Source organism: Lygodium microphyllum, chromosome 10 (genome assembly GCF_053477565.2).
Source record: "Lygodium microphyllum isolate KBCC chromosome 10, Lygodium_microphyllum_v1.1.10, whole genome shotgun sequence".
Lineage (NCBI taxonomy): Eukaryota > Viridiplantae > Streptophyta > Polypodiopsida > Schizaeales > Lygodiaceae > Lygodium > Lygodium microphyllum.
Window position 1 is genome coordinate 67828536 of NC_141144.1, and position 72089 is coordinate 67900624.

Consider the following 72089-nt stretch of genomic DNA (forward strand, 5'->3'; position numbering starts at 1 on the left):
GAATAAGATTGTATGCATATTCTAGCCACCTAGATTTTCCATTCATAGATGAATATGAATTCAAATGAGCTACTTCTAAATTGGGTGCTAAAAGATCTATAACATTGGCACTATACATCATATTACCATAAAATCAAGCTTGGAATATGAAGCAAGATTGGGTGCACACCCCTTTTGATGATTTGCCAAAATTTGCTACTGGACTTGAAGCACAATTGTGAAGAGATAGTTGATGCAACACTTTGCCATTCTTTTCTATGCAATCATATGCATGTTTTGTAGTTGTCTTAAAATATGCAAGTGACCATGCAAAATATGAATGTTAGGAATTGTGAATGGATTCTCTCTCTTGGAAATTGCCATACTTATTTGGATGATTCCTCTCACACATTATATGGATATCCTTTCCATGAGTGATTGTGCATCCTTTTCCAATGGTCATGTTGCTTTAGCCTCAAGAAACAAAGATGTTGATGCATTGAACATTTCTATCTATTAAAAGACTATTATTTTATATTTAAGTCCAGGACACCTTCGATTTAGGGTTTTCGGTTGCAAGTGTGTTTACTGATTGCATGTTGAATGGCTTTGAGATTTTCTATTAGAACTCTTATACTCTCTTGAAAGTTTCATGTAGTCATCATGGAACAAAGCAAAGCCATGGACGATGTTCCAAACATAGTGCATTCGACTCTGTTGAATGCAATTGATTCAGTGGAATTAAAGAAAATGGCCATGACATCGTCTCTTCGATGCTTGCCTGCTTGGAGCCATTTGCATGGGTATGGGAGATAGTTGTTCTTATTGTATTTACATCAAGGTGTTGTATAGGTTTTTTTTTGGAGATAATCATTTGTATATTTTGTTGCAACCAAAATGTGGAGTCTAATAGGGTGAATAAAGTTAATGTGCAAAAAATGAAAGAAGTGGCAAGGCAACAGGGAACACATGCTACTAAATCTACAAGAACAACAAGGATGTGAAGAAACACAAAGGTTGCTTCAAGTTCTTCGGACTTTAAACATCTTGAGGCCAAGAATGAGTTGATGGAATTGTAGATGAGTTTGTGCACATGTGTTGATCATGCACTTGCCATTTACTCGGCAAACCTACATGAACATGCTAAGGGTTTGTATGGTGTTGTGTGTAAGACAAAGCACACTCTTCAACAAGTCTTGAGTGGTATGGGTGGCAAAGTAAGGGAACTTTCAACGATTATCTCTAAGACAAGCAAGTTGATGAATTTGTTGGTGAATGATATGTGGGCAGGATTTTGGGGGCTTGGAGATAATCACGAGTGAGTAATTTGCTGAAGGGGTTGTTGATTACCATTCTTGTAGTTTCAAATGAATGTTAATAGGTTTAATGCCTTGCTGCAACAATTGAGTCATCAAATGAATAGTCACAACTAAGGAGGAGGACTTGCTTAGGATGAAACTTATGAGCTATTATTGTCTAGCTTATTGTTTTAAAGTGCTTGAGTCACCACTTTTTTGTGGTAATGTGTGCTTCCTTTTTGTGAGGCCTGCATTGGTTTTGATGTAACGAAGCTAAACTGAGTAAAATGTATTGGGTACCTACAATGTGATGTGATGCCTCTTTCTTGAGGTTTGATTTGTAGAAAGAGGCATCGTGTCTTGCAATCTAGATAGAAATGTATAGATTTTTGCAATGTAACGCATATGAGAGTAATATTCTTTGTGGAATGCTTAGTATATGGTCTAATTATAATATTCGAATATTCACATCTCTCTCTTCCTCCTCTCTCTCTCTCTCTCTCTCTCTCTCTCTCTCCAACATTTGGTTCAATGTATAAGGACTTGGATTAGATCACATTTTTAAATTTAAGTATGTATCCATTGCCTATGATGAAACTTATAAGCTATTACTGTCTTGCTTATTGTGAAGTATTTGGGCCAAGACTTTTTTGTGGTGATATATGCTTCCTTTTTGTGAAGCTGCATTAGTTTTGAAATGTAATGAGTGAAATGTAATGGGTGCATACAATGTGATGCCTCGTTCTTGAGGTTTGATCTATATATAAAGACTTGTTGTGTCTTGTAATCTAGGGGGAAAACTTAATTGATTTTTGCAATGTAATACATATGAGAGAGTAGTATTTTATATAAAATGCTTAGTGTATGGTTTAATTTTAATCTCTAGCATTTAATATTTGGATATACATAACTCTCTCATACTCAAAGGCAGAAAGGGCAGCTCGGGAAAGACAAGAATTTAATGAATTATTTAAAGATATTCTGGAGACGGTAGTGGGCCGGGATTACACCATTCATGTCCCGGCCGACATGTTCCCTGCTCACCCCCACGGGAGCCCCACACTAGCAGAGCCCCAATCACCCGGCCATCCAGACTCACCCCGCCTCGTACAAATCGAGTAGCCCATAATGCATAAAGGGCTTATCAAATGATAACTGGCTAGGACTTTTTGTTTTTAAATGGTTAAGTGTTCCCGACTTGTTAAGTGTTGACATGTTCCTAACTTGTATGCTGGTTTATTATAGTTGCGGCATACACAATGCATATGCTCTCATGAAGCGACAAGTGGATGCAGGATAATACAGGTCCTTGTGCGAAAATGTTTAATGCCCATCACCGCAACACCCACAACCCCACAACGAGCCGCGGCAAAGCCACGCTGCCGAAAGCACCCTTGCCAACCGCCCACATTGCATGGGCCACAAAACATTCCTGGGCCACGCCCCTTTCTGGGTCAAGCTCTTGGTTGAAAGTATAAGGACTTATATTAGCTTAGAATAACATGCATTTTTTTCTCTTTTGAAGAGTTTATAAACATTAAATACATTTTTATTTTGAATTATATGTTTGCAATTGAGCCATCTTGATGAACTTATTGAGTAGAAACTCTCTCTCATGGTTGTGGTATTTACTGGTCTTTTTTATTTCAGCTTGGGTAAATTTTGATTTTGACTACTAGCATTTTAAAGTGCATTGGCATGTGCTTTCATGGGCTAAGAATTTATGCAGCACTTTTGATGTGACAAGCTTAAACTAGGCTAGACTACGTATATCAAGTTTAAAGGTTAACTTATAGAAAAAATTATTGCCTCTTACAATTTGTGAAGAAATAACTCTACTACTATTTTGTCATGGCAAAGGTAATTCTTGAATCTCCATCAAGACTCCGATAGGTATTGGCATAATTTCATATTAAATGCATATGCTTTGGTTTCTCTCTCCTACACACACACACACACACACACACATCCATTGCATTTAGGGAAAAGCTTTGAGAACCATTTGGATGTCCAGTTTGTACTTAGAAATTTGTGTTTAGATTTGCATGTAGATCGTATATAGAGAATTTAAATTTAAATAATGTTAAATGCATGTGCATTCATTCTCTCTCTCTCTCTCTCTCTCTCTCTCTCTCTCTCTCTCTCTCTCTCTCATTGAAACCCATCTATAACATTCGAGGAAGTTATTAGTGTTGAAAATAATTTAAGAATCCTAATGTTTTAGGTATACTGCACAGTCCTGTTGAAGAATGATATATTTGTGTTTGTGTTATAGGCTTGGGGGATCGCTTCCTGATAATAGTTGGCATGTAAAGGTACCTTACTGGTGCCTCTGTTGGTAAAAGGGTGGTTTTGCCATCTTCTTTTATTGATGGGCTAAGGCACATGTATTAGTTGTATCAAGATATGCCATGACTATAGTGCGAAGTAAGGGAAAATCAGATCTCTTTATAATGATGACATGTAATCCAAAGTGGTTAGAGATAGCTAATGCTTTGTTACCTGGATAGACTACTTATGATCATCCAAATTTGACTGCTCAAGTCTTTCATAAAAAACATGTTGATATGATGCATACATTGTTGAAAAGGAATTTATTTGGAAATGTTGCAAGCTATGTTAGTGTGATTAAGTTTCAAAAAGCGAGGGCTACTGCATTCTCATACTTTGTTGATTTTGGAGCACAAACCCTTTGAAGCATGCCATTACGATAGATTTGTTTGTGCTAAGTTTCCTAATAAAGCAAAGTTTTCAGCTTTGTTTGAAACTATCACAAAATGCAATGTCCATGGTCCTTGTGGTGCATTGAATCCCAAGAGCCCTTATATGCATGATGGTCAATGTACTAAAAATTTTCCTCAGAAGTTTGTGAATGTGATAACTATTGATAGCTCTGGCTATCCTATTTATAAAAGACAGAATGATGGAAACACAATCACAATAAAGGGTATCTATGAATGGTATGAGTATCTATGAAGTGGATGAGATCGAGAGTTATTTAGATGCATGATATGTTTCTGCTTCAGAAGCATGTTGGCAAATATATGACTATGCATTGCATAATGAGAAGCCTGATATACAACGATTGTAGGTGCACTTGCCTGATGAGAATTGTCTAATATTTCAAGATATGGACAATATATCAAATGTTATGTAAAATGAAGATATTAGGAAAACTACTCTTATGAAGTCATTTGTGTGCAATCATATTCATCTAGTGGCTCGAGCTATTCGCTATCAAGACTTCCCAGTGTATTGGGTGTGGAAAGCATAAGAAAGGTGTGGATGAAGAGAAATCATGGAAATACATGGAGTCGAATATACTTTGTATCACCTACATGTGGTGAGCATTATTACTTACGAATGCTCTTAGCAATATCTTGAGGATGTATGTCTTTTGAGGATTTATGTAATGTTGACAATGTGATGTTCAATACTTTTAAGGAAGCCTACATTGCATAGGGCGTGTTAGAGCATGATGATGAGTGTGCTATGTGCTTGGAAGAAGCTGCCTCTCTGTAAATTGGTGCCAAGTTGTGTGCTTTGTTTGTTGCAATTTTGGTCTTCTAGCCTCTACTCAGCCTGGTTGGCTTTGGGATAGGTTTATGGCACCAACGGTAGATGATATTTTGTATAAATTACAGTTAGAACATGTGCATGTATCTTCTACAGTTCTTCAACAAGAGGCATCAAACAAGGCTTTTTTTGTATCTTCAAGATCTTTTGCGACAGCATGGGCGAAGATTGTCTGACTTTGATGGATTTCCAAGACCTCATCAAACGGATTCTCAGTTGTGTGCTAACCCTCTTTTGGAAGATGAATATACATATGACATACTAGAGCAATGCAGGGTTTGTGTTTCTATGAGGCAATGTTGAATGATGGATAGAGAGTTGCATATAATGCAGTTATAAATGCTATTGGTGCAAACTCTAGGGATTTTTTTTTTGGATGGTCCCGGTGGGTCTGGGAAGAATCATCATGCATTGCAATTGATGCCTAGAGAGGCTATACTATACTATAGTGCGGATTTGATTGCAAAGACGAACGATAGCTCATTTCTGTACTCTGTAGAGTATTTGAATACACTAGATCTTGGAGGTGGGTTTCCTTCCCATCTATTACTGCTAAAGATGAATGTACCTATTATTCTTAGGAACTTAAATCTTAGAACTTTAAGGGATATATATATATATATATATATATGAGTTGTGATAAATCATCTGGCGGAAAGGTCACTTTACTTGGAGGTGATTTTAGACAGATCCTACATGTCATGATGAAGGGCTCCTGTGAAGATATTGTCAATGCGGCACTATGTTACTCTCATTTATGGCAGTATGTTAAGGTGCTAAGGTTATTTGGGAATATTGCAGATGTCAACCACTGGTGATGTTATGGATAATGGGTTTATTAGTTGGATTTAAGGGATAGGGGATGGAGTGTGTGTTAGAGAGAATTGTGATAAATTACATATTCCATCTGGCATGGTATTAAAATGACACTCTATCGAAATCGTGGTTGATAGTGTGTATAGTGAAGTATCCACAGTGGGAGACGTTAGAGCATATTTTAGCGAGCATGTTATACTTACAGTGCGGAATACAGAGGTGGCTTCATTGAATCATCATGCATTGCAATTGATGCCTAGAGAGGTTATGCAATACTATAGTATGGATTTGATTGCAAAGACAGAAGGTAGCTCATTTTTGTACTATGTAGAGTATTTGAATACACTAGATCTTGGAGGTGGGTTTACTCCCCATCTATTATTGCTGAAGATGAATGCACTTATTATTCTTACGAACTTAAATCTAGGAAAAATGTTTGTGTAATGGTACACGGTTGATATGTAAGGCATTAAAAAAAAAGGTGATAGATGTTGAGATAATAATAGGAATAAATATAGGGAAATGAGTTTTCATTCCTAGGATCACTTTTATTCCTAGCACTTTGCAATTTTCATATACTATGAGACAAAGGCAATTCCTTGTTCGACTAGCATTTGCTATGATGATCAATACGTCACAGGGCCATACTTTGATTGTTGTTGGTCTTTACTTAAAGACACCAGTATTTACACATGGACAGTTGTATGTTGCATTTTCAAAGGTGAAATTCTCATGCGGTGTGAGAGTTTTACTGGATGAAAATGGAAGTGTTGTGAATGTCACGACAAACATTGTATAAAAGGATGTACTTCAAAAGTGTGTATTCCTTTTTTGCAGAGATGCATATAGAGATGTATTTTTGAGAGGGTGAAATGATATGCTTGCATTTTTGCAGAGATGTATCTATTGAAATTTGATAGCTTCGTAGTCCCTACCTGGCACATATGTGAAATGGCCTTTATGCCATGTTCGGTTGGCATATACTCGGTAGTAACTGATTATTTTCTACACTATATTTAAGTGTTTACTCGACTTTTGCAAATGCCTATCCTAAGTTGGGGCTATTATCCAGTTTTTGAGTATCTAAAGGAACTGCAATGTATCTTGCACACAGTAACAATGCATGATATTATAAGAAGAATGCTTGTAAGTGTTATTGAGCGCTTATATGATAATGTCAATATAGAAATTTTACTTTCAATTTTTATTGAGGTGGTGGATTGTGAAAATACTCAGTGTTTTCGAGTGCATATAGGTGAAGCTACACAGGATAAGAAATAAGAAATTTCGACGATCTCACATTGGGACGAAGTTACTCTCCGCAGCACAATAGCGAACCCCGCAAAGAACGCTAGTAATGGCTTATGAAAAGTACGTTGAGAAACGCAGGATCGCCACCTTAAGTATCTCATAAGTGAATCTCTCTCTGTGGTGACAATAGAAGCAGCCTGAACACGCCATGGTCATCTGGTGTCACTCATGGCAAGCTTCTCCATCAACAACAGGCACCTGCATATGCAGGCTCCATCCAATGAAGTGGCAATCCCCCTGGCTCGTAAATGGGAGGCAAAATTCTGTAGCCTTCGACAACACCACCAACAACCACCAGGCGGGCTTTGTTCGTTTTCTTCGCCTCAGCACAGCAAGAGTAGTAGCCCCCAGAGCGGACACCATAGTGCTGGAAGACCCTTCCATGTACGACACGGAGTCAGTCTTCGCAGAAGAGGAAGCGGCTGAGGATTCTGAGGACGCGGCTGCGGATTCCAATGCGCCGCTTGATTTCACTGGCACTGCGGCCGCAGATTCCAACACACCGCCCGATTTTGCTGACGCCTTCGGTGCTGCAGACATGTTTGTGCCCCCTGGTGCTTCCCTCAACCAGGAGGACAAGCCGCCGTTGCGGAGATTGCCTGGTTCAAATATCTACCTTGGCCCTCATGCTACAAATAGCAGAATCAAACAGGCTGAATTTGTCAAGAGCAGTACCTGCACTGCGGAATGCCCGCAAGACAAGCTTCCTGAATTTGCACTTGTAGGCCGCTCAAATGTTGGAAAGTCATCCTTGATCAACACTTTGGTGCAGAGGAAAGATCTCGCTCAGACCTCAAAAAAACCAGGTGTTAAATTCAGCCTTGCAATCTCTCCACAGTCATAAGAGACTTCAGTTTATATGAAGGTGCAATCTTATCTGCTTGTTGCATTCGCAATGCGCACTTACTCCATGCCTCATCACGATTATTTCTAGCTTGATATGAAGTTGTAAGAGCAGGTTAGAGAGGTGTTGGCTTATATTCTTTTTAGAAATGTGGACATTCCATCTCCGATTTCACTATCTTGTAGGAATGTGGTTGCTCGGTGCATCTCTGCTTGCAAGCTGGGTGCACTTATTAAGTATTTCTGTGCATATATCCATATGTTTTGTTGCCATCTGGTACACTTGTGTCTAGGGTTTCAAATCTCAATTTATCTCAGCCTAAAAAGAACACAGCATGTCATTCTTTTGTTCATTCACCCTTTACTGGCAGGTCAAAGCCAGATCGTCACAAGACTGATGACTGTATGCATGGTAGACCAACAGATGGCTGCCAGTCTGCTTTTATTGTATGGCTAAATTGTAATATCCCGTCTTCATGAGTATCCCTACAACTTCTAGTAACCAGATATTTAGTCTGTTCATTGTAGGAGAGGCCATTCATCACTAATCAGCTGGTTGATCTTTCAATTCAACTTGCGCAACCAGTTTTTCACAATCAGCTCTTGTTTGCTTCACATTTTGTGCTTTAAGGCAGGTACAGTGAAGATCATAACATGCACAAAGTATTTACTTTCATAATATCGCAAAAGCCCTAGTTTAGAAAAAGCTGCTGATGTTGTTCATGAATGCGTCATACTTTTTGTCTGTCCTTCAGGAAGTTCCAAGACCTTTTGCTACTGGTTTGGATTCTGTTTAGATTGTTACAAATGTTTGCAAGCCTATTTTTGAGGCATTAAAATTGTCCTCTTTGTGCTAGGCTCTAGTAATTCTTTCAAAGTCCTAACCAAATTGACATTATGATTGGCAGGCAAGACACAACTTATCAATCATTTTATCATCAATAACAGTTGGTATTTGGTTGACCTACCAGGCTATGGGTAAGCTATCATATTTGTGTCTCAGGCTGCCTTGATAAGATTGAACCTTTTTTGTGTGTCCATGTAAGTATGCAAATGTGTCTCACTCAGTTTCAAGTAGTTTAGGCACCACTATTTGGAAAAGTAAAAGAGTAAATTTAGTTGTGGAGAGCAGGTTACATTATTCCACCACTTTATTACATGATGAAAAAGGTGGTCTAGTTTTGTAAAATGTGCTGGGAGTACTGAAGGCTAGTTCTGGAAATGTTTTAACAGCATGTTAGAAACAGTTCAAGTAGGCACGTGGAAGTAAAGATCAAAGAATTGACTTATTTGGACCTGAAAGATAGCAAAAAAATAGATACTGGTACAAGCTAGTGCTAGCTATAAACGTTCATGCTTTCCACACACACTACATGAGAAAGCACATTAATTGAGATAAAAAGGAGAAGTAGGTGAGGAGTCACAACTGCCCTCTCTAGTAGATTCAGGGTGGCCACTTGCTGCAAGGTAGAGTAAAGCTGTCACCTGCATTTTGAAAGGCACAAATGGAAATCTCCAAAAATGCTGCAGTACATATGCTATACGAGAGGAAATTATATTGATTGAGTTAACTGAGTTCTCCTTGGCTACTTTTTCAATGGAAAAGAGGATGGACTAAGCATAAAGTTAAATGTTTAAACTCCCAGTTCACAAGGCTTTAGTTTTAATTCAAGGTTTAGAAACCATATTAAGTCGTGCAATTCAGTTACCAAGCAGAATTACATGATTTATGTGACTGATGACCATTGTTAGCTTGATGACTAATGCAACTGATGACTAGTCTGACATGTGCACCTTATGTGACTCATATGGCTTACATGATCTGCAAAAGTTGAAGCTTCCTAGTTCTTGTGCAACAGGACTCAAGGGCATTGCTTTGCAGTTAGGGGGACTGGAAGCTGTCCACGGTTTCTGTGATGTGATGGGCAAAGCAGTCCATTGTGAACACAGTTACTGGTTTAAAGTTTGGAATAAGGGCACAAGTTAGAGGAAGCCATTTATGTAGTAGCGTAATATCTCCAAAGACAGTTAACATAGCATGACAATATGCAGTTAGCCACGCTTTATTGTACATCCAAGTCTTGGTGTCAGTTGGAGGAGTTTCTTCAAAAGGAAGGCTGAGAGGCGCAGTCCCATAGACCTGTTAGGTGTATGTAAAGCAATGGTATGGCAAACACAGAAATCACAAGTATGACAACCTGGAGAACACTATCTGTACAATGTTGAATGAGAATGTATGAATGACAATGAATATGAAACCTCCATGTCCCTTGGACTGGGGGGCAGGTGGTTGAATGAGTGGGCGTCTGAGTGTGTCATACTTGAACAGATCCTGAAATGCAGCAGCAGCAGTCTTCATGTGTTTGATGATGACTGAGTGAGCTGGAGGCAGTGTAGATGGCTGTAAGATAGCATAACACCAATCTCCCAGGGATTGGTGATGACGTCAGCAGCCAAAACTGGACCAGCAGGCCGGCAACCAGCAGGGCGACCTGTCTTGGCTGTAAACTCAAGTACAGCAGTTCCGAAATGTGCACTAGCTGCAAAACGCAGGTTGCAGCAAAATGCAAATCTTGGGAGAAGGTGGCAGTTGCTGGAGGTGTAGCAGTTGCTGGGCGGCCATGGACAAAATGCAGGTTGCAGAAAAATGAAAATTTTGGGATGAAGGCAACAGGTGCTGGAGGTATAGCAGTTGCTGGGTGGCCAGGGATAACTCTAAACGCAGCAGATTTGAAGGCTGGAACAGGTTGCCAGGCAGTAGATTGTGTGCAGTAGTCTGAAGAGTGTCCACAACCAGCAGGGTGGCAGCTGTAGACTGAAACTACAGATGTAGAAGGCTGGAAATCAGGTCGCCTCATCTGTATGGGGGCTGTAGACAGCAGGGCAGCACTCCGAGAAGCTCCACAAACTGAGGTATCCTCTGCATAGGTGTATAGACAGCAGTGGGTGATGACAGGGCTGAATGATGGCTGGCTGGAATGAAGGGATTGAGGATGCACAAACACATGACTCCTATGTATAGCACAAACACATGACTCCTATGTATAAAGGATTGGAGGGGCATTTGTCTAGCTGTCAAAAGTAGGCCATTTGTTTCTGGTAATTTAGCACCAATTGCTTTTGGGGCTGTTTTAAGGAGACTGAATTGGTTAATGCATGTTTGAGTGAAAACCCTAATATTAGTGGCTCAATACCCCTTCTCAAGTCCAAACAGGACTGTGCTTGAGATGGTGTGCAAGTCACATCTCCACCCTTTTTTCATGACTGAAAGATCCCACCCCAAAGCAGCTGGGGAATTGGTCGATGGGTGCATGTTAGCTTGCCAAGAACCTACCAAGAGTACATAGGTGATATTTCAGATAGTCCTACTTAAAGAGTCTTATGTCCCTTTTTCTTCTCTTTAAAAAAAGGCTCTTAATGATAGTAATAGGGGAAAGTTACACCTTCCATATATAGAATCAGTGTAAGGCCATGCTAGGGTGACGAGGTATAGTTGAGGTAAGAGTTGCCATAAATGTCTACCATAGTAGACTGCTGCAATGTGAATTGTTGCGAATGTGGTGGATCTAAGTCAACTACTCCTTTGACAAGGTAAAAGGGGAACATGGCATTCATATTGCAAAGTGTTCTCATCCTTGGATGGATGCCCGAAAATATAGAATTTTCACTAGTCAAATTGCTCTATTTTTCATTAAAGCAATACCAATGCATGGGTGATGCAAGGGGTAATGCAAAGTGTTAATGCTCAAGTAGAATGATTGCACAAGTGCCACTTGAATGGTGCCCCCTGAGGGGAATTGTTCACCTACACAAGCACCCTTTGACAACCATGATTAATAAGATGTGGATGGATGATGATACAAAGGTATGACCAGTATTGTGTAAGCACCAAGAGAAGGATATCTATTTCTCGCCACAAGCTAGTGGAAGGAGAAGTAAGCATCCCCTCTCACCCCTACATGTCAATGCTAAAGGGGGGAAGAGAAGCACCCAATGAAGAAGAGTGAAGCATGTGTTCAATTGAAAACTTGGAAAATGAACAGCCTCCATGGTAGTCTCAATGAAGGTTGTAACTTGGCCTTGAGAGAAATAGCCTTCATGCTGTTTTGGACTATGAAGGCCAACGAAAGAGGGGCTTTTGATGTGGGAGGGCTGAACTATCAAAGTCTTTGCTCCTATCAAAATGCTAGATCCATGCAAGGGTTAGTTTCAAAGTGAAACACAAGCAATGAGTCTGAGTACCACATGGGACCATAGAGCACATATACTTGTACTTCAATGAAAATGCTTGTAGGTGCTTTCATGGATGTGTATGTTGTATTTAAGGTATGCCCACTACCAATAGATAGTACGATATGTAGATGGGAAGAATGGTAGTGTCTCGATTAGTTTCATGGACGTTTGAACTGAGTGAGTAGGGAGGCTTCATGATCCATTGGATTGGAGGGTCTCTGGGGAAAACCAAAGTTACTAAGTGCATTCATAAATGATTGTACCACATTAATTTCTAATTTTGGTCTCCATTTAGAGCCCCCAAAAGGCCTTTTTGTATTATTTGGCATTTATGGTGCACAATAGGACAAATGCCCAAATTTTCCATATCAATAACGTGGCTATTTTCACAAGATTCACTCTCAGTCATTCATTCATCCTTAGTTGGTCTTCCTCTTCATGGACCAATGATCACCTTCACCTCTCTAAACCTTGGTGGATGTTGTGAAGAAGTACCCTAATATAGAAAATCCAACACAATCGTATGACAATAGCACAAATTGATAAAAGAACACAGTTAGGGTTGGGGTAACTCATAGACAATGAACACCATGAATAAGAAACTAAATGAATCTAAATAGAATACAATGCTTATGGAGCAAACACACTATGCAGTGAAGGAATACTGACCCTTGAACTCTCATGTCTCGAGGACTAGGGTAGAGAGTTTGAGTTGGAGAGTGTGTCGTACTGTGATGGATCCCGAAATGCAACAAGATAGCCGCTATAGGTGTCTAGCAGCAACAAATGCAGTTGCGAGTAGTTGGATCAATGAGAGACAGGCAGAGGAGAGAGAATCAGCAAACCCAGCAACAAAAGGTGTCAAATAGTCAGGGTGGCAATAGTCGATCAAAATGCAGCCTCTAGGTGATGGGAAGATGACATGTAGTAGCTATATAGACTAAATGCAGCTTGGAAGATGATGTCAACTGTAGGTGATGGCCCATGGGTAGTAAACACAGCCTTTTATGGGTCACGTAGTAAATGCAAGGTCTCGGTGATAGTGGATAGTTGGCGACAACTTGATGAAGAGTAAACTGTGCATAGATGGCTGAGAACCAGCATTAGATGATGGTAGATAGTGTGGGGCAGCTTTGGTTGAGATGTCCTCCACGAACAGGATATGGGCAATGAAGCTTTAGCACTTGCAATCTGCAAAAATGAAATTGACTAAGTGGGAGGGCAGCCTATCTATTTATGGAAAGTTTGGGGCCTCCCAAATTAGGGTTTGCAATGGGACATCAAAAGTCTTTAGGACTATGCTTGTTTCAAAGAAAAGGTTCAATGTCATTGATTAATTTGAGTTTTGGGGCTGTTTAATGAAAGCTAATGCATTTTTAGCTCAACACCCCTCTTAGGCCTAAAAGTGGAACTAGAAAGGGATCGCAAATAAGCCAGGCCTTTTTTCTTTTCTTTTTTCCAAGGTGTCTTGCTCCAAAGCAACTAGGGCCTTGGGCTACAGTGGTGATGGTAATCTTATCAAGACTACAGTGGTGATGGTAATCTTATCAACGGAGCCCAAATGTTTACCCTAGAGAGGCTAGAGCATTGGACAAAGGGTGTGCATCGGCTGCCCAGTGGCCTACTAAGTCTTGCAAAGGCGGATGGAAATACAATGGACTTTTTTTTTGAGGGCTTGGGTTTTGTTTTTTAAAAGATTTATCATTAAGTAAGGGTTTTCCATGAGTTTTCGGCCTATTGAGTAATAGTGTCCAAAAGGAAGAAAAGAGATGGTTAGCTGCAAGACCTTCACAAAAGAAACAAGACTATCCCTACCACTACTGGATATTGATGATGAAGCATAGGAAGTGCGGGGGTATATGATAGAGGCAAAAAAGAAGATGGAAGCAAACTAGGTAAGTTAAGTGAGCTAAGCAAGCAAGGGAGACTGCCATGTGTGATGCCTTGAATATGGTGGATCTAGAGTCAACCACTCCAAAGATTGAAAAGCGATAAATGTGCATAGATGTAAGTTTACAAGAATAGAACTCCAATGCATTGGATAGTGTCCTTGCAGGAAAATTGTTCACTTGTCCAAGCAGCCTTTTACAATCATGGTCATGTTGATGATACGGATGAAGGTACAAAGGAAAAAATAAATATATAATGTTTAAATCAATGTGTAAGCAACACTGTGTTACCATTAAGGGAAAAAAAGCTGCCTCTCTCAAATTGGAAGGGAAAGTTGAGGGAGTCATCCTTTCCTCGTCAGTCCAAAGTAGAAGGAGAGGGTGTGTCCAAGACAATACTAGGAAGTAGATATTGGAGAATTGACCGATTGACCACCTTGATTAATATATTTGCGAAATTGTCATTGAAATGCATGAACTTTGGGCGAATATTGCCTAGCTCAATTGGCTCTTTGGTAAAGTGAAAGGGCACTTCAACGTGCCTCATCCACGGGGTGATGATGGGGGGTACCAGCTAGTGCAATTGCACTTTGGTTGTTGTAGTAGATAACAGTTAGAGTAGTACAAGGGAACTAAACTGCCTTCAGTAAGCTCCTCAGGTAGATAGCCTCCATGGTACCATCATGGAGAGCCTTGTGAAACTAGCCTCTTCCTTCTTGGAAAGGGCGGTAATTCCCTGATTAAGCACTTAACTACAGCAATTAGCAAATGAAAATAACTTGAAATGCACAAATTACCTTAATAATCTCGTACATTGGATACCCTATTGGCCCCAAAATTGGCACTTCTTTTGGTATTTCTTTAACTTGATTGCCAATGGAATGAGTACAAGCTGAGATTTAGAATCTCCTTTGCTGTTCCAAAAAGCCTCTTTGCTGTAGCAACAATTAGCAAATCAAGTCGGGCCAATTGCCCCTTGATTTTTCACCTAGGACTTGCACAAATAGAACCACCAATTGGCCAAATGCTATCCCAAATCACAATGAATGGGTTGGCATCTGAATTTCTTGACAATTATACAAATTCCAGGTGCTGAATTCAATGTATGATGCCTTTACCAATTGGCACAGGTCCCAAGGTGGCTGTCAAACCCTAATTACTGTAGAAATTTAGGGTTTACAGCAGAGATCTCTCTGCTGTCCTCCAAATTTGGCTGAGATATACTCAAAATGGTTGAGAAACGTTGAGATCTCCTAAGAATGGATTGGAGAAGGTGAGAGAAAGCCAAGATGAGAGAGAAATCTGATTTTCTTTGCAAGAAAACCCTAAATTTTGCGTGCTGCCTGCTCCAACCTGCATTTAATGCAGTCACCCTATTGCCAAGCACCTCCAAAATGTTGTCACTTGATCAGCAATGTTGTTGCCAACCCCCGGAAGGTGACTCCTTGCTGTCCCATGCTTGCTAAGGCCCTTAGATGGCTGTCTTTTGCAGCAAATAGCTGCTCTTTGATTAGAAAATGGACTAGCAGCTCTCTCTCCCCCTCTCCCAACTATGAACTAATTGAATGGTTGAGACCTAGCTCCCAAAAACGTTTTTCAGTTTGCATAGACATTTTTGTCAAAGTGCAGCATTCTAAATCCATTTTTTAGCATTATCCAACCATTTACTTAATTTTCAAAATTAAATAATCTTGAAAATTAATTTCAGCCCTTTTGACCCTGCCCAAAATTAAATGTGCCCATTTATAATTAAATTGGCTAAGCCATTTGCAACCTAGAGTGGTCCCATACCTTTGTTGACCCTTAGACTAGCATTAATTAATTAATGCTAGTCCCTATTGTCACCATTGACACTTATTGGCCAAGTAACTGTCCCAGGGTCAAAACTGACACCAATTGACTCCCAAAGCCCAAGTGGCATAACTTATCACAACTTTTGCCTTTGACATCCACTGCATCCTCGGGATCCTTGGCATGTTACCATGAAATAATTGACATGTGCATCACATGTACTTAACAACCTTGTACATTTGATTAATAACTTAATCAAATGTTATCAACAAGATTAAAGTACCTCAAAATTTTACATCCTCCTGATAGACCTTCCTCTTGAAATCCCTGCAATCATCCTTGATTGCATTGCATTGTGCCAAAGGAAAAACATATTGCACTGGAATTTACATAAGGTATCATAGTCACAACATTGTGCATTGTTTTCCAACCATGCTACATGCCCCAAACCTATAGAAAATTTCCAGCTAGCATATACATAATGTAAAACTAAAAATCAGTCCAGACGTGTTGTTAGAAACTCATTGGATGCATCCATAACTCATGTTTCTCAATTGGTTTGACTATCAACCATAGAAAAGCATTAATTCAGCATAAAGCATGGCTGAAACTATCAATGGCATTTACTAACATGCTATTGTCCATGGAATTAGCTATAAACCATTGAAAATTGAGCACAATCAGATCATAAACTAATCACTTGCTGATCTGAGAACTGATCACAAACTGCTGCAAATGTGACCCCAAACTGATTACAAACTCATTGCAAAAACTGACTAGCAATCAATGCAAAAATTGATGCAAAACTAATCCCAAAAGTGACCATGCAGATCCCTAATTTTGCCCCATGCTCTACACAACTCAGTAGCATAATCATTGGGCTGATCACTAACAACATTGGGCATCAATCCCACTGATGTTTTGGACTTCTTTTCTTTAGAATCTCCTTGATTTTCAGATTTTCCAGCTTGTTGCCTATTGGAACAGTCCCTTGCAATGTGACCCTCCTATTCACAAATAAAACATTTATTTGCAGCCATCAATTCCCTACGTTGTGCCAATGTTTTCGAGCCCTTTTTTTGCTGTTTTGGCCTCTTTATAGACAGATTTTCAGATTTTCCCCTTTTCTCAAACTTAAACAACTTTTTATTTGGTGTCTCCCCACTCTCATTGGCCTTGCATTTGCATTCCTTGCCCCATAGGTATCAAGTGTTTTGTTTCATTAGCATCTTCTGAAGCTTCAAATGAAGGGTTTGGCATTACCTTCGGTGCACCTTGCTATCCCGAAGGTATAGATGTCTTCTTTTTCTTGCCTTTGCTGTTTTTCTTTAGAGCATTCAAAAATTGGGTAAACTGAAGATCCTTTTACAATTCAACCAAGAGATTTACTGCTGTCCTCATCTGATTCTTGAACTGGTTATCAAATTTCTCTTCACTTTGTTGGTCATTAGCCTCATGAACTCTTGAAGGCCCTGTATCTTGCCCAACAAAAACATTTTGAGCTTGCTGTCCATGGTTTGAGCCTTAGGTCAGACATTGCATTTCCTTCATTCCCATGTGAATGTTCATATTGAGAGGCATCGTGACTGGTTGATTGCATCTCACTATATGAAGACATATTGCTGTAATTTCTCTTTTGAGAGCGAAAATCAGCACTAGCACAAAGCTTTGGCTTGCAATCAGGTGTCTCAGGTCCACCAAATCAAGGGATTGAGTGGTATCTTGGCAATGCTTAGAAAGGGCAATAATTTCTTGATTAAGTACTTAACAACAACAATTAGCAAATGAAAATAACTTGAAATGCACAAATTACCTTGATAATCTCGTACATTGGACACTCTATTGGCCCCAAAATTGGCTCCCCTTTTGGTTTCTTTAACTTGATTGCTAATGGGATGAGTACAAGTTGAGATTTAGAATCTCCTTTGTTGTTCCAAAAAGCCTCTTTGCTGTAGTAACAATTAGTAATCAATTCGGGCCAATTGCCCCTTGACTTTTCACCCAAGACTTGCACAAATAGAAGCACCAACTTTCCAAATGCTACTCCAAATCACAATGAATGGGTTGGCATTCGAATTTCCTGACAATTACACAAATTCTAGGTGCTGAATTCAATGTATGATGCCTTTACCAATTGGCACAGATCTCGAGGTGGCTGTTAAATCCTAATTTTTGTAGAAATTTAGGGTTTACAATAGAGATCTCTTTGTTGTCCACCAAATTTGGCAGAGATCTACTCAAAATGGTTGAGAAATGCTGAGATCTCCTGAGAATGGATTGAAAAAGGTGAGTGAAATCAGATGAGAGAGAAATCTGATTTTCTTTGCAAGAAAACCCTAAATTCTACGTGCTGCCTGCTCCAACCTGCATTTAATGTAGTCATCTACTGCCAGACACCTTCAAAATGCTATCACCTGATCAGCAATGCTGTTGTTGGCCCCTGGAAGGTAACTTCTTACTGTCCCATGCTTGTTGAGGCCCCTAGATAGTTGTCTTTTGCAGCAAATAGCCGTTCTTTGATCAAATAATGGACCAACAGCTCTCTCCCCCTCTCCCAAGTTGTAAATTGATTGAATGACTGAGACCCAGCCGCCAAAAACGTTTCTCAGTTTGCATGGGTATTTTTGTCAAAGTGGTAGCCTTCTAAACCTATTTTTCAGCATTATCTAGCCATTTAATTAATTTTCAGAATTAAATAATCCTAAAAATTAATTTCAGCCCTTTTGACCCTACCCAAAATGATATGTGTCCATCCATAATTAAATTGACTAGGCCATTCACAACGTGGAGTGGTCTCTAATCTTTGTTGATCCTTAGACTTGCATTAATTAATTAATTAATTAATGCTAGTCCCTAGTGTCACCACCGACCCTTACTGGCCAAACCACTGCCCTAGGGTCCAATCTGATACCAATTGACCAACATAACCTAGTCTGCATAACTTATCACAACTTTTGCCTTTAGCACCCACTACATTCTTGAGGTCCTTGGCTTGTTACTATGGAATATTTGCCATGTGCATCACATGTGCTTAAACAACTTTGCATATTTAATTAATAATTTAATCAAATATTATCAGCAAGATTAAAGCATGTTAAAATTTTAGGTCCTTGTGACAATCCTATACTTAGTCTTGGCTATGGAAGCTACTACCATCTCTTGCTTATGCTTGACCAAGAGATGGAATTTGTGCCCAAGAAATGGAATGCTGGGTGTTGGGATCTCCTGCCCAATCAAAATCTGTATAGTTTTGCAAGCACAGACCAAGACCAAAAGCAAGCCATAAGAATATGTACATCAAAGATATCTCAAGACACGCAAATATGCAATCCAATGTGACATCCTAGGTGCAAAGAATTACTAACTAAGCAAGGTGAGTATACTAAATCTGACCTTGTATGAATCAACCAAAGAAGCTTTCCTACTACAGACATATGGATATGCCAATTGATGACCGAGAGTATCCTTAGGTGAGTGGATAGTGGGATCAAGAAACTTGTCCATAGGCCGTGTTTAATTAGTGGAATATTGCACCAAACTGAAGAGGGTACTTCCATTGTGACACAAAAATACGACCTTGGAACGAGCAACCTCCATCCCCAAAAAGTAAGATAAGTGACTGAGGTTGGCCATCTCAAATGTGGAGCTAAGCTAGGCCTTAATTTCTGCTATGGCAGTAGAATCTAAGCCAATGAGAAGTAAATCATCAATATATAGTAGAATATTGTGGACCCCCCCGAAGTGATATGGACATAAGTTCGGGTAGGTTCGGTATTCACCTTGGATAGTGTGTTTACTGCATTGAGCATTGTATTTATTCATCATCTTCACTGTTCATTGTTGAGTTACCCTAACCCTAGTGAGTTCTTTAAATAGTTTGTGCTCTGTTGTACAATTGTGTTTGTTTTCTATATTCGAGGATTCCTTTACAATATGAAACTAATTTCAAAGGTTTCATATTAATTTCCTTAAACATAAGAAGTAGGTTTAATTTGAGATGAAAATCATTGAAAATTTTTATACATATAAATATGGAATCCTATGTTTCATAACAAAACACATATTGCACATGATTCCATATTGTATACAAAATCTAAGTGAAAACAATGACCAACGGTTTACATACATGGTATACATGATACATCGTATTCCACGATTCATTATCTAGATTCCATGAATATAAAAGAAGCCTAATGTGATAGATTAAAAATTGTTCAAAACATACAAACTACAATCAATGTCAAAATAGCAATTACAATCCATGACTCTATGGGACATCAAAATGAATCCATGGACCGTGTGACATGCCACATGAATCATGAAAGCTGCCACCGAACATGTTCAAACTTCAAATTGTGTCTCTAAGAATGGCTTTTAATAGGTAAGAAAGGACGAATTGATTCGACACACAAAACCAGGTTGACTATAATCTTCAATCTTGTTGTTTCCTATGTTTTAGAAACACTTGGACATGACATTTCTTGCTATGAATAGGATGTTGCACAAGTTACAACCACTTTACATATCCCTTATTTTGCAGGTGAATCAGCCATCAGCTCACTGCTGCCATGCCATCATCCATCCAAGGCACCCTCTTTACAGCTGCTGTCTAGTCCTACTGCTACTCTACAATCAGGCAACCTCTACTTCAGCTGGTGCCTTTATTGCTACTGCTTCAGGTCGCTGCATTTGTTGCTGCAGCAGGCCGCCCTGTTGTCTAGCACGCTAGATGACAATTTCCAGTCAGTGTTTGGCGTTACACAGGCTGCCCAGCATCCGACTACCCTCTGCTAGCTGTCCCCCAGCTGCATATTGCTACATGTGACCGTCTACACACTCTTTTAGGCTACATTGCTGCGTTTACAAGTTCCAGCCCTCCCAGATTGCTGTGTTTTGGTTTCCTGCATGCGGCCATTCCATTTCCAGCATCATCTCAGCTCCACTTGGTGGTTACAGCCTAGTGGATTTGTCTTCGATGGATGTCACTCTTTGACTATTCCCTTGTCCCATAGGATTCATCGGTTGTTGGACAGCTTTGCCTTTGAGCATCTTGTGCACTCTTTTGTTAATTTACAACAGTCATTCATTCATTTGAAAGTTATCTTCCTTCTTTGTTTGTGTTTTTGCATTTTGCATTTTTTCATATTTTTTGTTTAAGTTATTGTGTGATGGCAGCAAACAAACCAGTCCCCCATGGTTGCATATGTTGAGCTCAAAATACATTAGCTCTTATTAAACAGCCCCAAAACTCAAACTAATTTATGAGTTTAGACCTTTTCTTTAAAACAGACGTGGTCCTAGAGAGGTTCAATGTCTTACATGCAAAGTTCAAACCCTAATTTGGGAGGCCCCAAACTTTCTATAAATAGACAGGCTGCCCTCCCACTCAAGCAATCTTATTTTTGCAGATTGCAAGTGCTAGAGCTTCGTTGCCCACACCCTGTTTGCAAAGGACATCTTAGTCGAAGCTGCTCCACATTGTCTACCATCATATGGTGCCTATTTCCAGTGTCTACGCGCAGTTTGGCTGTCGCCAAACAACTGTCCACCGTCACTGAGACCTTGTGTTTACTGCCTCGCTATTGACAAAAGGCTGAGTTTACTGTCTAGGAGCCATTGCCTATAGTTGAAAACATCTTCCAAGTTGTTTTTACCTTGTGCAGCTGCTGCCTGTCATCTTTCCATAAGATGGAGGTTGCATTTTGATCCAAATTGCTGCCGCCCTAACCGTTTGACACCTTTTGTTGCTGCATTTGCTGATTTTCTCTCTTCTGCTTGTTTGTTCATTGATCTGATTGCCCACAACTGTGTTTGCTATTGCCAGACACCTACAGAGGTTGCCTTGTTGTGTTTTGGGATTTGTCAGAGTATGACACACTCTCCAACTCATACTCTTTTGCCCCGGTTCTCGAGGCATGAGAGTTCGGAGGTCAATATTCCTATACTACATTGTGTTTTTCTGCTTGATCCGGAAGCTCTTCTTAGAAGCTAGGAACTATAATAGAATCAATTCTTTCCTATCCATCTAGTCAATGTTAAGTATTTCAAGCTTCATGTTTTTCATGGTTAGGATACCCTCTAAGGGAGAGCTTCCACAATGGGTTAAATATAAGTTCTTTGGAAAGGGCTTCATTCATGGTTGGTTAGATTTAAGAGATCTAGTCCCTTATCTTCCCTAGTCAGCAAGCTTCTCTCTAGAGGAAAGAGAGTGTGTTTACAATGTCACAAGATCATGCTCTTGGTAATAAGAGAACACAAAGCATAAACAAGATTAATGAGGAAAAATGAAACCTTGCATCAACTAAGAGCAAGTGAATAATGTTGGTTTTGAGACAAGTATGCATGTTGAGCATGATCCTAGCAAAGAGAGTACAAATGCTATGTAGAACATTGGTGGAATGGATCCTTTGATATCCCATGGTTTGGAAAGATCGCATGTTATCAAAGATAAAGGTGGTTGCAGCCATAGCTCGTACAAAGCATAAGATAAGGGCATACAATATGCAAAATCAAGTATGCTAGATTCTTAGGATGTCCCAACAGAGTCTTAGAAAATGACAATTGAGCATACCAACATCACTTTTGTTTCTTTTTCAATTTCTCTTTCTTCATTGCCTTTGCAACATATTGGTAAAGATAAAATTGAAGCAATAATATCATATGCGGAACTTGGCAAATCTCCCATTGAAGGCCCACTTACGTAGGTGAATACAACCATGGAAGATTATAATAAAAAGATAGGTATCTCTTCTTTTTTCCTTCTTTTTATTATGCTTCTAATAGTCGGAATGAGGTTAGTATGTCATCTTTTTTGCATACAACATCTTCAATTTGATTCTCTAATTAAAATCAATTTACTGTATCATCATAATTTTTAAACTCACCTATTTCATCCACTTCTTTCGATGCATCAACGTACCCTTCATGTGATGTGTAATTGGGGTTAGAGTACGCAAGGAAATCATGGGATGTCAAAGACAAAAGTTGCCACAAGTTATGCTGGACAGGTACTTGGTGGTGTTTGATGTCAATTGTTGGTCTAGGTCATTCATTTGGCTATAAGTGTCAATTGGTGATACTAGAGAAGTGGCGTTTAATAGTACCTAATGCCAATTTGATGGTCAAAGATGGCACAAAGACACTCCGGAATGGAAGTTGTCTAGCCAATTTAATTATTGGCAAGTCAGATTATTTTTTAGGACATTGAAATAATTATTAGATTAATTTTCAGTATTTAAAGATTGAAAATTAATATTTAATTATGGATAATGTTGAAAAAACCATTTGGGAAGGTTGCCACTTGTAAAAAATGCCCATATAAGATTGAAAAACGTCTTTATAGATTAGAGAGAGACATTTTAGTGTATTCACCCTACAAGAGAGAGGGAGGAGATGCTACTGATCTGATTTGCAGCCATCAGAGGACCTTCCGAGACAGCTAGGGACAGGAGAAGACCAATCAACAACAAAGGTGATAGCATCTACAGGCTGTTGAGACATGGCAGTAGCAGTAAATGATTGATTTTCTTCAGGTCTTTATATCTATAAGCTGTTGAGACAAGGCAACAATAGTAAATTATAGATTTTTTTCAATTTTTTGCGAAGAAAGTCTGAATTTCTCTTTCTATAGCATCTCTCTCATTTCCCAGCCTTTCTACAGCCTTGCTTCGAAGATTACAACATTGAGATTACCAGAGGCAGAGAAATTTCAGATTTCTCTACTGTAAACCCTAATTTGCAGTAGAAAGTAGGGTTTAGTTGTAGCCTCGGGAAGCATGCCAACTTGTGAGAGAGAGAGAGAGAGAGAGAGAGAGAGAGAGAGAGAGAGAGACTTGAGAGAAAAAGAGGATGTGAGAAGCTTGAGAGAGAGAGGCTTGGGGGAGAAATAAGAAAGAAAAAAGAAAAAAAAAAGAAAGGAGAAAGAAAAAAAAGAAAGTTGTGGACTTAAAGGAGAATGGCCAAAAAGTGTTCATTTTTTTGTACTAAACCGTACGGATATGTACCGTACAGTTGTCACAGCGCGTAGGGTTGAAGGCTACCACAGGGGTTTGGCAAGAAAACTAGACAAGATAGATGAAGATGCGTCTTCAAGAGAAGTAGATTACAGTGAATGTTTAAAGATTCAAGAGGTACTTCACGGTTGATCACAGGGGTTTGAGAGAGAAGAGTGTATGGGGGTTCAAGAGCTTAGACTCCGGAGATGGTAGAGATAAGAGAAGGGTTAAAGGTCTCAAGCCAAGTTCTTGAAGATATTAATAGAGCTTTCAACTGCATGTTAGCAAAGATCACAAGAGTATTATCTCATAAGTTCTAACTCAAATCAAGCTTGTTTTCTTAACTGTAAGAGCAATCACTAATTATAAAATCAAGTACAATATGTTGTCATGTATCATAAATAACTTTGCATCCCATCATTCATACATGATGCCATATCATGAATCAACTTTGCATGATTACATTAATTGTAGATTGTTAGGGACAAAAGCTTATGAGTCAATTACAAGGCTTGTAGGGCAAATAGACTTGCTTCAAGAGAGCTTCAAATTGAGTTCCTGATAAGGATAAGTTACCACAGCCAAGAAATAAGAGAAAAAGCTCCTCTTAATTCAACTCAAAGCATCTATGAATGATCTACAAACATTGCCTTGCCATAGGGACACATAATACTTGCATGTTTTGACAAGATGTCTTTTGTAGAGTAAGAAATGAATTAAAAGAACAATGCTGTAGCTAATTCTCTGAATATGGCTGAAGATATCAGCCCCAAATCAGCCCAAATATCTTTTGGAATTCACCTTTGATGATAGTATAAACTTCCCCTAACACGGTGTCGTTGCCTTTGGTGTCGAGACTCAAAAGTCCACCACGGGGGTAAGAGACAGCAGGGTGAAGGTAGATTCAAGGAGAGGAGTAGACGGAAGAGAAGGGGTTTGAAGAAATTGAAGACGTAGAAGAATACTCCGAAAAAGAATTAGAAAATGTAGAAGAATACTAACAGAGATGAAGCCTGTCAGTTTCTTTCAGCATTATGAGAAGATATAACTCTAATGGAAAAAACATATATAAAATAATACATTCCTCTACGTTGCTCAGATGGCCAATCTGATGCTTCCATTGGCTCCGAAAGGGTAGCAAAATACCAGTACTCTTGACTAGAATTCTGCCAGATCACTCCTTCATCTCCCATTTCGGAGTGCTGTTCATTGCTTGAAAACAGCGATTGTGTGTCGGCGATTTCGTCAATCTCTCTTTTTACATAAAATCCTCTCAAATTGGTTGAAAGCTACATGCTTTCTTTTACATGTCATCCTAATCTAGAAGTGTTCTATAGTTTTATGGATTTTTACAAGAGATAATATCTAGAATATCAAAAATTGGCTAAAACTTATCCAAAAATCTAATATTTTTGAACCATAGACACTAACACTAATGTCTAAAATGGCGTTGGCTCTCTAAATCAATAAGAAAGGCACACTCTAGATTTTTTAACACGGTGTGCGCGTAGCGGCACGGCACTGTACCGTACGGATCAATCCGTACTACGTATGGAAACAACCCTGGTGCCAAAAATTGGAAGCTCTAAGTCTTGGATTCAATAGGGCTGAAGCTGTTTTTAATCAAATTCAAGTGGATGGACCAGTAAATCAATGAATTTGGGGCATTTTTCATCTCCATCAAAGTGGATAATTTGTATATCAGTCACCACAAGGTTTTACACACACCATACTGAGGGCTTCGTCAAACACAGGTACAGCCTTTAGAACCTCCACATGTGCCATTCCGGGTGGTGCACATGCATCTTTAGGGAGGCACATCCGCCATCTTTCACACCTTTGGATTACACCCATCATGGGATCCCTACCCTTGCTTATCTAGATGTTGATTAGCTTTGTACCATAGTTTGTCTCTATGGCATTACCTAGTGGACTTACTTGTCATTTTATCGTGCCCCATCTGACATTTGGATAGAGCTTAGGTGCTCGAGTCTCTCCATCTCGATCAGCACCTTATGGAAACATTCATGTTCTAGTGCCTCCACCATCGGCACCATATGGAAACAACCTATTTTTGCCTACCCACCACCTCTTTATACTTATCCCTCTCCTTTCTACTCTTATCCTTCTTACACTTCTTATCCACCACCTCATGGTTCATCTTCCTCTTCAGCCAAGCACACTTTCTTTGACAAGACTCGTTTCAATGGGTTGAGTTACACTATTTGGTCAAATTTGATGAGACATATACTTGACTCTTAAAACCTATGGGACCTTGTGCAAGGGTTGGAATTCCAACCCGATTCCATAGTTGTTCCATATGAGGTTGTTTGTTCATGGAAAGCTAAGGATGCCTCCACCACAGTTGAGTTCATGCAAGGTCTCAGTTATAACACTTTGGTCTAGCATCCGAGCGATGGGCACACTTGACTAACTGCTATGCGGTTGGGATTGGACCCTTCATATCACACTTGACCATGAACTTCAAAATTTCAAAATTACTGACCGGGATGATGATCTTAAGGTCAAGTTGGTTGAGTATTAGTGACTTCTTGTTGAGGCAAGCTGTGAAGCCCACTCTTGCCCAGTTCTTGGCATAGGATGTTCTGGAGAGTGAAGTGGTGTGGAAGTGTTTGAAGTCATCTTTCGTCTGAAAGTTCTTATTTTTAATGAGTCATGACAAGCTTTTCGATCAAGGGCCTAGGTTTCTTCAAAGAGTATCTAGCTGTGATACCACGTGAAGAAATACTTGAACATAGAAAACAAACACAATTGTACGACAAAGCATAGATTGATAAAAGAACTCAGTAGGGTTAGGGTAACTCAGAGACAATGAACATTAAAAATGAATGACTAAATGGAATGCTCAATGCAATAAACACACCATGCAAGGTGAATATCAAACCTTGAACTCTCATGTCAAGGCTGAGGGTATGAGCTGGAGAGTGTCGTACTTTGTACGGATTCTGAAACGCAGTAAACAGCCTCTGAATGTGCATAGAAGCAGCAAATGCAGATTTGGAGAGTTAAGATCAGGCTGACCATGTGTAGGACAGCTCCAACAGTGGGAAGCAGCTGGAGAAGTGCCAGAAAGAAGCAGGCAACAGGTTGGAACCAGTAAACACAGGACTATACTGTTCTTGATGATGATGCTGACTAGCTGGAAGCTGAAAATGCAGGCTGGAACAGGTATGACAGAAGCAAACACAGCTAGGGAAGGGTGTTTGATAGTGGCAAAGGCTGGAAATTGGTCGCCAGCAGCTGGAGAGTGATGCCGATCAGCAGATGCAAGTATAGAGGGCTGCAAACTGTCACCAGCAGCTAGAGGAGGGCTGGTAGCAGGCACCTGGTTGATGGACCGCAAGGTCAAACTAAGATATCCGCCCGTGAGGGGTGTGGACAGTAGAGAACAGGGCACCAACAATTTGCAAACAGGAATAGGCATGTGCACCTTGGAGTGCACTCTATTGATATGACTTCAACCTAAGCCCAAAATGGGAATTCAATTTGCTAAATAGAAGCTAGGGCTTTACTATTCTCCATTCTTAGACCTGCTGGATTCTTTAGTTTCTTTTTACAGTTTTTTACTTCCTCACGACTTTATTTTCTCTTCAGTTTCTTTCGATTATGGAATCTTAAAAATCATGTTGATAGTTGAAGCATTTTCAGAAACTCGAATAATTCTTGGGTGTCTACCATGTTGATGATTGAAGCAATTTCAGAAGCTTGAATAATTCTTGGAGGTCCTCCAGTTATTCTTGTTGCTATAACCCTGGTAGACTGTCCAGGAATGGTGTATATGGACCACACATTCTCACATATAGGTACTTGCAAAATAGGCAGCAGCTGGCTCTTTTCTGCTGTTAGTTCCATGATCTGCTGGCAGTTGCTAATCTCTTTAGCCTTCTGTTTATGACTTGCTATACCCCTTTGTGAGCATTTCATCTCTCATATGGATTCCTGTGATCCTCCAATGAAAACACATGTTCCAGTTTTTTGAAGACATTGAAGCTGTTTGTGGTATAGAATCCCATTCTTCAAGAAAAGGATGGCTTTTGTTTGTTTGCAATGGCACACCTCCAATCCACAGGCAAGAGCCAGATTTCTGCAAATGCAGCCTTGCTGAAAAGTGGGGCTACTGCAATGGGAGCTCTTCTGAAACATGCACATGGTGGAAAATACGGCAGGAAACACAGGTGTCCTGCATGAACCAACAATCTCAGGGTTTTATTAACCACTAGGCTACCACCATATGGATGGAAAGGCACCTTTGAATAAAACCTCTCTTTTAAGAACTTTACAATGAGCATGAGAAGTGCTGTTACTTGAGGAAGTGATTTTATGTGCTAATTGATTGCAGCGATGTTTGAAACAGTTGACGTTTGTTGCCTTTCAACAAGTCTGCATGCCTGCTGACCTCACACAAGCCTTACCACATTCTGTCCATCTTTTAGGACAATTATTTCTGTTTCTGACCATCATTCAAAGGGATTGTTCTTTTGTTAGCTTCATAGGTTGGTCTAAATCTCTTTTTGAACATTCCTTCTTTTCACAGAATTGTGACCTTAGATTGGTGGAATTAACTGTTTGCAATGTTTTCAGCTTGTAAGTTTTGTGATCTTAGATCCTTTTTCTTTGATGGGAAAACTCTGGATTCCCTCCTTGCCCGCTTTGCTCCTTGTCTCTACCCCCCTGCACCCTCCAGCAGAGCTAATCATGAAGGAGTTTGTGTTTGTAGATATGCAAAAGTACCAGCAAGTATTCGGGCTTCATGGGATATTTTCACAAAGGACTTTTTTGTTCATTCTCGAACCTTAGTCTGTGTTATGCTGCTGGTTGATGCTAGCGTTCCTCCGCAACAGATTGACCTGGAATATGCAGATTGGCTTCACCAACATAAGGTAATGTAGAACAATTAGAACACCTACTGTTAAAGGCTAAACGGCTGCAGAAAAAATGCTTGCTCTGCCAGTTATTTTCTAGTAATCAAATTTATCTTTGCAGATACCTTTGACTATAGTATTCACAAAATGTGATAGAAAAAAGAAGAAGAAAAATGGAGGGAGGAAGGCAGAAGAGAACGTGAAGGATTTTTTGAAACTTATTAAGCAGTCCTTTGGTGAAATTCCCCCCTGGATCATGACAAGCTGTGTTACTAATCAAGGCAAAGATCCTTTGTTGTTGCATATTGCACAACTTCGGAACTACTGGACCAGTTGAATTGCCCAGAAAGAAGATCCAGGTCTTCTAATACTAGATGGTGTAGTGCTGATTGCACAAGCATGCAAGTTGTAGAATGGTAACCGGTTGCCAACTTGAGGCTGTCCAGTGTTTCGAGCAATTTATGCCTGCACAACACGATGAAATCAAGCCACTATATGTGATGTTTTGCAGCTGAGTTCTGTGATTCAGAATTGTCCAAGTTCAAGCTGCTTCCTTTGTTAATGCGAGCATGCCCATCTCAATACATCTGTATATCAACGAATATGATTATACCCTCAATACATGTTATTGAGAGATGAAAGGAAATGGAATTTCCTCAAATTAGTGATTTCAGTTAAGGCCCACTATGCATCTTTGGTCTGGTCATGTAAAGCCTTACGAACAAAAGAGCAAGCAAGCTTTTGTGCTCTTGGCAAAGATATGGTTGTACAGTGGCAAAAGTAGCAAGCATTATCATGTGCTACTGTGTTTGTGCATTGACAAGATTATTATCTGCACCTGTACTTGCATGTAGTTGCTTCTAAATGGTTGGCCTGTTCTTATGTAAAGTTTTAAAACCTTTTTTCCTTAAGATATGGAAATGTAAGCACACAATTGTCAAATAGAAATCAAGTCTCAAGTGCATGTAAATGTTTTGTAACTGATTTAGAGTCTATCCTTACAGACGAGCTGCAAGATGATTTAAATACATGTTTTGAAGAATCAGTAATTGCCGTGTGGAAGGTATAGACTTGGGCAGATGAGGAAAGCACTTGAACAACCACAGCCACATTGATCCTATGAGCATAACTAGGAATGACACTTGTTTGCAAGATTGCCATGTTCATAAGATGACCCACAATAACTCAACTTGCTTCCATGTCTTTAACTAGATTATGCTAAATTGTGTTTCTTTCTTAAGAGCATGGTTGTGTGCTCTCCATATTGTCATCAATCCACACATGTTTGTGCATGCACACACATGCACACATGTGCACATAGACACAGTTACACACACACAACATTGACCTTAATTTATTCTTTTCCTTCTTATTTCTTTGAAATTTGGATCAATTGAGTGGGTCGCAACTAGACTAATAGAAATTGCATAGAATCTCTATCACACATGTAAGGATGACAATACTTTTTAAGTGTTGAGGTTTGTATATAACTTGTTGTAATCATACCTTAGCGACTAATTGAGGACTATATAACATTCATATTTGCATAAGGATTTCTTTTTTAAAAACCCACATCCATATTCAAGGCTTATTCTTGAGTTAAATTGTCCCCATGAAGGATAGTAGTACGTTGAGCTGTCTTGAAAAGATAATTCCAAGTCTTTCTAATGTAAAGATTGATGCGTGTTTGTACAACTTACTGCTACCAAGAAATCTTGAAAAGATAATTCCAAGTCTTTCTAATGTAAAGATTGACACATGCTTGTACAACTTATTGCTACTAAGAATCTTGTAATTAATAATGGCTCTCACAATATTCTTGGTAACATCAAAGGTGAAGGGGCCAAACTCATTGAAAGATGCTTCTCTAGCAACAAAGGTTCTAATTGTATAAACCATTCCTCCTTACAAAGGAACTCACAATCATTGTTTGGTGGTAGTTGATGACCACAAGGACATTTTAAGATTAAAAAAATTTGGCTCTAGAAACATCACCACTTCAGCTATGGTTCTGGCAATAACCTCAACACATCTCACAATTTAAAAAGGAAAAAATATCTTCTTGAAGACTGTAGTTCAACAATTGAATGCCTCTTGTTTGACTAATCATTGTAGATCACATTTATCCAATTGTATGGTGGTAAGGATGTTATTACAGTAAGTCTCATGTTAAGACCCTTCACATCTCTTTTCGTAATGGGTTACTTGATTTGGTTAAATCGAAGTGCTTCTTTAAAGATTTCTTGTACTTAATTAATCAACCATTTTCCCCAAATCTTTTTAATAGTGTCATTCTCAGAGGGAGAGTTTTTCCTTCTCTTAAGGATATAATCTATAAGCACATGGATACATTTTGTAGTGACATTAATCACCACTTCACCACTTCAGCCCATGGTTCTGGCAATAACCTCAACACATCTCACAATGTAAAAAGGAAAAAAAGTTATTCTTGAAGATTGTAGTTCAACAACCAAATGCCTGTTGTTTGACTAATCATTGTAGATCACATTTATCCAATTGCATGGTGGTAAGGATGTTATTATAGTCAAGTCTCATGTTAAGACCCTTCACATCTCTTTTCGTAATGGGTTACTTGATTTGGTTAAGCCTAAGTGCTGCTTTAAAGATTTCTTGTACTTAATTAATCAACCATTTCCCCCAAATCTTTTTAATAGTGTCATTCTTGGAGGGAGAGTTTTTCATTCTCTTAAGGATATCATCTATAAGCACATGGTTACATTTTGTAGTAACACTAATTCCCTCTTATAACAACAAATCCTATGATAATAAATCCTACTTTAAGGACACACAACATTGGGTACCTTGACTCTTATATTATTCTTGATGAAAATATTAGGGTTCTTATCTCTAAAGGGTAATCACATTCCTTCCAATAGCTACAATGTTAATGAGGCTTATGACTCTTTGCTTTTTGGTGTAGAGGAATTTCTTTACATTCTCAAGATAGACTCAAGTTGTTATCTTAAGAGTTTCTCCTCATATATAACTCAAAAATTAAAAATAACATTATCCTCTATCGGCAACCATAGGGATCTCAACTCTAATCCATTCTCCTTATTCCTTAATGACTTCTATATTATGGGCCTTGATAAGTTCTTTAACAATCCCTCCTCCTTTTGCAAGTAGTTGATTGTCACACTAGCAAAATAGAGATTCAATGGGAATGACTTTGATTCTTGTGACTTGGCCACACCCCCAATTTGTGAAATTTTGCATGCATCCCTTCCCTATCTTAATCTTGTAAGATCTCACTCTCAAGAAAAACTACCCTTCCTAAATGGTATTTATGAAGCTCACAAAAAAACACTTAAGATGGCTTGTTAATGCTTCTAACCATGTCTATTCACAATGCATCACGATCCTTGCCAAAATTGTCTCCTCTGAACTAATGGTTCTTCATGCAAATCTTAATAGAAAAACAACCCTCCTATCTAGATTTAACATCCAACGCTTTTGATTGTAGAATCTAGTCAGCATGTGTCCATCAACTTGGTTGATAAAATGTTTAGTGCCTTTTCAATAGATATTAAGAAATGCTATGAAAACATTCCACATGATGGGGAATTCGGTCTTACCAATATTATCAACACTATTATTAAGTGGGATTTCTACCCCACCAAAAAAAAGGTCTCTCTATTTCCATTATTGTTAGTATTTGGACTAACAAAACATCTTCCGAGGATCTTTTGCTATCTCTTGAGGATTGCTTACATCTCAATTCTTGGATCATTAACAACACCTTCATTACTCTTGATGGAACCATTAAAAGACCAAGTAAAGGAATTCCTATGGGATTTAGCTGCTCACCTCTATGGTACAATCTATTTCTTGCATAGTTTGAATACAACTTTGGTAAAAACTTGGACACTCATAATAGATATGATATTCTCATGCATTTTACACACTCCTTTCAATACTGTGTGCCCTGCCACTGACCTGCGCGCCTGTTGATGCCGCTTCGCATCTCACCTCACTGCCTTGCTAGAGAGACTCATTGAGAGAGAGAGAGAGAGAGAGAGAGAGAGAGAGAGAGAGAGAGAGAGAGAGAGAGAGAGAGAGAGAGAGAGAGAGAGAGAGAGAGAGAGAGAACCTGACAAAGCTTTTAATATGCCAGAAGGAGAGAAATTTTGAAATAAGTTTGGAATCTCTTTGCTAGGTTTGAGGTGAGGCCCCCCTTGTTCATTACAAGACTGGTTATTATTACTTAATCCAGTAGTATTGTTTTGTTTCGAAGAGAATCGATACTTCAAGAAATTCCATTAATTAATTAATTTTTTGGTTAAGAGAATGTTATTCATAAGTACTTCCCTTGAATAAGTTGTAACAAGTTTTACATATAAAATGGCTTTTCTAATTCTTTCTATGGTCACACTCTTTCTCTCCCACACCCTCCTCTTCTATCTCCTTTGACATAAATAACTCCCAACATGTGCTTATGACCTATTCTTAACACTAATGCCTCACTTCTTCCTTATCACCCATCTCTACTCAAAAAGTTTATAGTTCTCTTACTTAGCTATAACATCACCCATCTATACTCCTTTTCCCCTCCCTTTTCTTACTTAGCTATATCATCACTCTATAGCTTCTATTTATACAATATGATTTATTTTCATCTGCACCTCACACTCTTGCTCTCACTCACTCACTTTGTCACTCTCCCATACTTCTCTCTCTTTTGATTATGTTAGTCTTATATGAATTCTTAAAAAGTCCTTCCCTCAATACTATTATATATGTGCTTTCTAATTTCTAACTCCTAACCTTTGTGTGATACTTAGAAAGTTATATGTTACCTAATACTCGACTATTGCTTAATACTTATTCTCAATCTCATACTAGCTACTAATTTCTCATACAATATGGATAAAATATAGAATGCACTCTTCTTCCTTTTATCGCACTTCTATTCACACTGTTTGTTTAATATCATTTATGTTTCTATCTATGTTTAATTTCTATCAAAAAATCTTTTATAGAAATGAGCTACCTCTATCACACACTTATAATTCCATACACACATTTAGTGTTACGGCTCGCAATTACATACATGCCTAAGGTAAAGTTTCAGTGTTGAAGCTATAAACACATAATACCTCCATTCTTAATTATTCCTTGTCCATGGTTTCAATACGTTGTTTTCTTGTGCATGTTTTTGAATCCCTTTAATGGATCCCATCACAACTATATTCCTAAATCCTTGCCAACTTGGTTTAATTATCAAATAGCAAGACAACCCTAACTAGAATGAACTAAGCTTGTGTGGTTCATAATTAACTCTCTCTCCTTGGGTACTTGTGTACGTTTCGACTTTCCCTTTACCCTTCAATTTATGGAACCACTTACCTTAGTACCCTTACTAATTCCCCCATTTTATTTATTAGTTGTAGGTAGCTATATTTGGCACTATTTTCATGATTTTTCCCTCTAATTTTTATTATGATGGATTAAATGATACAAAAAACAATCCATATTATAGTTTGGCAAATAGTGATTGCCTATCAAGGGTCATTTCTTGACCCATTCAAGGACAAGCTACTAACACTATATGGTGACTTTGTATGACTATTATCAATTTGAAACCACCAAAGTGGGATGTGCCAACAATTTCACATTATATCATTTGCATATTGGATACATGGACAACATCACACCTTGCATATCTCAATATGACATGCACACGATCAAATCTTATAGAAAATAATACCAACCACCAACAAAGGAAGATACATATGAATGTCTACAAGAATGTGTTATCCATGAGAAAGTTATACTAAAGTTTATAGATAAGAGAACTTCAATAATATAGAGAAGACGTGAGCAACTATAGCAAGAAACTACTCTACAAACACTACACTCTATTAACACATAGTGCAAATTTCAATGACTACAAATTGTTGGATATGCTTAATGTCCCACCCTTGTAAGATATCCACAATGATCCATGAAGCAAAAAGTTGTAAGGACCCTATCATGAAGACCTTCCAATTTGATGTGTACTCTCTACTTTCTACTCTCTAATTTGATATGCACTCTCTACTCTTTGCTCTAGTTTTGTTCACTACATCATGTAATTCTTACATGGTATTAGAGCCCATTGGGCTCTAAGCATTGAAGCGAGTACAAGATAGGCAAAGGCTTCAACAAAAAAGAGGGTCAATGGCTATATTAAGAAGTGATGCTATTCTACCGGTGATTCAAACACTAATGTTTCATCCATTAACCTTTACTAAAGAAATGCAATTTAGATGGTAACTTTGTGGAAGCTTAAAGATTACATGATTCTTATGAGCTTCTTCTAGAGACAATATTGGGAAATGATCTAGAACAAAAACCCTTCCTTACCCACCATTAAATATGGAATAAACATTCAAAATTCCAATCTATTATTAGCTTTGCAGCCTTAAGTAGATGCTTTATCTACCTTAGTTAGAAAGTTTTTGACAATGTTTTCAACATAGAACCAATATGTTAGAGCTTTGGAACATAGTACAAAATGAGAAAATTGGACAAGGATCCATAACTTATAGAATTAGCTATATCAATGAAAAGATTTTACCAAAGAGAGACAAGAGAAGAATATATCACTTGAATCAAGAATTTGTGCAACCAGATGGTTGGTGATGGGATACAAAAGACTAGAGAGGAGCCAGATCAAGAGCGTCTTTGGATCTATCCACAAAAGTTTGATGGATTGGTGACAAATCTTAACACTTAGATGAGACCTAAAATATTGCTACTTGAGTAATTCTGTGCACTACTAACGGAGGAGGAGCTACAACTTAAAGCTTGAGAATGAAGCAATAGTGTGGATGTTACATTATTTGCCAATGCAAAAGGCAAAGGTGGTTTTTTCACCAAAAGTGATTGTGATAAAAAAACGAAGGGTGTAAGAAGAAGTTTCAAGGAGAGTAGTTCTATTCTAAGAGGAAAAGACATGTGATTATAAATTGTTGTATCAAGAAGTTAGATGAAAATAATAGTACCCTAAAAAGTAAAGGGAAGGAGAGAGTCAATATGGTTGAAGCAAAGTAGGAGTTATTCATGGTCACCATTGAGAAAGTGTGTTCCTAGTTGTGAGAAGCATCTACCACTAGCTCATGGGTGTTGAATAGTAGTGCTTCCTATTACATGACCAGCAAGGAATGTCTATAAAGTTCAATGTAGCCTCTACAAAAACCATCACTATGATCATTGGTAACATTGTAAAATGCCCCAATCATGGCCTATATATTATTTTCTTTGTTATTGAAAATGAAAAAATAAAGAAGCTTTCATACGAGCTAAGTGCTCTTATAGCCACCAGTAGTAGGCATAAATAAACTTTGGCATGGACATCAGGTCACACTAGATTTGCAATGTTAAAGAGATGCACAAGTAAGGTATCTTTGGTAACCTATGTATAGCGACTAGAATGAAGGAACCATGTGAAGCTTCTATGATGGATAAGAAACAAAGAAAGGTATTCCTGTAAGAAACCAAGAACAAAGAAAAGGATCCATTAGAGTTGGGGCATATTGACTTGGACAATAGGATGCCTACACAAGCCTTGGGGTGCTCTTCGTATTTCATGTTAATCATTGATGACTACAATAGGAAGATGTGGGTGTACTTCCTTTAAGATAGGGCTCAAGCTTTTCATAAGTTTAAATACATGATGTAAAATTTTAAAAGTAAAATAGAAAGGAGTGCAAAGAAATTTAGAATACATGGTGCTAGTGAGTTCAACTCAAAGGAGTTTGAAAACTTTTGCAAGAGCAAAGAGTTCGAGAATCAACGAATGACTCCTCACACACCTTTTTAGAAAGATTCTATTGCAGGCTAGAATCAAACCATTATGGAAATGACAAGGTTTATGCTTAAGAGAAAGGGATTGCCTAACTAGATTTGGGTGGAACCTGTTCATATGACAATTCACATTCTCAATTAGAGCTACAAAAAGGCTCTCAAGGGAAAAACACTACATGAAGCCTTCATTTGTAAGAAACCATCCATCTCTCATTTTAGAATTTTTGGGTGTGAACTTTATGTACATGTTAGAGATGAGAAGAAAACAAGTTACATCGTGAGATGTGGTGTGATGTTGAAGGAGTGGCTACATATCGTGGAGACAAGGCAAGTCCTTGCACTTCATTATCAAGAGAAAAGTAGTCCATTGTGAGCATGTCCTAAGAGCTATCCTTAATCTTAAGGAGGAGGAAGAATCACATTTAGATTATGAAAAGAAATTTCACTAACCTACTGTCATGCCAGTGGAATAGCCATCATTGCAATAGGTGGAGTAATTTTATGATAGATGTAATCATATGTTTATATCTCTTGATGAAAAGGTAGATGAACCACAAGGACTAGAGAAAGGCTTCTCCTCCACATAGTTAAGATGGCCTTGGTGCTTGACATTATATGAGAAGTAAAAGAGCTAGCTAACTTGGAAGACACACTTGTAGATCTAGGCATCGAAATGAGATTTGTAACTTGATTATGATAACATTGGCACTAGGACATAGTGGATCGGCCAGCCATGAGAAGATTATCAGCACCAAGTATGTATGGAAGGTAAAATACAAGGATGATGGGACTTTAGAAAACTAGAAAGCTAGACTAGTAACATGGATATTTTCACAAGTTGAAGGGTTTTATTTTCCAGAAACTTTCACTCCAACTGCCAAAATGACTACTTTTCACACAATACTTGTAGTGGCCACTCGCAAGACGTGGTGAATTTACCACATGGATATCAAATCAACATTCTTGAATGGTGACATCAAGGAGGAGTTGTACATGGTTCATCCACTAAAACAAGCCTTTCGAGCATGGTACTAATGAATATGTAAGTTCTTTTTAAGAGTAATCTTCAAAATATATGCCTCAAATTGCTATTTTAGATGTTTACATAGTGACATCTATAATAATTGTCCTATATGTGGAGGACATTTTCATGATAGGTGACTATGAAGATATGATCCATCAAACTTGAAGGGCTTTGAGTTGTGAATTTGAAAAGATAGACTTGGGCTTAATGCACTATTCTTTGGGGATTGAAGTATAGTGAGAGCCAAGAAAGATAATCTCTTACCAAAAGTGTGCGTACGAGATATTGAAAGCACTTGCCATGATCAATTGCAAGAAGATAGCTACACCTATGAAGGTTAATATGAAGTTAACCATTGAGCATACATCAGCAATAATAGACATTGGGAGGTATATGATATTGGTTGGTAATCTCATCTAGTTGTACAACAATACACTAGATATCAATTTTGTTGTTGGTATTTTGAGCGGGTTCTCAAAAAACCTCAAAACCTAGGATACAAGTGCTAAGATATATGAAGTGAAATCTTGACTATGGTATTATATATAGTTTGAGAACTTCTTTAATTAGGAATTGTGACTCAAATTGGATAGGGGACAATGATCTTGTTATTGTTTCTCTTTTGTTTTAGTAATTTTCTCTTGGATTACTAAGAAGCAACCAATAGTCATATTTTCTTTTATTGAGGAAGAAGGTAGCTAAGAAGCAACCAACAATGGCATTATCTTCTATCAAGGTAGAAGGTAGCTTGCTTTGTTACATGTGAAGGAATATGGTTAAGGAGGATCCTATGGTAAAAGGGAGTGGTGGATCAAGAGTCAATTCCATGATGAATCTTTGTCTTTCTTCCTTCAAGATCTCTCTCTCTCTCTCTCTCTCTCTCTCTCTCTCTCTCTCATCAAATGTTTTTTTTGCACCAATATGAAAAGTGATTTGGGCTACAACAATCAATACTCCACACACACACACACACACACACACACACACACACACACACACACACTCTCTCTCTCTCTCTCTCTCTCTCTCTCTCTCTCCATCAATTTGGTCCTCATAAGTATCATAATTTCATAATTGGATAAGCGATTAGAGATATCTATTCTTTATGTTGTATGTTCACATATGCTAGGAATACGAAACATTAGTGTTCCATGATCCGCTTGCTAGGTTTAAAGGGAATGAGTGTTTCGAAGACTCAATGAAAATGCACAGTCTTATCCTTGCTATCATGCCCTTTGTGAATCACCCACACTTCTAAAGAACTAATAAAATTGACATACAATGATAGTAAATGTTTTGCATACATGTGAATTTCCATGCACTTTCTTTCTCAACCATGCTTGTGGAAATTGAAATATTAACATGCAAAACAAGGCTCATTTGTGTATCCCACATGCAAAAAAGAGATGAAAATGATACCAAAACAAGAAAATATTAACTTTATCGTTAAACCACACATAAAAAATCAACATTTTTAAAATGTTCTCTTCTTCCCTACATTGTTTGAAAGTGGAGTGAGTGTAGGCACAACTATGTGCATTGGGGGCCATATAATAGTCCTTGAAATGGGTGATGTTTCCATAGTAAGTGGATGCCATATTGCAATCCAAGAATCCTGTAACATAGTTCATAGTTAATCCCTCACTTACAAAGATAGAATCAAAGCTACACAACAAAGATCATGGCACTCCCATTGCTTTCAATGAGAAGGGTTCCACTTCATGTAGGAACACAACACAATATGGGCCATGAGTGGATGAGGAGAAAATAAATATGTCAAGGAACTATGATATCTAACATCAAGAAACACCCCTCCAAAAGTCATGAAGAAAGGGAAGTACTTCAAAAAATCTTAGCATTTGGAGAAACCGGAAAAAATTCTTTTGCAAGGCCATTTGAATATTTGGAGCATGATAATATCTAGAAACGATAGTAGCCATTTGTCAAATATTTCACAATCAAAGGAACAAATATTATGATGGAAAAAGTAGCACATAATCACTATGACATGCTCACAAAATTGAAATAACTCACCCTCAAGAATATGCAACAACAAAGTGAACACTACAACACTTTTTGCAAAATTCTCTTATATATAATATTCATAGTAGGACTTGTATGGAATTCTTTGTCTCCCACCAACCCTTTCATGCCATGAAGTTACTATATTCGAGATAGTGCAACATACAATTTCCCATGAGTAAAGATGGGACTTTTAAGGTATAGTCCCAAAAGGATGATGTTTGACCTTGTGCCTTGTTGATGGTCATAGCAAAAGCAAGCATCACTAGAAGTTTTCTTTTCATTGTGAATGATAGATGCAATGTACTTGAAATGCATAACATTGCACCACATTACTACATATTATTATCTCTACCTCTACAACTTTATTATTGAGCCCCCTTGCATATAAGTCTTGTACCATTGCACATTCTTTTAGATGGGTCCAAAATTTGAAGCAAGATGATAGGGGCATTTAAATTCACATGCCATAGTGATTATGTGCTACTTTTTCCATCATGTGCTACTTTTGTGAGCATGTCATAGTGATTATGTGCTACTTTAGGTATTGTGTAAATATTTCCATCATGCCATAGTGATTATGTGCAAATTTAGGTATTGTGTAGTATAAAGGAATGGATTGCCATTCCTCTCATTAGCATTGTTTGCAGTATATATTGTCTCACATCACTCAATATCCTTTACAAAGCAAATCTACTTAGTGTATCAACTCTAGTATTTTGAGGTGTGGAAATTGCTCTCTCTCACCAAGAAACCTTAAATAGTCATGTAGAATGGACACATAACTATTGGACCTTTCTTGCAAAATCATTTGAGGTGGGTATCAACATCAGACATCATACCATTCCCAATATCCCATAACCATTCCACAAAATTAGCCTCATTGGATCTTTAGGTGGAAGCTTTGTTGGGGGTAAAGGCACCTTGGCCTAGCTGCCCGTGTATTACTACACTGACATTACCCGCCATTGCACACTGCAGGTGGTAGGTGCCCATCATCATCACTTTACTCTTCATTCTTTTAGTGACAGTTTGAATAAAGGAAGGCCCGGTCACACATTGTGATTGTTGGAGTTTCCATATGTGTCTCTCTCTGTTCTTGCTCTTGCTTTCTGCCATAACTCACTTCCAAGAAAGCTTCGATCCTTCTCACCTTTCAACTAGTATCAGAGCGAGGCTTCCCGAATTTTCGAGCTTGGTTCGTGGCATTCTTAACTCCCATTCAAATACCTACATCATTGGGTCTCCTTTCCAGCTTCTCGGCCTATTGAGGCACCCTCAGGGCATTGCTACAGAGGTATTGAAGTGTTCTTTTAGTGTTTTTAATTTAGTTCTTAGGTTGCAATCAATCAGGGTAGCCATAGCTCAAACCCTTGGAGCTTGGATCTTGCTCCCTCTTGCATTTGGGCACTTGAGGCTTGTTGTGTGTCTCCTTGGGCATCCCCTAGAGCTTCCTTACCATCTTGACCAGCAAAACAACAGTAGCAGAAGCCCTTAGCAGATCAACGTGAGTTGTGCCTGATCTACAAGCTCCTTGGACAGCTCATCTCCCACTTGTTGAAGGTCATGCCCTATTCCTGGATCAATTTGGCACCCTTAGCATTGATGCTTGACATGCTTTGAAGCCTCTCGAGCCTTGGACATTGATCTGAGGTTCTGTAGCATTGTTCTAAAATAGTCTACAATAGCCTACAAAGATTAAATGTCAATGCTACACTAGTAGTTGATGCCTATGCTTGTTTGGTGCTTCCTAGTCAAGCGGTTTGATACCTATTGATGACCGATTGTTTGGGGATGCAAGGCACATGTTATGCCATCATTTTGGATTGATCTTCTTGTTGAAAATACTCACTTTTGAACAGTAAATCACTATTGTACCACATTGGGCTGAAGCTTATTACCTCATGTTTGGTTATGCCTATTGGCTTTGGGCTATGTCATTGGGATATGCAATGAAGTATTGACCTTCGGGGTATGGCATCAAGCTTGTCTTTGGTTCCGGATCTTTATTTGCACTCGAGATTGGCTTTGGAATGAATTTGATGCTCCGTCTTGAATGTACATATGGCTTGTATGCTACCTATGTCTGACTGGTCTTAACATGCTTGGCCTATGCCACTACTACATGCTCATTACATTGTTTGGAGCCGACTGCTACTAGTGCCTTGTCTTGGCTTGCATCTAGCTTCCCGGAACATACTTGGGATATTTCTTGGCTTGCAAGAGGTGTATTTGCGATACACTTGATGTCTATGGATGTTATACTTGGAGGCTATAGAGCCTATATGCTCATGATGTCTGGTCTTGGATCTTTCGTCGCACTGGTGCTTTCATATGCCTTTCTTGAGCTTCTTGGCTTGATCCATATGGCTTTTGTGCCAGTGGGAGCATCATTGGATGTTTGACAGACATTGAGCAGGTGGTTTATGTTGAGATATCGAGCTCCACTCGTGATACGCCAGGGTGACCGTTGAGTACTTATGTCACCGACTTGTCAGTTGCAGACGCGGTTGGTACACCGCCGATGAATAATAGCTACATGATAGCTATCCTTATCTACTCTAGTTCGTGGCTCAGTTAGTATGCCACCTTAGTTAGTTGAGTTTGGTTTGAGACCCATACATAGGGTTCTTCTATTTCTTTGTACTAGAGTTCTTTTGGCTTACACAACTAAGAAGAGGAAAACTGTTTTCAGCCTCCACCCTTGTGTGTCTTCCCCCATTGTGCAAGCAAGAAAGCTTCAAGCGAGACTCCTTCCTTCTCTCCCACAATCTTGACATGGTATCAGAGCCTTGTTCGTGGTAAGGAGCTCAAGAAAGCAAGCCAAGCTCGCGGTGGTCTGGTAAGAGGAGCAGTGTTGCTTTCATTTTCTGTTTTGGGAGAAGATCTCTGCAGGTAGCACAGCCGGAAATTGCAGGAGTGCATTGTCTCAGGTTGAGACGCCCTTCGCGGTGAAGCCATTTCGGGGCCTGTTTTGCAGACGGAAGTTTTCTGCACGCACTCAGGAAAAGGCTCAGTTTTATGCTGTGCAGCCACTGTTCTTCAGGTCGGTGAAAAGTTACTGTAGAAATTGCATCGTATGCTTGTGCGCAGAGACATTGGGAGTTTCAGAATCATCCTTGGTTCCTGTTTATGCAAAATCGTCACTAGGAAGTGACTGTGTGGTCAAATACCACTTTCGCCAGTTTTGCAGATTTTCCCTTGTGAGGGTGAAGCTGTATTTTTTGCAGTAACAGAATTTCTTGCAGTATTCTGTAATGGCGTCTGATTCTCTTTCACAGATTGTCACTGAAAAGCTTGACAAGAACAACTTCCAGGCATGGAAGTTTAGAATGACGAATTTCCTTATGGGAAAAGGATATTGGGAATTTGTTGCAGGAAATAAAGAAGAACCAGTTCTTCCTGATGTTCCCAATCAACAGCAAATGCAGGCATTCAAAGCATGGCATGAGAGAGCCAGGAAAGTTATGTACTGGCTGTCTATCAGCATTTCAGACTCTATGATTGTGCATATTCAGGATGCAAGTACGCCAAAGGAGGCATGGGATACTCTGTCAAAAATGTATAGCACAAATACACAAGCCAGGAAAATGCAGCTCAAGCAAGAGTTGCATAATGTGCAAAGAGAAAATATGAGCATCAATGACTACCACATGAAGGTGAAGAAGATTGCAGATGCACTTGCTTCCATTGGGTCGCCAGTGGAAGATGATGATTTAGTTTCCGTGACCTTGAATGGTCTAGGAAAGGATTATGCACAGTTTCGAACATCCATTTCCGTTCGTGAAAGATTTCCTGACTTTGAGGAGTTGATTGCTCTTCTAATTTCTGAGGAGCAGAGAAATGGTGGTGCATCTTCTTCAGGAGGAACTTCAAAAGAAGCTGTCTTCTACTCAAATGCTGGAAGAGGTAGAGGCAGAGGTAGAGGAGGCCGATTTGGAGGCCGTGGTAGAAATCAGAATATGCAGCAAACTCAAGAAAATCAGTCCTATGGAGGAGGACGTGGTAACTCTAGAGGCAGGGGGAGCCAAAGAGGTCGTGGTGGATGGCAAAGAGGCCAAAATGCAAACAGTAATGTTGAATGCTACTATTGTGGTAAAATGGATCATATGGCTAAAGACTGCTACAAAAAGCAGAATGACATCATGAATGGAAAACTGCAACAAGGAAATTATGCATCTTCTAGTAGACAGGGTGATGACAGAAATGAGCATCTGTTTATGGTGCAGCACATGAACAATTCTGTGACAAGTGCAGAAGAAAGCAACGATGTATGGTATGTTGACTCAGGTGCGTCAAACCACATGACAGGTCATGCAGAATGGATGGAGGATGCAAGGAAAATGGAAAAACCAGGATTTGTGGAGACTGGTGATGATACTGCACATCCTATTGTGCAGATTGGAAAAATACCTTTGTCTATGCAGGATGGGAAAAAGAAATACCTCTCCGATGTATTTCATGTTCCGAAATCACCAAGAATCTGGTTTTTGTTGGTCAAATGGTTGAGCAGGGCTTGCAGGTCAGATTTAATCCTCATGGATGCTTTGTTGAGGATATGAAAAATAAAGGTCGCTTGATAGCAAAAGGAAAGAAGAAGGGCAGAATGTTTACATTGGATGCAGACATGTCTGAATTGAGTGCAGCAATGTTTGCACATGGGACCGGTGTAGTTGCAGATATTGATATCTGGCATAAACGCATTGGTCATGTTAATGTACAGCGACTTAAATCAATGCAGGCCCAAAATATTATTGCAGGATTGCCAAAATTCAAGGTTGCAGAAATGCATAAGGTATGTGAAGCCTGTCAGTTTGGAAAACATGCAAGGAAACCATTTCCTAGACATGTTCAAGAGAGTGAGAAGCCATTGGAATTAATCCACTCTGATGTGTGGACTACTAAAGCTGCATCTCTTGGATGCTGTCATTATTTTGTCACTTTTATTGATGACTATAGCAGAAAATTTTGGGTGTATTTTATGAAAAAGAAAAGTGAAGTTTTTGGGCATTTCAAAACCCTTAAAGCTATGGCTGAAAAAGAAACAGGTCTGCAAATAAAATGCCTAAGGTCAGATGGAGGGGGAGAGTACCTCTCAAATGAGTTTGCAAAGTTCTTGCAGGAGCATGGCATAAAGCAGCAATATTCATGCAGTTATACCCCACAACAAAATGGAATTGCAGAAAGGAAAAACAGGCATATTGGAGAGGTATCTCGTGCCATGCTCAATGAAAAAGACTTGCCAGATTTTTATTGGGCTGAAGCAGTTGCTACAGCAGTCTACATAATGAACAGGACTCCCACTGCAGCAATACATGGAATGACTCCAGAGGAGAGGTATACTAGTAGGAAACCAGATATTTCTCATTTGAAAATTTTTGGTTGCATTGCCTATGTACATGTGCCAGATGAGCTGAGATCCAAGTTGGATCCAAAAGCTGAGAAGTGCATCTTTATTGGTTACTCTGCAGCAAAAAGGGTATAGATGCTATAACCCTTCTACTCGTAGGTTTACAGTGAGCAGAGATGTTGTTTTTGATGAGATGAGTAGCTGGTATAAACCAATAAATGTGATTGATGATGTAGATGCACAAAATGGTAATGCTGCACAGAATTCACAGCAGCAGTCACAAAATATTAGTGGACCTGGAGCGTCCTCTAGCAATGGTTCACATTGTTCGCCATGGACAGGCAGATTGAGATCAGGAGAATCTTCTCAAAGCAATGCAGATAGTGGTATGCAGGTATCACGAAAAGGAAAAGAGAAGGTTGATCAGCCCATGTTTGATGTGAATGCAGGTCACTCTTATGTGGATGGTGAATCCAGTGGCTCAGAACAGAGCATTGATGATGAGTTGGGTATCCCTTCTATTGTTACACCTGGAGTAAGGAAGACCAGGGATGTTTTGAGAGCACCTGGGAGTGAACCTACTTTGCGCAGGTCTACGAGAGCTAGGTATCCTGTGGATAGGCTGAAATATGATGGATTTACAGCCATTCACTATGCATATATGGTCAAAGTGATACAGGAACCAGAACCCACATCTTTTGAGCAAGCCATGGGAAAAGAAAAATTGGAGAAAGCCATGGATGAAGAAATGGATGCCTTGGAAGCAAATGCTACATGGGAGTTAGTACCTTTGCCTAAAAGGTAAGAATGCAATTGGCTGTAAGTGGGTTTATAAGGTGAAGCACAATGCAGATGGTTCTGTGAACAGATACAAGGCAAGATTAGTAGTCAAGGGGTATGCACAAACATATGGCATTGACTATGAAGAAACATTCAGTCCAGTTGCAAGGATGGCAACAGTAAGAGCAGTCATTGCTATGGCTGCATCAAAGGGATGGTCTTCACATCAGATGGATGTAAAGAATGCCTTCTTGCATGGTGATTTGCAAGAAGAGGTCTATATGGAGCAGCCACCAGGTTATGTGCATGCTGTTCATCCTGAGTTTGTTTGCAGGTTGAAGAAAGCCTTGTATGGCTTGAAGCAAGCACCTAGAGCGTGGTCTGACAAGATAGGACAGTGTCTTGTCACTATTGGCTTTCAGATTTCCAAGGCAGATTTCTCACTTTATGTGAGAAAAACAGAGAAAGGTATTATGCTACTTGTCATTTATGTTGATGATTTGATTATGACAGGTGACAGTGATGAAGATATCCTTCATGTGAAAATGCTATTGAAGCAGAAGTTTGAGATGAAGGATTTGGGAGAGCTGCGTTATTTCTTGGGCATTGAGGTGATTAGATCACCAAGTGGGATACAGCTCTTGCAGAGGTAGTATGGATTGGACATGCTGTCCAAATATGGGATGACAGGCTGTAAGCCTATTTCAGTTCCTTTGGAGCAGAATGTGAAGCTGAGCACAGATGCAGGTGAGCTTCTAGAAGACCCTACTATGTACAGACGCATAGTAGGAAGTTTGATTTATATGACTATTACCAGGCCAGATTTGAGCTATGTTGTTGGATTGGTAAGTCAGTTTATGCAGGCTCCAAGGAAACCGCATTTGGATGCGGCTAGACGCATACTCAGGTATGTGAAGTCCACATTGCAGTATGGACTATTTTATGAGACTGGGGTTCAGATACAGTTGCATGGATACACTGATGCTGATTGGGCTGGTAGCATTTCTGATAGACGATCTACCAGTGGATATGTGTTCTCTTTCGGGAGTGCTGCAGTCACTTGGAGCAGCAAGAAACAGCCTACAGTTGCCTTGTCGAGCACAGAGGCGGAGTACAGGGGTGCAGCAATGGCTGCATGTGAGGTAGCTTGGTTGCATAAGCTACTTTATGATATGCATCAGTCTACAGATGGGCCAGTTGTCATTTATTGTGACAACATGAGTAGTATACACTTGGCAAATAACCCAGTCTATCATGCTAGAACAAAGCACATTGAGGTACATTATCACTATGTGCGAGAGAGGGTTTTACTAGGTCTTATTGATCTAGTTTATGTCAGCACAGAGGATCAGGTAGCTGACATATTCACGAAGGCATTGGGCGCAGAGGAGCTGCGCAAGTTCAGAGACCTGCTTGGTGTGCAGGAATTGGGATTGAGCTTGAGGGGGAGTGTTGAGATATCGAGCTCCACTCGTGATACGCCAGGGTGACCGTTGAGTACTTATGTCACCGACTTGTCAGTTGCAGACGCGGTTGGTACACCGCCGATGAATAATAGCTACATGATAGCTATCCTTATCTACTCTAGTTCGTGGCTCAGTTAGTATGCCACCTTAGTTAGTTGAGTTTGGTTTGAGACCCATACATAGGGTTCTCTTATTTCTTTGTACTAGAGTTCTTTTGGCTTACACAACTAAGAAGAGGAAAACTGTTTTCAGCCTCCACCCTTGTGTGTCTTCCCCCATTGTGCAAGCAAGAAAGCTTCAAGCTAGACTCCTTCCTTCTCTCCCACAATCTTGATAGTTTATGCTATTGAGCTTTGAGTCTTCTCTGAGACTAGGATATTCTTCACTTGGATGTTGCATAGTTGATATGCCGTGGTCTGCATACATGTACTTGGGCTGATTTGGGCTTCACACTTACTGAGCATACACCTCTTTGTGTTAGGTCTTGCTAGTGTTGTGTACACTTTGCCCTATCACACAGGGGGTGTGCCGACTTACTGACAGATTCGTTTGACATGCTTGGGTGTTTGTTCAATGTCCATATGACTATCATATGCTGATTTATGCTCGCTTGATGCTGGTTATGCTTTGACAGTCTGTGGTTGACTTCGTGCATTGATTTTGCCTACAGTTTGCTCTCATTGTACATGGTTGTAATTTATTACAGCAAGCAGTTGTGTATGGGATGATGTGGAATTTTCATGATGAATCATCCTGATTTTATGTACTTTTGATGGTACTTGGTGGGTAGCATCATTAGCTATCAGTTTGTGGTCATTTTGCCTCGGTTTTGGTGGTATTTTGGCTGTTTACAATAGAAAACAACAAGCAATTTTGAACTATCTACACTGTTTTGGACTGCATTATGGGTTCTTCTTCCATTGATAGTGCTATCTTCAACATCATTAAGCTTGATGGTACGAATTATGCCTATTGAAAGAGCCAAGTTTGGCAGGTACTAGTGTAGAAATCGAAGATGAAGCCATTAAGGATGCATGGCGAGCAGCTTGATACTATGACTGATGACAAATGGGATGAGCTTGATGAGTTATGCAAGTCCACCCTCATCTTGTCTCTCACTAAATAAGTGCATTACAATGTGGTTGAGGAAGAAGCGCAGAGTGCTTGGCAGCTTTGGGATAAATTAAAAACCTCTATGACAAGAAAAGTCAAGCGGTCAGATGTATTGGTTGAAACAGCTTATGGACCTGCGCATGAAGGAGAATATGACAATGTCAAGCAAGTCAGATGTATTGGCTGAAGCAGCTTATGGCTGAAGCAGCTTATGGACCTGCGCATGAAGGAGAATATGACAATGTCTGCTCATTTGAGCCAGTTCCATGCTATTCTCAAGAACTTGACTTTGCAGGGTATTACCCTTAATGATGAGGTTACTCAATTGTTTTTTCTTGGGACTCTGAGTGAGTCATGGGATGTATTCCGCACTACCTTATGTGCTCCTGCTACTATTTTGAATTTGCCTGATGTAGAGAGTGCTCTTCTGCAAGAAGAGATCAACCGTAAGAACTTGGATGCCTCTTGTGTGTCGCATGCTTTGACTGTTACAGGTAGAGATGGTAATGGCAAGAATGACCGTGGGAATGGCTGTGGCAGAGACTTGCAGAAGTCTAGGTCTAAGTCGCGCAGTAAGTCTTGTGGGAGAAATGCTAATGTGACATGTCATCATTACAGCAAGAAGGGTCATATACGCCCACAGTGTCATGAGTTGCGCAATGAGAAGCACAAAGACAAGGGGAAAGACAAAGTACATGAAAAGTCCTTTGATCGCAACATTTGCCTACGAAATCTAGTGTGAAAATCGAGGAGATAAATGTTATGCAGACTGATGACTCCGATGGCGAGTACATACTTGTAGCTAGTCTTTGTGATGCTACATCATTGACTGATGTTCACTCTATGTATGCACAGTGCTGGCCTTTGGATTCTCATGTTTCATTTCATGTTACACCATGCCGTGAGTGGTTCCACTCCTACTGCATTGTCTCTGGTTCAGTTTTCTTGGTGACAGGTCACTTGCTATTGTTGGTATTGGGGATGTACGGCTGCAGTTCTCTACTCGCAGTATTTTTCTGTTACAGGATATACGTCATGTACCTGTGCTTACACACAGTCTTATTTCTGCAGGACAGCTTGATGATGTTAGGTTTCATGTTTCTTTTGGGGGTTTTGCTTGGAAGATCACCCGTGGTAGACTTGTGCTTGCTAGAGGTGCCAAAGTTTCATGTTTCTTTTGAGGATTTTGCCTGGAAGATCACCCATGGCAAACTTGTGCTTGCTAGAGGTGCCAAAGTTGGTAGCCTCTATCCTCTTGTAGTTGATGGGTCCTCTGTTGACCATGTTTTGTTAGTGGGTTCTATCCCAGATGTATTTCTTTGGCATGCCCGTTTGGGCCATATGTCCTTGAAGGGAATGAAAATGCTTTCTAGTTTGCAGTACTTCCCGCCCCTTGACTACGTATGTTTTGATTCATGTGAGCATTGTCTTTATGGTAGAAAGACTAGGAATATGCATAAGAAGTCTGGTAGGACACGCATGAATGAGCCCATGGCATTGGTACATTCGGATGTCTGTGGGCCCATACCCCGTTAATCTATGGGTGGTGCAAAGTATTTTGTAATGTTCATTGACGTTTTTTTGCGTAAAGTCTAGGCTTACCCCATTAAGCTTAAGTCTGAAGTCTTGGCTATGTTTCAGAGATGGTTTGCATTGGTTGAGAACTAGACTAGGCATATGCTAAAATGCCTTAGGACTGACAATGGGGGAGAATATATGTCACGTGCTTTTGAGCAACTATATGACAAGAGGGATATTAAGCGTCAGTTGACTGCCCCCTATACCCCACCCTAGAATGGTTTGGCTGAGCGGATGAATAGAACCATCCAGGAGTGTGTACGCAGTATGCTTAGCCATGCAGGCTTACCACAAAGCTTTTGGGATGAGGCAGTCACTACAGCTGTGCATGCCATAAATAGATAATCTTCTTGTGGTTTGAATTTCTAGGTTGTAAAGGAGGTATGGACTGGGAAACCTTCGTCTTATGCCCATCTACGTGTCTTTGGATGTGAGGTATTCTACTATGCACCCAAAGACAAGCATACTAAGTTGGATCCTAAGAGTGTCAAATGCATTTTCCTTGGCTATGGGGATATAGGCGAGATGGATAACCGCCTTTGGGATTCGCAAGCGTGGAAAGTCATCCACAGCCATGATGTAGTCTCCCATGAAGACAAGATGCATAGGCAGCCTGAGAGGGTGGTGGAGATACGCAGGGTTATATTCTATGAGGAGCCACGTGTTCCTGCACAGCTAGTTGAATAGCCTGCAGTAGCATACACATGGCCAGAGTGCTGCACAGGCATCAGAGCCTGCTATGAGACGGTCTAGTAGAGATAGACGTCTACCTGATAGATTTGAGCCCTTGATGCATTATGTCTTGGTTACAGATGCAGAAGAGCCTCTCACCTATGATGAGGCTATGCGCAGGGGTGACAGTCACTCCTGGGAGAGAGCTATGCAGTCTGAGATAAACTCCCTACATGTGAATATGACTTGGGATTTGGTTGCACTGCTACAGGGCAAGAAGGCTTTGCCATGAAATGGATGTACAAGCTGAAAAGTATCCTTGGAAACCCTAAACCGGCTTATAAGGCAAGACTTGGTGCTAAGGGTTTTAAATAGGAGCATGGATTTGACTTTGATGAAGTCTTTTCTCCTATGGTCAAGATGACCACCCTATGCTTGGTTTTGGCCTTAGTCGCATGCTTGACTTGGACTTGTACCAGATGGATGTCAAGGCTACATTCTTGCACGGGGATTTGTATGATGAGATATATATGGAACAACTTGAGGGCTTTGCAGAACATGGGAGGCAGCACCTAGTGTGTAAGTTGAAGAAAAGTCTTTATGGCTTGAAGCAGGCACCTAGGGAGTGGTATCATAAGTTTGATGCCTTTATGCAGTCACAGGGCTACAATATAAGTGCTATGGATCCGTGTCTTTACACGAAGAAAGCCCGTAATGGCTCATTGCTTATTTTGGTACTTTATGTGGATGATATGTTGATACTAGGGAAAGCTCATGATGAGCTAGATGCTCTTAAATCTCAGCTGAAGAAGAGCTTTGAGATAAAGGATTTGGGATAGGCCTCTCACATTCTTGTATGCGCATTAAGGACGACAGGCATCAGAGACTACTCTACCTCTCACAGAGGGAGTACATTCATAAAGTCCTTGAGCGTTTCCGCATGCAGGATGTAAAAGCCTATTGGATGTCCATTACCTTCTTATGTGAAGGTTTCATAGGCCGATTGTCCATAGATGGATGAGCAGAGTGCCGAGATGGTCAAGATCCCTTATGCATAATCCGTGGGCAGTTTGATGTATGCCATGATAGCCACTCGTCGAGATATTGCCTTTGCAGTTGGTGTTGTGGCATGCTATATGGCTACACTTAGCAAAAAGCATTGGGATGCCGTAAAGGGTATCATGAGATACCTGAAGGGCACAACATATATGTGTATTTGCTATGGCAGCCAAGATACAGGAGTTGTGGGCTACACAGACTCCGATTATGCAGAACATGCAGATAGTAGGAAGTCCACTTTCGGCTATGTTTTTATCTATGCTCGAGGTATTGTTTCTTGGATGTCCAGGGTTTAGAAGTGTACGGATCTCTCTACCACTGAGACCGAGTATGTTGCAGCCACTGAGGCTTGCAAGGAGGCCATATGGTTGGGCCGTTTGGTTCATGACCTTGGGATGGATACTATACCTACGTTGCATTCGGATTCTATGAGTGCTATTCAGCTAGCCAAGAATCCGATCTTCCATGCGAAGACGAAACACATTGAGGTGAGGTATCACTTCATACGTGGGGTCGTGGAGGATAAGTTTGTTGACCTTGTCAAGATCTCCACTAACGAAAATCCTACAAATCTGCTCACGAAAAGCCTCACTATTGAGCGCTTTGCCTTAGGAGATTGATGGGCGTTGGATGAGATGACATTTTTTCTCATCTTGTTGTACATGTGCACATTGTACTGTCTTTTCTTTTTCTTTTCCCTCCTCCACTACTGGGGCAGGTTCACCTTTAAGTGGGAGGTTGTTGGGGGTAAAGGCGCCTCTGCCTAGCCGCCCATATATTACTACACTGACAATACCCACCACTGCACACTGCAAGAGTTGGGTGCCCGTCACCATCACTTTATTCTTTATTCTTTTAGTGATAGTTTGAATAAAGGAAGGTCTGGTCACACATTGTGACTGTTGGAGTTCCCATTTGTGTTTCTCTCTCTTCTTGCTCTTGCTCTCCACCATAGCTCACTTCCAAGCAAGCTTCAATCCTTCTCACCTTTTAAGCTTCACCTTTTCATCATCAACAATGAACATTATACCATCCCCAATATCTTGTATCCACTCCACAAAATCAGCCTCATTGGATCTTGCCCTAGGATTGACACTATGTATGTTCTGTGTCAACCTCAAAGAAAAATAACTTTCCCATAAATTTAGAGAAGCACAAAGCTACAATCACAATGTCTTCATGTGCCCTCTCAAAATTATAGACACTATTTGTTTGAAGTCACAACTGAAAAGGATAACCTTCACTCCGAATTGTTAATCAAAAGTCATCATATCCCTTAGAGTCCTATGCAAAAATGCTTCAAAAGCAAAATGGTGTATCATGGGATTTAATGTTGGATTGAGCTAAGTATTCAAACTCTAGATGTGTAGGGAATCGGTCATGTAAAACATTGGGTGAATGACCTCCAATGTCTAAATGATTAAAAACTTAGTGCTCAAGGTTTTATATAATAATTTTTAAGAAAATGACATGAATTTGTCACAAATATTGTGGTGGATACCACCATCATGCCATCATTGCTCAACAAATTGAAGGTTGCTAGTATACATACATGTAATGGAATTTTAGATTTTGAGTGGTGGTTTTGTACCCCCATTAGGATGGAGTAGTGTAGAGATACTAGATGATGGGGTGGCAACTAGCACTTGTGATTGGCCTTGTAACTTCAAAATCAAAAATTTGTAAAGAGACGCCTTGCAAGAGGCCGTGGGGCCATCAAAGAGAAAATATTTTTCCATTCTTCCATCAATTACTTCCATAATTGTATTGGATACATTTTTCTAGCCATCATTGAGCATGCTTTCCATAACTTCTATAGATCTTGCTTCCTCAAGTCATTGTATATGTGTTCATCTTCTAGGAGTGGACTGTATGCATTTGCAAGGTATTTGTACATTCATCCTATCATAAACTCGAAAGTTGCACCCATGTTAATGCAACAATATTTGCCCATGTATCAAAGCCCATGTTGAGCTTGTATTTAGGACCATTGATCTCACACACACACACACACACACACACACACACACACACACACACACACACACACACACACACACACACACACACACACACACACACACACACACACACACACACACACACACACACACACACACACACACACACACACACACACACACACACACACACACACACACACACACACACACACACACACACACACACACAAGTTAACAATAAACTATGAAACACGTCTTTAGTAAGAGTCACATTGAATATTTCCCATTTTGAGCTTGTATTTGGGACCATTGATTACACACACACATGTTAATAGTAAACTATGAAACATGTCTTTAGTAAGAGACACATTGAATATTTCCCATATTGTCTTGGAATAGTGAGCACAAAGTACCAAAATAATAGTAAATATTAGCGCAGAAGTATTTCTCTTCTCCAACATGTCTTGTGGTTCTATCCATCCCACCTCAAGGCATTCCAATTACCACTTGGATGGTGGCTCAAGCCGGTTGTCTTATTTTCTCAACATTCAATGGGTCTTCTTCACAGGATCTAGATGCATTCATCTAGTTATTCAAAGTGACCTATGTGATGAATTTTTCTTGTGATGGTGGATGAGGCCCGTAAGATGGCAGTGTTTGAATTGATTGTCTGGAACAAGGCTACAATGTGGTTGGCAAGCATGGTTGGGCTACTTGGGCTCTAGCTCAAGCAACCTTTGCACATGGATTTCAACAAGATCTACAAAAAGTGGAATGATTGCATTAGCTCAAGAAAGGTGATTGTACTGTTCAAGCTTATACCATTCAATTCAAGGTTCTGAAGGGGCATATTGTGAAAGCACAATAAAGCACTACGATTGTAGTCCTATGACTGCATAAACACATCAAATTTGTGGTACCATTCCCTAGGTGCCTGCTTCAAGCCATAAAGACTCTTCCTCAATCTGCACACTAGGTGTTCCTTGCCAGGCTCTGCAAAGCCCTTAGACTGCTCCATATATATCTCATCATACAAGTCCCCATGTAAGAAAGCCGTCTTGACATCCAACTGATACAAGTCCAAGCCAAGCTATGCAGCTAAAGCCAAGACTAAGCATAGGGTGGTCATCTTAAAACCACATGACAGAATACCTAAACAAAGTCAATACCATGCTCCTACTTAAAACCCTTTGCTACCAATTTGGCCTTATATGCTGGCTTAGGGTGTTTAGGAGTACTTTTCAACTTGTACACCCACTTATAAGGCAAAGCCATATTGCCACTAGACAAGGAAATAAAATCCCACATATGATTCTTATGCAACGAGTCAATCTCAGACTACATAGCCCTCTCCTAGGGGTGACTGTCACCCCTGCATATAGCCTCATCCATAGGTGAGAGGCTCTGCTACATCTATAACCAAGACATCATTTATGGAGGGCTTATAGCGGTCATCAGGAGGTTTTCTATCTCTAGTACAATGCCTAAATGTAGGCTATGTTACCTGTCCAATATCCTGTGTAACATCCTGGCCATGAGGATCAGCTCTGTTGCAAGCTATCTAGCTAGTTGTGCGGGAGTAGGGGGACTCCACTTGAAAGATAACCTTGCATATCTCAACAACTTTCTCAGGCTGCATATGCATTTTGTCCTCATGGAACACAACATCATGGCTGCAGATCACTTTTTGCGCCTACGGATCCCAAAGACAATATCCCATCTCACCTGCATCTCCATATCCAAGGAAAATGTATTTCACACTTTTAGGATCCAGTTTATTGCATCTATCCTTGGGCGCATGGCAAAATGCCTCACATCCAAAGACATGTAAATGAGCATATGAGGGAGGCTTTCTTGTCCACACCTCCTCTACAACCTCGAAGTTAATACCAATGCTTGCAAGGTGACCTATTAATGAGATGCACGACAGTAGAGACTGCATTAGTCCAAAAATGTTGTGGTAAATCTGCTTGGCTAAGCATACTATGGACCCACTCCTGGATAGTCCTATTCATATGCTTAGCCATACCATTTTGGGGAGGGTGTAAGGGGCAATCAATTGATGCTTAATACCCCGCTCGTCACAAAACTGCTCAAAGGCACGTGAGATATACTCACCCCCATTATCGGTCCTTAGGCATTTTAGCCTATGCCCAGAGCAATTCTTTGCTAAAGCAAGCCAACGCTGAAAGATGCCCAAGATATCATATTTTTGCTTTATGGGATAAGCCCAAACCTTACGTGAATAATCACTAATAAATGTGACAACGTACTTTGCATCCCCTAATGACTGACAGGGCATGGGTCCATATACATCTGAATGCACAAGAGCCAAAGGCTCACCCATGTGTGGAATACCCGATTTTTTTATGCGAATTTCTAGTCTGCCTATCATATAAACAATGATCACATGACACAAAGTCAAAAGAGTCAAAAGGCAGGATATACTGCAAAGCATGAAGCATTTTCATTCCTTTAAGAGACATATGCCCCAAATGAGCATGCCAAAGAGATACATGTGGGGTAAAACCCACTATCAAAACATGATCAAGAGTAGAACTAGATACAACCAAGGGGTAGAGGCTGCCAAACTTGGCACCTCTTGCAAGAATAAGCTTGCCATGAGTTATCTTCCATATAGAATCACCAAAGCATATATGATAACCTACATCATCAAGCTGCCCACCATCAGCAGACATAAGGCTTTTAGTTAGTGTAGGTACATGACCTACATTATGCAAGATAAAAGTGCTACCAAAGGGAAACTGTAGAGTGATATCATCAATGCCAACAATAGTAAGAGACCGATCATCACCTAAGCGCACCGTACTGGATATACTACGATAGGTATGAAACCACTCACTCTAGGGGGTCACATGAAAAGACGCACTTGAATCCAAGAGCTAATATTGTGCATGCATAGACCGAGCCTCAGTCAACTGAGAGACATCACATGAAGAGGATGCTAAGATGTAGTCACCATCGGACTCCTCAGGTTGCATGACATTTATCTCCTCAATCTTTACGATGGAATTTGCAGGTATAATGCTGCGATCATTGGATTTCTCCTACACTTTTTCTTTCCCCTTTTCTTTGCGCCTATCATCGCGCATCTTACGGCACTGCAGCCGTATGTGTCTTGCTTTTCCATAATAATGGCATGTAAGATCAGACTTACGTCCACACGGGACTTGTTGCATCCACCTTGACTTAGACTGGGACTTGTGAGAGTCCTTCCCATGAAGATCATTATCATTCTTGCCACTTCTTCCACCTCTTATGGATAAAGCATGTGAATTGTGGGAAGCATCATTGTTTTTCCTGTTAATATCTTCAGTCAAGAGAGCACTCTCTACATCTTGCAATTTCAGCCCATCAAGTTTGTTGGTATAGATTGTAGTGCGAAATACATCCCAAGACTTAGGTAAAGTGCCAAGTAGAAATAAAGGATGTAGATTATCCTGAAACTCAGTACCTTGTTGAAGTAGATTCTTCATGATAGAATGAAACTAGCTAAAGTGAGCAGACAATGGGGTCCCCTCCATGTGGAGATCCATTAAGCCAATACATTTGTGAAGCAAGGCTCTGTTTTGCATAAAGTTTTTGAATCTTTTCCCATAGATTCCATGCACTTTGATCTTCATTTTCAACAACATTATTATGGACCTCTTTAGAGAGTGATAAAATGATAGTGGACTTGCATAGTGCACCTAAATCAGCCTAGTCATCATCATCCATATTCTCGAGTTAAATACCTTTGTTTCCTAGTGGCTTAATCTGCAATTTATGCGCCAAAACATGCCATATTTGAGACTTCCAATAGCCATAGTTGGTGACATCCAACTTGGCAATGTTAAACAAAGTCGTATCTTTATATAACCAGCCATAATGAGTCAAACAGAGGTAGACTATGCAAAAAATCGCATGATGTAATTAGTAGTAAACATGCCAAAACCACCGTGAAAACAAGCTGAAAGTAAGAGAAACTGCTAAAATGACCAGTTGTTCACCAAATAGTATCAAAAGTACATTAAGATGACATGATTAAGCTCATTAAATACATCATAGTCCGCATAAAACAACTTGCTATAATAAATCACAACAATGAGAAAAAGAGAGCAAACAATGAACCAACAGTGATCCAAAGTCAAGTATGACTGCTAGGTCAGATCTTGCATGAAGCAGGCATGTAACAAACACTGTAGCAGCTAAGAACCATGAGCCAAACACCCAAATACCTGACAAAGGTCGGTGTATGCCCAAAGAGAAGATGGATCAAATCAGCCCAAAAGCATCCAATGTAGACAAGTATATATCAAGAGCATAGACATGTAAGAGATCCCAGTCTCATCTACTCAAGAAGCTCAACCACATAAACCACAAGCTTTGCAATATCCAAAGATAGCATGAAGCTCCCACTGGCAGAAAGATTGATGTCAATCGAGCAACCAAGCTCAAAGATAACATGTGAATGCATAAGGCATCATGGAGCCAAGACCATATAATATCAACTGAGCATCCAGAGCAAGGGATTGGTCAAGCATAACCTATAACATTTAGTACATCATGTAACAATCAATGTCAAATCTTGGACAACCCAAATAAGTATCCAAGATCTCCAAAGTATGTAAGAGGACGCCCAATTGAAGCTCCAAGTGGCAATCAAACACAGACAATGTAAGGAGCATGCAATTATGACATATGCATTAAAGCATGTAATGAAGGGTCAAGCATAAACCATAGGCATAATGACTGTCACAAAGCATGCCACTGTAGACCAATGTCAATCAAATGCCAACCAAGACAGAGATCAATCGAAGCTCAAAAGGCATTCTAGAGCAATATAAGATGTGTGCCAACCTACGTATACATCCATGTAGTCGTATGAGTCACCGGGGAAGCACCCATGACCAATAGGTAGAGCATGCACTGACCAAATAGGTTTCAGCCCTGGTTTTTACAGTAGTAAATTCATTGTCAAAATTGAGTAAAATATTCCTAAAATGAAGCTCAAATCCACCTCAAATCATGGGCATATGATATACCAATGTACTAGCATCAATAGTACACATCAGGAGTGCATATAGAACACCCGAATCATAGCCAAAATCAATAGGTATATAAAATCCCTGTTAAAAGAGGTTCAATCGTGCTATATAAAATAGCAAATACACTGTTAAACCAAGCTATTTCAGTACCAAAATCAGCTTCAAATCCAACCCATAACATGGGCATATCATTCCCATACATGTAGACATCACTTCAACACAACCGGGCATCATAAGACAAACAAAGCTGATCATAGAAGCATCAAATAGAGGGCTGCCTTGTATTTCCAGCTAGCAAACCTCAGCCAAAATAGAGTAAATGAAGTGCTTAAATCAGTCCAAAATCAACTCCAAGCAATGACATAGCATCCTCGAATATATAAGCATCAACGGAGTATAATCAGCTCTATCATCCAACCAATGGCAATGAGTGTAGACATCAAAGATAAGTGCTTCTCTATTTTATGATAGTCTGTGGACTATTATAACAGTCCAAAACTGAAGCTTATTGCTCAAATGGAATGTCAAGAGTGGAAATATCAATGCCAAGAATAAAAAACCGTGTATAAGTGCTTGCATAGCTGTCCAATGAAGAAGATATGCTATAGGAGATGAAAAATGTGAGCTCCTATTGCTAAAAAAAGGGCATGTTCCACACAACATGATGTTGTACCAACAAGGTAAGGGCTATGGGGGCTACTCCAACTTACTCGAGAAGGCTCCCAAAAAGAATGCAACCAATAGGAAGCTCAAACAGAGTAGCTCGAGCTCGAGAAGAAGAAGGCTTTGATACCAGTTGAAGGGAGGTGAGCCCTGAAGTGGAAGCACGAGCGGGAGCAAGAGCTATGGTGGAAGGAGCAAGAGCAAGAGAGAGAGGCACACAATGTGGGAACTCCAACAGTCATAATGTGTGACCAGCCTTCCCTTTATTCAAATGTCATTGAAAGAATAAAGAATGAAGTGATAGTGATGGGCACCTGCTGCTTTGCAGTGTGCATGTACAAGTAGTGTTAGTGTAGTGATACACGGGTGGCTAGCAGAGGTGCCTTTATCCCCAACATTTAGTGTCTTTGGAGAATGGTACTTCTTCACTTGTTACATCTCTAGTTATGTCTGACGGGGATGCAACGACAGTGGAGAAGGAGAAGAGGAAGATGCGGGAGAGAAGAGCACACACCATGTAGGTGCTGTCCAACTAAACTGATAGCCTTATTGCACTATCATATTACATATGAATAAAGAATGGGTGGTCACAGTGTACACGGGCAGGCCCAGAGGCCTTTTACCCCAACAACCTCCCACTAAAAGGCCAATGTGGTTTAGGAGTGAAAACAAAGAAAAGAAAAGAAAAAGACAAGGTGCGGAATCATGACATCTCAACCAACACCCAATCGGAAAGCGAATTGTGCAAGAAGTGTCGGGAACCTCTATAGAAGAAGAGTTAAGCATCCCCAAGTCCATGACATCCAGGAGATAAGCAATCCCACAGCTCCATACAATGGAGCAATCCAAGAATGCTTCTCATGAAGCAAGCACAATCCATCAATGCACGACTGTAAAGCATCAGAGTCGTGCATAGCATCACCGTGGCACATACAAGACAGTAGAGAGGAGTCAAACTCTCCATAGTCAATCACTGAAAGAGAGTCAACATCCTGGACACTCGTCCAACAGGGTCTCAAGACTACATGTAGCCTTAGCAAAGCGGAATATTGACATATGGTTGGCTGTCTAGCTTGTAAAACTACAAGAAAACAGCTCTCATGAGCCTACAAGGGGTCTAGCAACTGATCACCAACATTCTGACCCTGACTGCTATGCATAGCTATGTCATCTGGGCGAATAAGTGCCTCATTTTCAGCATAAACAACTTGATGTAATGGCACTATAGCTGCTGCAAAATCAACCATAAAGCGTACTGAATGCTCATCAATAGGCTTGAGAGGTGTTTGCGTCTTATAGAAGACAACATGACGGTTGTGTATGACCTGATAGGCATCCAAATCCCATAATTTGTAGGCCTTAAAGTCACCATCTCCATAACCGAGGAGGATACATCTATGTGACATAGGGTCATGTGGCATACGTACAGATGCCTGGCAGCCAAACATCCTCAAGTAATCATATGAGGGCTACATGCCACTCCATGCCTCATGGGGTGTAATACCATCCAAGGTCAAGCACGACGTCCTGTTAACCAAATAGACTACCGTCATAAGAGCCTCAACCCAAAAGCCATAAGACAACCCAGCTGTGGTAAGCATAGAAGCAACCTTTGCAAGTAAGGTCAGGCACATGCCATGAGCAATCACATAATACCGTGGGCACAAGAAATCAATGCCATTTCGCTGACAAGAGGTCCAAAAGCTGGGAGAGAGAGCATGACTCTCATAATCCATCTGCAAGCACCTAGGAATGCTACTAGCAGAATCCATAAGCCTGTCAAGAATAATTGCAGCATCCTCAATCTGCACCAAGGGAAAATCCCAAATACGGTGGGTAGCATGATCAACAAAGGTCACAAAGTACGATGCTCCACTAAGTGACTAGGAAGGCATAGGTCCATATATTGCACATTGGACAAGATCTAGAGGAGCATGCCTCGTACGATTGCCATAAGCCAAGGGGGCTTTGCAAGGACCAAGAGTACAATCAGGGCAAGCATCAAAATTTGTAAGTGACATAGGAGGCAACAACGACTCTAAACAAGACAAGATATCCATCTCTTTGTGGTGCATATGGCCTAGGCAATAATGCCATAACAATGCAGGTGGTATCCGGATAATTGCAACCATGGAATCTCCCACATGAGAGACATGCATTGGGTAATAAGAACCAACTCTAGAGCCTCTGGCCAAAACCAAGCAACCAGGATAGATCTTTCATGACCTATCTTGAAGAGAAATAGTATATCCTGCATTATGCAACTGACTGCGATAGAAATCAAGCTCTAATTGAGCATGGAAATATGTAAAACATCCCTGAGTATAAGAGAAGTCCCATTAGGCAAAGCTAGGTGTATATCCCCTGTACCAACAATAGCATAAGTCTGCTCAAGGCCCAAAGAAATGCATCCATCAAACTCCCTATATGTAGAGAACCATGCTCTATGTGGAGTAACATGACAAGATTCCATATAATCTAATAGTCGATCTGAGGCGTAAGCCATATCACTGAGCAAGAAAGTTATAGGAAAACTAGATGACAGGAGTACATGCGCAACTGCATCATCATGGGTAACAACATGTACCTCACCACTAGTAATAGTGGTAACACTCGCTGCATCTTCTGTATCTCTGACTCTCTGCTCATGTCGAGTCTGTCTCTGTCTCTGCTACTCTCTCATCCATTTGAAACATTTTCTTTTAACATGCCCAAGCTTCCCACAATGGGAGCATACATCTGTAGAAGAAGAATGTGTAGAAGATGACAAGGAATCCAAGTCATCATGAATAGGGCTATCCATTGCATCCACAGAGCTCAAGCAGTCGAGGGCTGTCCCAATGGAGGGAACCTGTTCATAAAGACAATCATCTGCAAGTACATTAGTGGTAGAAGCATGCTGCAAAGCCTCATGAAACCTCAACAGACGGGAGGACATAAAGGCATCAACCAAGGATGCAAAATCTCCCACATGAAGAAGAGTCGTAGACAATGGCATGACATAACCAACCACAGTACAGTAAAGCATAAGACATTTGCCATAAGACCATATGGTATTCAACCATGAAATCAGCCCATAACCGTAATGGCAAACATGGCTCAAACCCATAGTAGCATCCAAGTAGATGCAAGACCGGTAAGTGGCATAAGATCCTGCAATGGTCAAGCTCCAGGAGAAGCACAAGTATCTGTACAACAACATCTAAATAAGTGACTCTGTAAAGTACATGACAGTAGAAAAAGTGCATAGCTAGGTAAGCATCAAGAGCAACTGCTCTTTGACCTATATGGGCAAAAGCAACCCAACTAGCATAGAAGCTAAGCAACACAAAAGCAACGAATAACAATCATAGAATCCAAATACAAAGTAGGGACCACATAAAAAATACTAAGGCCTATGACTTGAAGGCCTAACCAGAGAGTCTCCTTGCAAGTCTCAATGATTGTAATATACTCTACCTCTATACTGGAAAGGGTCATGCATTTTTACACCTTGGACATCCAAGAAACAATACCTCTAAGAAAGGTGAAGACATAGGCAAAGATGGACTTCCTCTTATCTACATGTCCTGCATAATCAAAGTTAATGTATCCCATGAATCTTGTATCCTGGCCACCATAACATATGCACATATCTACAGTGTCCTTAAGGTACCTCATAATACCCTTTATGGCATCCCAATATCACTTGCAATGTGTAGCCATATAGCATGCCACGACTCCCACTATAAATGCTATGTTAAGATAAGTGGCTATCATGGCATACATCAAACTACTCACTACTATGGATCCATAAGGGATCTTGGCCATCTCGGCCTTCTACTTATCACTGCAGACAATTGTCCTAACTAACCTTCACATGAGAAGGTAAAGGACAACCAATAGGCTTGATATCTTGCATATGAAACCGGTCAAGGACATTCTAGATATACTCCTTTTTTGTGATAAGTAAAGGAGACCCATAGAGCAATTGTATGTGATAAGTATCCCAATCCAAAAGTAATGTGGGATCAATTGACGCTTAATATCCCTCACATCACAAAACTACTTAAAGACTTTTGATACATACTCACCCCCATTGTTAGATCATAGACATTTCAGCCTATACCTAGACTAGTTCTCAACAAAAGCAAGCCAACAATGAAATGTAGCCAAGACTTTTTATTTTTGCTTTATGGGGTATGCCCAAAACTTATGCAAGTAATCATCAATGAAAGTAATGGAATAAATCACACCACCTAAAGACTTGCATGGCATAGATCCACAAACATCAGAATGAATAGGAGCCAAAGACCCACCCATGTGCATAATGCTACGTGTGGTCAAGTTTGAGGGTGGCTTTTGAGGAGTGCCTTTGGCCATAATGACTTTAGGTACCCAGATACAGGTGTTACCCTCATAGTAGCCTTGCACTTGCAATAAGGTCTTTGGGGCCCATCGCGGCTTGATCGTTTGTCAATATTAGTGGCTTCTTCTATGCCTCCTAGGTTTCGAGTGTGGGTCCTTAGCCTTGCGAGGGCATGGGTGTTTGCTCCTAGGGGGGGATCCTTGCTAGTTAGGTACCCATTTGAAATAGGGTTCATAGGCTTCAGCTTTGGGTTCAATGGGTTGCTGGCATTGAGACTTGGTGGGTTGTGATGAGTCATGACCCGCCTCCCTAGACTTGTCAGTGGGTTTCTCTACTAGTGGCTTGGCAGACCTTGAAGCCATGAGAACCATGACCCCTTGAGGCTAGACCTCAATCATCGACATCACTCAAGATATTGCACAAAGGGATCAACAACCTAAGAGCTAAGTGGCCTAGAAGCTTAGTGTGTGGCACTATAATTGTCATGCAATTTAGGGCCATGCAATGCATTGAACCATCAAGAATGATGCTCTTGAAGAAGTAGCTAGAGTTACTTCAATGAGATTGTGCTAAAGTAGAGCTAAAAAACAACTCTTACCAATAGCGCTCCTAATGAGTAAAGAACTCCAACACTAGGTGAAATAGAAATCTCTAGCCACAAGGAAGGACCAAGTACCCTTGTGTGGACCATTAAGACTAGTTTCAAAAAAGACTTGAGTTGAGACTTGCAGTGATAGAAATTGTGTAGGCACATGTGGCGAGATAAAGAGTACCCAACAACTTCCAAATCAACCACGTAAATCTAAGAGAGAGAAAAAATAATAAACCATGCAAATTTTTGCATGGTTGAGTCATTGATAAGGACATTAACTAATTGTGAAGTGTATAGCATTCTTTGAGGATTAATGCTTGTTCATGAATTACACTCAAATTGCAAGTAAGAATTTTGCTTAAGCACTATTGTCACAATCACAATTGGATGCCATTCAATCACATTACTTTTGGAAAATGGAAAGCTTCTTGTGCAATGTGCATCGTCATTTGCACAAAGTGAAAAAAAAAGATGGTTTATACTAAAAGAGAATATAAAACACATATATCACATTAATTTTGAAAGAAGCATAAAGAGGAATTTGGACCAATCAAGAGAGGCTAAGTAAGGAAAAGTGAAACCCCAGCTTAGAAATTGAACCAAGGAATAACACGTAGTGGGAAAATGAAAACATCATTGAGAGACAAAGTCAATCATCAAAAATATCCTAGAGATACAAGTGATAGAGACTTGGCTATTAACAAGCCTTACTAGCCAACAAGGTCTAATTAGGCAATTAATTTTTGAGAACCTAGTGTGCAATATAACAACCACCTTCAAATCACCAAAGTGAGAAGTGTCTTCCTTGGAAGCTACTGTCTCCCTACCTAACTTGATTAGCCTCATCAAGACTTAATCTAATGGGATGAGTTAGAAATCATGTCTACTTTGAGCTCAAACATAGAGGACCTAGGCTTTTGACCCTAATTTCCAATGGATATCTAGGACAACCTATTAGCACAATACACAAGGATAATACATGTGGGGAGATCAAGGAGATGAGATAATTAAAAATCTAAAAGAGGAAAGGAGACTAGGAAAAGATCTATTGTAGCAAGTCGCTAGTTTCATGTAGGAATAGAGGATTGATGGGAAATGAGAGAGGTTGAACTAAACGAGGTCTAGCACATCTTAGCATTTGCAATAAAAATTAGACCGTTAGAAAATGCTGATAGGAAAGAGGCATCGAAGCAGATCTCACACCAACTAAACTCTTGAGAGCAAGTGGTTTTTGGATAATTTGGCCAACAAAGGAGTGTGTCATTAGAGCATCAAACCTAGCTGGGTTAGGAATAGCACCCAACACTAGGAACTAAGCAAAAATCCCTATAGTCACAAAGAAAATTGAGAAGTACAAAGTAGAAGATTATCTATACTACAGTTTGGAGCAGTTTGGATATTTTTTAAGGTAACAAGCTCCAAGACTCTAGCCAATGTGCATAATCTTTCGGATTGTATATAGGGAAAAAATATTGAACTTCGTTCACTAGCATGGATGATGTTGAATACAAAAACTTTGATACACTTAAGGGTCTTTTTATCAAAGATTCTCAAAAGTGAGATATGGGGACAATTTAATTGTCCAATTGATGAATATAAGTCAAAAGGAAAAGAGAGAAATCAAAGATGGAGTAGGAGTGGAAGCAAGAAAGAAGCAATAGCTATGGAGGTTCAAGCAAGAGAGAGCATGACAGTATATTATGGGAACTCTAATAGGCACGATGTGTGACTTGCCTTCCCTTATTCTATTGTCACGTAAAGAATAAAAAATAAAGTGATATTGGTGTGGGAAACTACCGTCTACATTGTACAACTATGCAGGTAGTAAGTATAAGTAAATAGGTACCTAGGCACAGGTGGCCTTCAACCCCAACAATCTCCCAGTTAAAGGCAAATGTACTTGAGTGTGGAGAAAACAAGAAAAAGTGACATAATACAATGTGTACATATAATATCATCTTATGCCCATCATCTTGCTATAAGGAATGCATGACATTCCACTAGGAGATATTTTCTAAGCAAATCTATAAGATTCTCATTAATCAAGATCTTAAGAAGCTCTATTTGGTTATCCTCAATCACCTCTCTGAGGAAGTGATAACGAACCTCAATGTGCTTAGTCTTTGCATGAAGACCCAATTGAATGGCACTTATAGAATTTGAATACAATGTAGAAGTCATATTCATATCGAGGATAGCCTAACCATAGAGCCTCCTTACAAGCCTCAACGGATACAATATACTCAACCTTGGTAGTAGACAATTCCATGCATTTCTACATCTTGGACATCCAAGAACCAACACCTCTAGCAAAGATGAAGACATAGTTAGAGGTGGACTTTCTAGTATTAACATGTCTTGTATAATCAAAGTCTATGTAGCCCATGACTCTAGTATCATGGCCACCATAACAAATGCACATATCTATAGTGTCCTGAAGGTATCTCATGATATCCTTCATGATGTCCCAATATCTCCTGCTAGGTGTTGCTATATAATGAGCCACTACTCCTACTGCAAATGCTATGTCAAATCTAGTGGCTATCATGCCATACATCAAGTTGCCCACATTGGATGCATACAAGAACTTGGCCATCTTAGTTGTCTCATGATCTAGGTGGGGACAATTTACCTAACTAGCCTTCATATGAGAAGGTAATGGGTATCTAATAGGCTTACCACATTGCATATGGAACTACTCAATGACTTTATGTATGTACTTCTTCTATGACAACAGGTAGAGAATACCTTTAGAGGGATTGCACGTAATGCACATACCAAGTATGTGAAAGTTATATTCCATATTCTTCATCTCAACAATCTCCTTGACTTGAGTCTTCAAAGCATCCAACTTATTATGAGAACTCCTAGCAGTCAACATGTTATCAACATATAGCACCAAAATGATAAGGCTACCAACACATGTCTTCTTCATGTAAAAACATGGATCCATAACACTATGGGAGTAACCCTATGAATGGATAAAGGCATCAAACTTATGATACCACTTCCTAGGTGCCTGCTTAAGTCTATAAAGATTCTTTCTCAACTTGCAGACTAGGTGTTCCCTACCTTTTTCCTCAGAGCCCATAGGATGCTGCATATAGATGTCCTCATGCAAGTCCCCATAAAGGAAAGTCATTTTCATATCCATTTGGTATAAGTCCACATCCATCTATGTAATGAAGACCAATACTAAGCATAGGGTAGTCATTTTGATCGTAGGAGAGAATATCTTATCAATATCAACTCCCTTCTCCTTTTTAAAATCCTTAGCAATCAAGATGGCCTTATATGTTAGCTTAGGGTGACTAGGGATACTCTTTAACTTCTACACCCACTTGCATGGCAATGCATGTTTTCCATTAGACAAAGGAACCAAATCCCACGTACAATTTTTTTACAATGAATCATACTCAAACTATATGGCCCTCTCTTAAGAGTGATTATCACCTCTATGCTACCTAGCCTCCTCATAGTAAGGGACTCACTAGAAATTTTCACCATGGCACTAATATTTATTTAGGCGTGCTTATTTATTGAAGCACTTAACAAATATTTATTATTTTGTATGCACATGGATGCACGGTTTAAATATTTCATTATTGGACATTGTATTTGGGCACAACCCAACTTTTGGCCCACCCAACCGCTTTATTCTTTATTTGGACAAAAGCAAACACAAAAGCTAAAGCATGCTTATTGTAAAATTTGGGCTATTTTTGAGCTTTGAGATGAATAAATTTATAAATACATGCCTTGTGAAGCTCTCACACAAGGCATGGGAGAGATTGTACCCAATTTGTCTTTTTGCTCCATGTCGTGCAAGTCTATCTTCTTGTTTTTTGAGCTTAAAGTAGAGTTCTTTGTTCTTGGGGACCTTTCGGTGCTCGCTACATATGCATCCAACATCTGATTTGCACACCAGAAGGAGACTAAGAGAAGAGAGAAAGTCTAAATAGGGGAGAGAAAGTCTACTCGAGGATAGAGAAATACCCAAAGTAGAGAGAGAAAGACAAGAATATGAGAGAGAAAGAAGAGGAAGCCATGGAAGCTGAAAGCAAGGAGGTTAGAGGGCTCAAAAAAATCAAGAGGATGTGAGGCTCTAGTGGAGAGTCTCACAGTTAGCTATGGGTCCTATATGACATGTCCTCTCTCTCTAACATCGCAATCTTATATAAGGACTTGGGTCACTACATCATCAAGAGCTACAACAAGTTGTCTAACAAGAGCTAGCTATACTATACTAGGAGGCTCTTCTTGAAAGATCATCCTATGTATCTCATGTTGGGGTAAAAGGCCATTGGGCCTTCCTATGTACATAGACCGCCCATTCTTTATTCATATATAATATGTGTTAACCCCAACACGAAGAAAGCAAAAAGAAGTGAAAAAAACGTAGGGCAAAGGCGAAAAAAAGGTAGCCCAACTGAAGAAAGAAAAGGAGGAAAGGCCAAAAGCGCAAGGGCAACCTTAAAAGTCCAAGGCAAAGGAAAAAGGGGAAATGAGCATTTTAAAATAAAAAGGCGCACCCTGAAATCTTGTAAAAGAGCGCCGGGCTCTCACCCGTGTAATTTGTAAATGTAGATGGGTGGTGGAAAGGAAGCTAGGAAGAGAGAAGGACAATGGGAAAAAGGGCCTAGGCTATGGCCGGCCATGTAAAAAAGGGAAAAAGGGGATGACTGCCCAAAAGGGATTTAGGGTTTTGTATATAAAGTTGAAAAGTGAATGAGAAGCTCATTCTTGTGTGTGGCCAAAAGTAGCTCTCCTCCTCTTCTTCTTCTTCTTCTTCTCCTTCTTCTTGCTTGCTTGAGCTTGTGCTTGAGAGAGGGAGTGTGAGAGTGTGAGGGAGTGAGTGTGTGAGGGTGAGGGATCGAGGAGGAGAAGCTCTCCATCTTCTCCTCTCTTCTTCTCTTCTCTTCTCTTCTCTTGTCTTGCTCGCGGACATGGAGCTTGGAGTGTGGAGCTTGAGGATGGAGCTTGCTTGAAGCTTGCACTTGGATCGTGGAGCTACCGGAGTGCGCGGGAGAGGAGGTAACTCGAACGGCATCAAGGTAAGCTCACTACACCCGTAAGGTATGCATTGCGCGTCGGCTATGTGAGAGGTAGCCATTAGTGCTCGGCTTGGAACACTTGAATCAATAAGTGGTCCGTGGGTCTTGGCGGTTGAGTGAAAGCTCCCACAAATTGATTCACACAAGTGTATGTACACTAAGGTAGTGCACTAGAGGCTACAATGTGAGGACTTAATGCACGAAAGTACACTAGGATCAAGAGTGGATTGTTAGTTCGCTTGGATGATGGGTTGTGTGCAAATGCATGTGCACTAGTGTAGTGCACTAGGGTAAACCTAATGCACTATGTTATATAGGGGTGTTAATGGTGAGTACTAAGCATTAATGGGTGGGTTTAGTGCAACTGCAAGGTTCTAGTGCACACTAGTCTATATGCCAATACCTATGCCTATGCAAGTGTGTGTGTGCATGTACTTATGCAAGTGTGTGAGTACTCAAGTATACACTAGTGCACTAGGGTATCTACAACTACACAAGCCTACTTACAATTGCATATAGCTAGATGAAAGAAGTGCACATGCAAGGCCTCACCATCTTTCCTTGCACCCCTTATCCTAGTGCAAGGTGAGTGCATTGATGTGCAAAGGTTATTATGAATTTGTAAGAGGTGCTTATGGGCATGTGTGTAGTGCAAAATGCAAGTCTAGATGCACAAGGGTGCACACAAGTACACGCGGGTGCGTCAATACAAGTCCATGTGCACTAGAGTGCACACAAGCACATACAAGTAAAATTGACTGCACAAGAGTGTACAAAAGTCCATGTAGTGCACTTGATTGTAGGGTCCATTTGTTGATTTATTTGAAGTAGTGGAATGACACACTAGAACTATGAGGTGCCTTATTCCTTCCTCCTACTCGTTGGCCCTCTCTTGTGAATAGGGTGGGAATTTGGCCAAAGAGAGAAAAGGAAGGAGGGATTAGCAATCATTTGTGTGAGGACCTAGTATTTGTGCATGCATGGTGGTGTGCAATGGAGGGTATGCAAGATTCAAGTAAAATTGACTGCACAAGAGTGTACAAAAGTCCATGTAGTGCACTTGATTGTAGGGTCCATTTGTTGATTTATTTGAAGTAGTGGAATGACACACTAGAACTATGAGGTGCCTTATTCCTTCCTCCTACTCGTTGGCAAGTAAAATTGACTGCACAAGAGTGTACAAAAGTCCATGTAGTGCACTTGATTGTAGGGTCCATTTGTTGATTTATTTGAAGTAGTGGAATGACACACTAGAACTATGAGGTGCCTTATTCCTTCCTCCTACTCGTTGGCCCTCTCTTGTGAATAGGGTGGGAATTTGGCCAAAGAGAGAAAAGGAAGGAGGGATTAGCAATCATTTGTGTGAGGACCTAGTATTTGTGCATGCATAGTGGTGTGCAATGGAGGGTATGCAAGATTCAAGTGATTACAGGGAAATGCAACTTCATAAGCACAAAGTGTATAAAGTGTGTGTGCACGTGCTAGTGCATTATTGTGAGGGGATGTATAATGGAGTGCTCATGGAGACAAAAGAAGAAATTCGAAACTCAACCAAGATTTAAAGGTTGGAAATAACCATAGCTTGAATTTAATAAATGTGGTACATGCAATGGTGCAACTCACCCACAACTTGTTAGATGGCCCTATCCCCCATTATCTCTTCCTTGCGCTTAGATTTTGAGTGAGTCCCTTACCTCTACAAGAGCTAGGCTAAATATAAGATTTCCCTTAGCCTTGCTCATGGTGACTCTTCCTCCCCTCTGTGGTAGTCTCTTCCATTTTTTTGGTGGCTCCTCCTTCTTAACTGCTCCTCCACTCTCTATCCAAAGTGTTGCTAGTGTGGGCAGTGGGCATAGGGATTGATAGGGAGAGAATGGGGTGTCTAATATAACCCCTCATGTTCAATTCAAAATTTCTCCTATGCTCCCAAGCATAAGCAGGCCCCAAGCTCAAGCAATCCATGATCTTACATAGCCCCATGCATCCTACATAAACGTACATCTCAATTTGTATCCCAAAGAAAATTGAAACCTTGCTATTATTTATGATTTCCAGCCTTGAATGGCTTCTCGAATGCATTCAAACTGAGTAGTGCTAATGCCTTAAATATGAGCTACAATGGCTCTTCAAATCCATGTACCTATCTTCTTCATCTTTATTCTTCTCTTCTCATAATACATAGACACTAAGTATCTCTTAAAGTGGATAAATACTTTGGCTTTAGGACACTTTACATACCCTCAATTCCTTTTTCATATAGCCATAGGACATGAATTAACCTATGTTACATTTCTCAATGTTAGCTGATAAGGTTGCAAATAGGAGTGTTTTCAACGTCCAAAAATCTGCTAGGATTGATGTCTCTACTTGATGTGGATATTGGAAGATCATGTCTACTCCGCAAGCACATGTAGCCACATTGCAAACTTTAGTCCTAGGTATTCCTATCGGTTTGTTGTTCTAGTCCTTATCTTTTGTCCTTGGTTTTCTTAAGTCTCCTTGTTCATGTTCTTACCTTTTGGTTCTTATAATTGTTTAATTCTTTAGCAACAAGCAAGGTTTTCTTAATTATAATTCGATTTGTGCTTTTGTAGTGTGCATAAACACGCTTTTACTATTCCTTAAACAATGTGTGTGAACACTCCTTAATTTGTAGCACCTTAACTTCTCAAGAAAAATGAACTTTTTGGGTTCAAGTTGAATGTGGTTTCTTTTTCTTTTCTTAGTCTATTTTGCCTAGTTGAGGTTGTGTTTTCTTGTGGGGCTCTTATTGGGACAAATACCCTTTTTGTTCAATGTGTGTGTGTGTGTGTGTGTGTTGATGGTGGAATGTTGACTGAGTGGGGATGCACTAGTGCACGTGTGCACTATGTTATGTGTGAGAAAGGTGTACTAATGTGGGTGTACACTAGTGCATGTGTGCTAGTGCAAGTT

At 39.9% G+C, this 72089-nt stretch overlaps 1 protein-coding gene across 1 annotated transcript; it reads left to right on the top strand.

Moving 5' to 3' along the window:
• Nucleotides 1-6970: 6970 nt before the first annotated feature.
• On the top strand, nucleotides 6971-29555 carry LOC148030116 (GTP-binding protein At2g22870-like). The gene is made up of 4 exons (XM_087686392.1): nucleotides 6971-7786; nucleotides 8732-8801; nucleotides 28469-28631; nucleotides 28735-29555. The coding sequence occupies exons 1-4, from the start codon at nucleotides 7129-7131 to the stop codon at nucleotides 28948-28950; spliced, it is 1107 nt and encodes a 368-aa protein (XP_087542518.1). The 5' UTR covers nucleotides 6971-7128; the 3' UTR covers nucleotides 28951-29555.
• Nucleotides 29556-72089: the final 42534 nt, after the last annotated feature.

Excerpts from the sequence above, each read along its gene's own strand:
- LOC148030116 (XM_087686392.1), top strand. The coding sequence starts at position 7,129 with ATGGTCATCTGGTGTCACTCATGGCAAGCTTCTCCATCAACAACAGGC. Across the intron at positions 7,787-8,731 it reads TCAGACCTCAAAAAAACCAG|GCAAGACACAACTTATCAAT; the intron begins GTGTTAAATTCA and ends TATGATTGGCAG. Across the intron at positions 28,632-28,734 it reads ATTGGCTTCACCAACATAAG|ATACCTTTGACTATAGTATT; the intron begins GTAATGTAGAAC and ends TTATCTTTGCAG.